Raw genomic sequence first — 62364 nt, 5'->3', positions numbered from 1 at the left:
AGACTAAGAAAACCCTCCCAGAGGCCAGGGTGGGGACGAGCCTTCCCGGGGCAGGGGTGCCGAACAGAGCACAGAGCTGGGGGAGGGGGGACTGAGGAGCAATCATCACAGTAATTTTTAAAACTGCACTTGTGACCATCAAGCCCAGACACCCTACAGGGAGGCCCATCTGGGGCCTTGCCCAGCCTCTGCAGAAACGCAGACATCCTCCCTCCTAAGGCAGAGGCCAACAGGGAAACCCGGATCAGCTTCCTAATCATCCCTCTTCTTCTTTCATGAACATGAACTGATAACCAAGGATCGTCAACCATTAAATAAATAATAATGAAATAAAAACCCAAACCGTGAAAGAGTAGGACCAGCATAAGCAGGACAACTTTTACTTTGAATTGATCTCTGGGGAAAACACAGATATTTCAGGGAACAAGAGAGAAATTCTAATAAACGCTGGTAAGAATTCTCCAAGAAAGTCAAGGGTTATTGTACCCGTAAACAGGAACAGGCTGCTATGAAAAAGGAGTGATTAGGAAGTAAGTAAATTTTTTCCCTTAATTTTTAAGAACCTTATCACCAAAATAAACATTTTAATGTTTTGTGTGTATAACAGAATGACAAGATTAAAGAGGAAGCTAGTGACCTAGATGATAAGATCACAGGAACTTCCAGTCACATAAAACAGGAGGAGTAAGAGACTGGTTAAAGGACAGGGAGGAGCCAGGCTGGAGGTCTCGCAGGCGGGGAGGCGCAGGGGAAGCCCTGGACTGCAGGCTCTGCCATGTGTCTCCCTTACCACTCGGCTCTAGTGCCCCCCAGTGCTGCACACAGTAGGTGCTCAACAAAGATCTGAGTGAGTGAAATAGCAGGTGGGGATTTCCAACCTCTCCCTCCTTTTCTGAGGCCTCTGGGAGGAGCGCAGCTCTGCTGTGGCCACTCAGGGGACTGCTGGTCATCAGTGGAGTGGGCAGGCCCTCAGGCAGGCTCCCCTTGGAGACTTTAAAATTCCATTTGCACGAGGGGTAGGGGCAGTGTGTTTCTGCCCATTGAAGGTCTAAAAGCAACAAATTTGAGACTTGAGAGCAAGAAAATCCTAAGTGTAAAGATGTACATGGGCTTCCCTGGTGACTCAGTGGTTGAGAGTCCGCCTGCCGATGCAGGGAACACGGGTTCGTGCCCCGGTCCGGGAAGATCCCACATGCCGCAGAGCGGCTGGGCCCGTGAGCCATGGCCGCTGAGCCTGCGCATCCGGAGCCTGCGCTCCACAACGGGAGAGGCCACAACAGTGAGAGCCCCGCGTACCGCAAAACAAGACAAACAAACAAACAAAAAATGTACAAATCATCCCCCCATCTCCTTCCCCTCCCAGTCCTGAAAAACACATTCGTGGTCCCTCATGTGTGTCCTGGGAACACAGCAGGCCCTCAAAAGATGCTTGCTGAATACATTCAGGAATCCAGGAATGACCAAGGTGGGGGAAATGGTTCCCAGATCTCTAGATTCCAGTGACTTCTGCCACTGGTGTAAGTAAACACCGTGAGTCAGAGCCATTCCCAAAATGGCGCACAGAGTATCAGAGGTTAACGGAGGCTGCCAAGGGTGCTCTTGGTCCAGGACGGGAGTTGGCATAACATCTTTCCTCCCCTCCGGGCCTGATAACACATATATCAAGTAAAGAAAGGTACAAATTACGGAAGTACATTCAGCTCCCCTTTAATGCCCTTAATTCATTCCAGGAAATAAAAACAGAACAGGTCATTAGGCCAAAAGGCTATTACTATAAAGCAAGAACATTCCGAGAGAAGGCACATGTTGCTCATCTCTCTGAAAGTCAGCCTTGGAGAAGCCATCCCTAATCTCTGTAACTGCAGAAGGCAGCACAGAAGGAAGGCGTCCTCACTGCTGTCCACACACAACGCTGGCTTGGCCTGTGCTGCCCTGCAGACCTCACTGTGAGCACACACTGGATCTAAGGTCTGTTCCTCCTTCATTATCCAGGGTGGGAACTTCTTCACTCATTAGAAGTGACTACAATTTCTTCTAAGCCACTGTTTGGCCCGGAGCGAGGGGAGGATCAATCCTTAAGTAAGGAGTGGATTTACCCATTCATTCCACAAACAGATGTTTGAGTACTGACTATGTGCCAGGCACTCTTCTAAGTCCAGGGTTTGGAGCAGTGTACAAGACAGACACGGTCCCTGCCTGCCTGGGCCTGACGTCCTAATAGGGCAGACTGACACACAGTAAAGTAAAAACAGCCACGAGTGTGAAAAGGGCTAGAACGGAGGGAAATAAGGCGTTATGAGAAAGCGGAGCGAAGAAGGCGGGGGGAGGACTTGAGAAGGTAGAATGGTTGGGAGGACCCAAGGTGGAGAGCAAGTGGGGGTGTGAAGGACGGGGAGGGGCCTTTCCAGCAGAGGGAGGCCCCAGGGAACAAAGGTCGCTGTTCCAATCCCAGCAGGGCAGGAGCCCACAGGCTTGCCTGAGGTGCCACTGAGGACTCCAGGGAGGAATGGTCAGCATCACTGGTGAGCTGCGTGGTAACTCAGATCTTATATCTGTGCTAGCAGATAAAAATTCGAGCCTCAAGTGCTTGTAAGATATGCTACTGAAAACCAAGCACGTATATACGCATAGTCCTCCACACCGTCTGTACCTGTGCTGCCTCTCAACGTGTGATATATTTAACCAAAGAGAAACGCCTAGCCTTTGACCCAACCATTTCTTCTAAAACTTCTCCTACAGATAAACTCACGCAAGGATTAAAGGTAGATGTTCACTGTGGCCCTGTTTTCAACAGCAAGAAAAATAAGACAATGAAAAGCACCTCACTGTCCATCAAGAGTCACAAGTGCCGATACACCTCTGGAGTGGAACACAGGCAGCCAGAGGAGGGAGAGGGCGGGCAGCTGTGTGCACAGACGTGAAAGAATGGCACATCGGTGTTCCCTCATATCAAGTGGAATCAGTGGGTTGTAGCACAGTGATATAATCTGATCCCACTGTATTAAAATACAATTAGGTACCCACCAAAGTGTGCCAACGCACAGAAAGTCCCAGTGGGGTCTCAGACTTGGGGGCGGGGGTTGGACTTTCATGTTTCACTTCGTTCTAACTGGTATGCAAATTTTGACTATCGCCATGTAATACTTTTAGGATACAGCAACTAGTTAATAAAAAATACCCTACTTTGTTTCGTTAATGGCCTGTGCTGGAATGAAGGAAGGGGCCCTCTGTGCCACGTGACTGCACTACAGCCTCGAGAGAGGACTGACCACCCCCTCTTCAGAGGTGTCCGAAGCCCCCGCCCCGGCACCTCTCCGTTGCATAACTGCAGTCATCTCCCAGTGGTGTCCTGGCTCCCCCACCGCCCTTCAGTCTATTCTCAACACAGCGACGCTTTCAAAACTCAAGTCAGACCACAGAGCAGTCATTCAGTAAAAACTTGTTGGATGAATTCAGGAGGAGAAAAGTTGAACTGAAAAGTCTGGGTAGTTTTGATTCATACAGACTGAAGATCCACAGATGGAAACTACCTGGGGCATTTATGTGAAGATGCTTTAACTCTAGTGGTTAGAACTCTCTTATAAACACTCTGCACATGTTAAACTAAACCACAGTTGGGTTTAGTAACCACCATGCGGGATGCGTGGCTCAGTCCCGGCTGTCTACCAGCAGCCACACAGGAAGCCCTTCTCCTGCTCAGCCGCGGGGCCTGACCACCATGGGTGCCCACAAGCTCCTGGGTCCTCTCTGCCTCCAGCTCAGGCTATTCCTGTACGTCCAGTCAGTCCCTCCTGAGAAAGGACGGGTTTTCCTGCTTCTCTCTGGCCCTCAAGCCACCTCCCACCCGGCCGGTGTCCAGGGAGTAGGGCCTGAGGTGATACACTCCTTTGCACCATTAGCAAAGCAGGAACACTTTTTTTTAATGGCTCAAATGTCCAGCACAGACTATTTTGTTGCCAATGATTTCATCTGGAAAAGTGAACATTCCTCAAAGGAAGTCTTAGAGATCAGCAAATAAAGTGACTTATATCTCTGGAACATTGTGTAGTGCATTGACTTCGACAATGGAAAGCAGCTTGTGCACTGCGAGATGCTCAGTTTTAAAGGCTGCCCACTCCAAGGCAAGCACATGCCACAACTCGGCAAGTCCCAGGCCCCAGACGGGGAGGGGAGGGTCCTCCAGAAGCACCTACACGGGTGGGCAGTGTGGGCCGAACACACTCAAAGGTACTTCCAGGATGAAAAAAACAGTCAGCATCTCTCACAGACAAAGCTTGGTGCTGCTGTGAAAACCACCTCCTGTAACTAGTAAAGGATTTGCAACCACTTGATGGCACAGAACTACCTGCTGCAAACTGAAGTAAGAGCTGGTGAGAGGAAGGGGAATTTCAAGAACTCTATTGGGACACAGAGCCATTCTGCCAAAACCAAACATGGCTCAGACCCTAGAATGTCACAGTTCAGAAGAAAAGACAAAAAGAGTGGGGGGGAAAAACACATCTTATTTTGTTTAGTCAACACTACAGGGCCTCTTCCTCCCACAGAAAAAAATCATGTTGGGTTAGGTTAAAGAAAAACAAAATTTTCCAAACAGGGAAGCTATTCCACAATATCAAATGTGGCGCTGCTTTGGTTCGGCACAGCATCAGTTCCAAAGCAGGTGTGTGCCCACACAGGTGTGACCACCCGGCTTCCACAGCTTTGCTCATTCAACCCGCCCTGTACTGCTAAGCCCGTGACAGTTTCAAGTCCAAATGTCTATTCTTTTGGTCACCACAGGGCCGTCAAAACCAGTGAGGGCTCCTCGTGACGGGGCTCTGCTCTGCTAGCCTTCATTCTCATTACTCAGCCCTTTCTTCTCCTGTCATCCACCGTCTGTCTGTGCTGCAGTCACGGCCAACAAGCCACCCTGAGCACCTCCGCTGCTGTCCACACCGTCTCCCCATCACTCCTAACGGCTATACGGCATCGCCTCTTGGCCCCACACGACCATGCCAGGCCCTCACAGTCACACCTCGGGGGTTTGGGTCTTTCCCAGTCAGAGCCAAGACTGCGGGAATGTCACGGTACATACAGCTTCCCACTCTGTCCAGTTACTTCACCGAGGCCTCTGGGCTCACACGTTCTAATGATATTTGAACCTCTCAAATACAGTTTAAAAAGCAAGAGTTCAACCTGACATCCTCAATCTACATTTAGGGGGGGCAATTACATACCCATGAGAAAGGATGGAAAGACACCCTGAGAGGCAGGGAGAAAAAAATGACCTCAAAACACACCTTGGCCTTTGGGGTTTTACTTGTTTCACACAATGAATCTGAGGATATATATATATATATATATATATATATTTTCAAGAACTCTATTGGGACACAGAGCCATTCTGCCAAAACCAAACATGGCTCAGACCCTAGAATGTCACAGTTCAGAAGAAAAGACAAAAAGAGTGGGGGGGAAAAACACATCTTATTTTGTTTAGTCAACACTACAGGGCCTCTTCCTCCCACAGAAAAAAATCATGTTGGGTTAGGTTAAAGAAAAACAAAATTTTCCAAACAGGGAAGCTATTCCACAATATCAAATGTGGCGCTGCTTTGGTTCGGCACAGCATCAGTTCCAAAGCAGGTGTGTGCCCACACAGGTGTGACCACCCGGCTTCCACAGCTTTGCTCATTCAACCCGCCCTGTACTGCTAAGCCCGTGACAGTTTCAAGTCCAAATGTCTATTCTTTTGGTCACCACAGGGCCGTCAAAACCAGTGAGGGCTCCTCGTGACGGGGCTCTGCTCTGCTAGCCTTCATTCTCATTACTCAGCCCTTTCTTCTCCTGTCATCCACCGTCTGTCTGTGCTGCAGTCACGGCCAACAAGCCACCCTGAGCACCTCCGCTGCTGTCCACACCGTCTCCCCATCACTCCTAACGGCTATACGGCATCGCCTCTTGGCCCCACACGACCATGCCAGGCCCTCACAGTCACACCTCGGGGGTTTGGGTCTTTCCCAGTCAGAGCCAAGACTGCGGGAATGTCACGGTACATACAGCTTCCCACTCTGTCCAGTTACTTCACCGAGGCCTCTGGGCTCACACGTTCTAATGATATTTGAACCTCTCAAATACAGTTTAAAAAGCAAGAGTTCAACCTGACATCCTCAATCTACATTTAGGGGGGGCAATTACACACCCATGAGAAAGGATGGAAAGACACCCTGAGAGGCAGGGAGAAAAAAATGACCTCAAAACACACCTTGGCCTTTGGGGTTTTACTTGTTTCACACAATGAATCTGAGGATATATATATATATATATATATATATATATATATGTATAATTTATTTATTTATTTATGGCTGCGTTGGGTCTTCGCTGCTGCACGCGGGCTTTCTCTAATTGCGGCGAGAGGGGGCTACTCTTTGTTGTGGTGCGTGGGCTTCTCATTGCGGTGGCTTCTCTTGTTGTGGAGCACAGGCCCTAGGCACGCGGGCTTCAGTAGTTGTGGCTCGCGGGCTCTAGAGCGCAGGCTCAGCAGTTGTGGCAAACGGGCTCAGCTGCTCCGTGGCATGTGGCATCTTCCTGGACCGGGGCTCGAACCCGTGCCCCCTGAATTGGCAGGTGGATTCTTAACCACTGCGCCACCAGGGAGGTCCCTGGGGATATTTTAGGAGATGAAATAGCACCAATAATATTACACATGAATTATATGTATAATTTATTTATTTATTTATGGCTGCGTTGGGTCTTCGCTGCTGCACGCGGGCTTTCTCTAATTGCGGTGAGAGGGGGCTACTCTTTGTTGTGGTGCGTGGGCTTCTCATTGCGGTGGCTTCTCTTGTTGTGGAGCACAGGCCCTAGGCACGCGGGCTTCAGTAGTTGTGGCTCGCGGGCTCTAGAGCGCAGGCTCAGCAGTTGTGGCAAACGGGCTCAGCTGCTCCGTGGCATGTGGCATCTTCCCGGACCGGGGCTCGAACCCGTGCCCCCTGAATTGGCAGGTGGATTCTTAACCACTGCGCCACCAGGGAAGTCCCTGGGGATATTTTAGGAGATGAAATAGCACCAATAATATTACACATGAATAAGAAGTGGACAGAAAAGGGAAAAGAATAAGCTCATGTGAAAAGGAGACTTCAGCTGCAGTGGGGACAAATGAGCCTCATCACAGCTTCTAACTGCTCACTTGGTAAATACAGAAATCAGATTGGCTGCACTTTTTTGTTTGTTTTTAAAAAGCTTCAAGTAAATAAACATTTATGAAACTTATAAATATGAAATTCCTTTGATGTATACATTTGCAGAGTGTTCAGGACTCACTCCATTCAACCTTACCTGGACACCTGTTATCCACGCATGGATATCCTGGTGGACCGACGTCCTTTAATCTTAGTGGGATGTTGTGAATGCCTGAACACAATTAATTCCCCCCAAGAGGCAGCGATGGTGGTGGTTAACCAGTCTGGTTTAGGGAATCACTGGGTACACCTTGCTGGGAATGCCAATTTTTAAAGAAAAATACAGACAGCTATTCATATACCTCAAATAAACAAATGAACTTGGTAAAGGTGTACTGAACATAATTGAATTTTTGATGATTCTGAAGTCATTTTTTACTCTTACAAAGGGCTCTCGGGGCCAAAATTTGGAAGACTCGCTCCAAATTTGCCACTAAACAGCTGCGGGACCTAGGGCATTTTCTCAGCATCCCACTACCATCACCTAAAGAGTGTAGGATTAAGCAAACTCTTAGATGTCCCTGAGTTTAAAATGTTTTAAAAGAACCTCCGGGCTTCCCTGGTGGCACAGTGGTTAAGACTCCGCCTGCCAATGCAGGGGACACGGGTTCGAGCCCCGGTCCGGGAAGATCCCACATGCCGCAGAGCAACTAAGCCCGTGTGCCACAACTACTGAGTCTGCGCTCCAGGGCCCGCAAGCAACTACTGAGCCCGTGTGCCACAACTACTGAAGCCCGCATGCCTAGAGCCCGTGCTCTGCAACGAGAGAAGCCACTGCAATGAGAAGCCTGCGCACCGCAATGAAGAGGAGGAAGGAAGGAAGGAAGGAAGAAAAAACAGCATACTGATAAAAACAAAAAAAACACCTCCATGATTTGGGTGATCCAGTTTGAGTCAATGGGAAAATTTAAGAATTACAAAATGAAAGCTTCTGACAGTTCAGGTTCAAAAGTAAATTTATCATCCTAAGTGAAGTAAATCAGACAAATATCATATGATATCACTTACATGTGGAATCTTTAAAAATGATGCAAATGAACTTATTTACAAAACAGAAACAGACTTAGAAAACAAACTTATGGTTACCAAAGGGGAGAGGTAGGGGGAGGGATAAATTAGGAGGTTGGGATTAACATATACACACTACTATATATAAAACAGATAATCAACAAGAACCTACTGTACAGAACAGGGAACTCTACTCAATACTCTAATAACCCATATGGGAAAAGACTGAAAAAGAATAGATATATGTGTATATATAACTGAATCACTTTGCTGTACACCTGAAACTAACACAACATTATAAATCAACTATACTGCCCCGGTCGGGGAAGATCCCACATGCCGCAGAGCGGCTAGGCCCATGGGCCATGGCCGCTGAGCCTGCGCGTTCGGAGCCTGTGCTCTGCAACAGGAGAGGCCACAACAGTGAGAGGCCCACGTACCGGAAAGAAAGAAAGAAAGGAAAGAAAGGGAGGGAGGAAAGGGAGGGAGGAAAGGGAGGGAGGAAAGGAAGGAAGGAAGGAAGGAAGGAAGAAAGGGAGGGAGGGAGGGAGGGAGGGAGGGAGGGAGGAAGGAAGGAAGGAAGGAAGAAAAAACAGCATACTGATAAAAACAAAAAAAACACCTCCATGATTTGGGTGATCCAGTTTGAGTCAATGGGAAAATTTAAGAATTACAAAATGAAAGCTTCTGACAGTTCAGGTTCAAAAGTAAATTTATCATCCTAAGTGAAGTAAATCAGACAAATATCATATGATATCACTTACATGTGGAATCTTTAAAAATGATGCAAATGAACTTATTTACAAAACAGAAACAGACTTAGAAAACAAACTTATGGTTACCAAAGGGGAGAGGTAGGGGGAGGGATAAATTAGGAGGTTGGGATTAACATATACACACTACTATATATAAAACAGATAATCAACAAGAACCTACTGTACAGAACAGGGAACTCTACTCAATACTCTAATAACCCATATGGGAAAAGACTGAAAAAGAATAGATATATGTGTATATATAACTGAATCACTTTGCTGTACACCTGAAACTAACACAACATTATAAATCAACTATACTCCAATATAAAATAAAAACTAAAAAAACAAAAGTAAATCTAACCTTGAAGTAACTGTATTTTATTTCTTACTGATATTCCTAACCTTAGAGACAGATGCTAAATGTATAGTGTAATGGTTTCTAATGAGATGTTAGATGAGCTTGAACACTTAGATTTGAACTAATATTCAAGTTCCTCGTATATTATATTCTCTGTAACTGAAATGTATTTCCATGTGCTTCAGTGACTAAAAGAATGAAAATATTAAGCAAATGAAGGTAATAATCTTAGAAACATCACTACTAAGGCTGCAGCAGACACAGCAAAGGCATAACAGCATCTGGGCAAAAGTAGGTGATGAAGGGGTCATTTCAGTTATCAGTTACTGTTGCTAAGAGGGGTACTGGCAACACATGAGCTGATATAATAATTTACTGGACTAAAACATCAAGACTGATAGGGAGCAGGATGGGTAGAAGGGAGAAAACAAGTAGGACAAAACAAGGAAACCTGCCAAACCTAGGACAGCAGGAGAAAAGACCAGGAAAAATAAGGGACCAAAAGCTGACCATCGTTCAGGCAACCCTGCGCCTCACAAGGGTCTCACAGGGTCAGCATCCACGCGCCCCACAGCTATCAGATGCGCACCAGCATGGTGGCACTCTAACCTGGACGCTCACGTGCAGCCCAGTACTATCTCCCACCTTCTCTTCCCTCATCCAACGCTTACAAGCCCTGAACCAGTTGCAGACACCATGGTAAGAGTGGTGAGGGGTTCACAACTGCCCTCGGAGGTGTATGGGACACAGTTCCTGTCCTCACTAGATGGCAGAAATAACAATAAGTCAATATTTATTGAGCACTTCCTAGGTGCTAGGCACCTTCATTCTCAGAACAGCCCTACAAGGCAGCTATTATCACCCTCATTTTACAGGTGAAGAAACAAGGCACAAAAGTGTTTAAATAACTCGATCAAGGGCACAGAGCTAGGAAGTAGCAGAGCTGGGATTCAAACCCAGGCCAGGCACCCCAGAGCCTGCCCTGTAGCTGCCAGGCTACACTTCCTCCTGGGTGAGACGGGGTGATGGAAGACTGAAGGAGAGGCAGAAGGGAGGAACATGAGCGTGACTCTGACTAAACAAAAGGTTGGGAGCCTGATGGGATGGTGCTCCAACCAAGGCCCCAGTAAGGGTAGGATGTTAGCATTCACGCATTCATTCATTCAGCATTCACCGAGCTCCTGTGGAGGAGTCCTGTTCTGGAGGCGTGCCTGCTCAAGCAACTCAGGGTGGTTGGGGAGGGACACAGACACATAGCCCACACCTGCCTCACTCACAGGTGTATTTCAGAGGTGGGCACAGCGCCCAGCATGACAAGGCAATAATGAGAGAATGAATGAACAGTGAATGAATCCCTGCCGCACACTAGCTAGATAACCATGGGCAAATTACTTAACCTCTCAGAACCTCAGTTTCTTCATCTAGAAAATAAAACTAATACTTCCTATTACTCGTTGGGATTCTTGGGTGGATGAAATACCTTAGTTCAGGGTGGACAGAGCTGCTCTCCACCACAGTGCTGAGGAAGGCTGGAAGAGGAATGTCCAGCGCAGACAGTTTCCCAGCCTGGGGACACCAAGCTGAATTCTGAGGAGCCAGTGGGAATCAGGCAGGTGTACAGGCGCAGGGGCAGGGTGTCCCAGACAGAAGAATCCTTGGGGAAAGGGTGGGGAAGATGGGGGTAGAGAGGGGACACAGGCCACCCAGGCTTCGGAGAGCTAGACAGCATGGTGGGGTGCCCACCCTGAAAACAGGAACAGTGATGAAGGAAGGAGGAACTGGTGTCACACTTCTATACAAAAATCCCCATGTGGTTTAAACTTGATGAGTTTCTCATAACTTGTAATCGTCCAGCTGCTGGCTATGCTGGGAACTATTTTACACACTACTGTATTAAGAATTACAAGTTTTAATTGACAGGATCATGCAGAGATCATTTTATCATTATTAACAACCAGAGTACATTTACTTACACAATACCTCTCCTCAAAAAGAACCCAGAAAACTTCACAGAATCCCAGATCACTAGGAATACAGATGGTATTAATAACTCTAAAATTTCAAAGCTAAAATGAGAACATAAGTTTAATGTTTTTCCAAGTAACCCCAAAGTTAGGTAGAACAGAAAATGCACCCTCACTTTCAATTTCTAGTCCCCTCAGGACAACCTTCAAAAATACTTAAATCCTGTCACTTCCCTGCTCCAAACCCATCGCACTCAGAGCTAAACCCTAATTCGTCACCTTTGCTACAGGTCCCATCCTGATCTGGCCCTTGCCTGCCACTTTGGCTGATCTCACCCACTGGCTGATCCTGTTCTATCTCAGCCATGATTATCTTCCTGCTGTTTCTCCAACACACTAAGCTCATCTCTGCCTCAGAGCCTTTGTACATGCTGTTCCCTCTCCTTAGAATGCTCTTCCTTGAGGTAAGTGTGTGGCCAGCTCCCTGACACCACAGGAGCCTCTGCCCAAAGATCCTGAGAGGAGCTTCCCTGAGCATCCTCTCTCATCCAGCCCTACCTCTCATCACCATCACCTCTATAAGATCTTTACAATAATATACTGTTGTTAGTCATTTCATTCATGAAGCCATATGGTGACATCTCTTGGATTACATAAGAAAGAAAAAAAAGACTAGTTACTCAGATTATTAATCACAAATGTTTCTTGAGCTGAGAGCAAAACTTAATTTTTCAGTGATTCTTTAAAAGTCAATTATTCTATAATGGCCAGCTTGTATATAGTCACTCAGTCGGAAGACCTTCCCATGTGGAGCCTCCTGGGCAGCCTCCAGAGCACTCAGAACCACGTTTTATTTTGGTTTTGTTGTGGGAAAAGGGGTCCTCTCTGAATCAGTGGAAGCAGCTGTGTTAGTAACCAAAGGTCCAGTCAGTGATAACACACTTTAAATTCTCAAGTATTAGGAATTGCTCTATCATTAAGTCAGCATTAATATTTATAGTAGAATTTGAAAATGTTTGGCCAGACGAGCCCCCTATAATATGCCTTAGATACAGGCCCAGAACCTAGTCTGATACTAGGAAAACCTGGTTATCCCTGAAAAGTGGAAGAGGTCAAAAACTTTAAGAGACTGGAAACAAACTACCTCTACAATTCCATATTGCTCTGGGACTTTCTCTAAATCCTGAACAGTCCTTTAAGAAATACACATTTCTCAAAGCAGTGAAATTCAGAAAAGTATCTTCTTGAATAGTCCTGAATGCCAGGAAGAGAGAGCAAGGCAAACTTCACCAGTGACTGCCAGGACCAGCACTGTTTTTCTTTTGACTGCAAAATCTTAAAACGAGAAACCTTCCCAAAGTGGAAGCCTCAATCAAGTCCAAAAATAAATGAATAAACAAATAAGAGCAAGAGAACAAACACACACTCGTGCTTAAGGAGAACCAAGACCCAAGTCTGTTGGATGTCTGGACCAAAACATCCAGTGCCATCACTTCCCCAGCAAAGGTGGCAGCAGCCTGTCTATCCTGTACGCTCACTATGGGACCTAAAGGGGAAGTGGCTCCAGAAAGACGCCACTGGTCCCCTGCTCAGACGGCCATGGGCACCCCCAAATAATCTCCACCCACCCTACTCACTGCAGGGTCCTTCACAGAACCAAACCTTCTCTCTCCCCAAAATCTGTAGTGGGAAAAACAGCGAACTTTTCCAATTTGGAGAAAAATGCTATTGCAGCTGGAGAAACATTCTTGGATATCATGAATAAGATATTCTAATTCTAAGGAATTGTAAATTTGATACTAAAGTGTGTGAAAGTATGAACAAGCAGATTTGAGGAAATATTATGAAGCCATGGTAACAGAAACCACGGAAGAAACTCCAGTTGCACAGAACTGTTTAAAAATAAACCGGATACTAAAATACCAGCAAAAAGCTACAATGACTCACACTGTTCTCCTCAAATACTTATGAGAACAGCCAGTTCTTTGACAGCCTTCCAGGCATTTTCCCCATTGGAGAAACGTGAGACAAAGAAAGTAAAAAGAAGCTTTGAAATTTTTCTCTAATTTTACGAGCAACTTGATATGAATAGGACCTTATAGGTTTTAAAGTTTGATGGGAGTATGGAAATGTACATTCATGAAGAGAGAACTTTTTTGAGGCTTTTAATAAAAGCCAAATTAATTCAAAAATAACCGAGGCCCCAGAGTGCGCTATACGAAGTGCTCAAATACTGGTAGATGTGGTAAAGAACTGCAGCACAATTTCTATCATTAATGTACAACCTTTAAAGGCATTTTGTGTGTGTGTGAGACCACTTTCTCCCTTTCTTCACCTGCATGAACACCCCACCTCCCTGTCTTGGACCCCATCTCCACTGCATGTCCTTTAACTACACATACACACTTTTTAATGTGCAGCTTCACACAGAGGACCCTCTTGGGCCCACACAGAGAATAAACCCACAGGTCTCCAGCCTGGGGGCCCCACATGTGCAGCACAGTGCTGCCTGAGACTGACCTTCCTCAACAACTCCTACTCATCCTGCAAGCGCCAGTGTGAGTGTCATCTTCTCTGAGGAGCCTCGCAACCATGCCAATGACCCTCTGCCTAGCACTGTCCCAGTAAAATTCCTCCATGGAGCTATTATTTGGCTGCTATAACTCTATCTCCACAACCAGACTATTAGCTCCTGGGGGTACCCTGGTGCCTATCCAGTACCTGAAGCTCAGTGACAGTCACTGAAGGAAGAAATGGAGCCAGGGAATGAATGCATCTCTCAGGAAACCTCAGAGTCCCGGCGTGTCTGTGCCATATTCATCATTAGTCAGGACCTGGCCCCTCCCTGTTCCCCCTTTCCCAGCCCTACTCACCGTATCTCTTCTCTTCATCTCCCACGAAAATAATTATTCTCCTGACCAAAATGCCACTCTTTCACATGCCCAAAGACCTGTTTTGGACATACTACATACTCACCTACAATTCTGTCTGGAGTCAGAGCACCAGGAAAACTTGTTTGCGAAACAGCTTTGCTGCCAACTGATAAACAGTTTCAATGAAGAAACTGTACTTAGGCATCCCTTAAAATTCACTTCGTTTGTTTAGGGCTAATTTTTTAATCTTTTGCAACATAAATTATTTATCAAGTCCCATAATCACTGCAATTCCAATTTGGTTTGTTACCAAAAGCCCAGAAGAACCGGCCCAACACACACTGGCTTTGAGCCATGGAAAGTGTTGCTCACAGAGACAAAGGTCAACTTGAGAACGTGCTCACGGCAAGAAAATGGAACACACTGAGCCAATGAAAGCACAGGTGACCGACCAGCAGCAGCATCAAACACCACCAGGTCTGGAGAGCAGGATCTCGAAGCTCCCCACCACCGCTGAGGAGGAGACTCCCTGTGCATGCCATGAGGGGCTTCGGGGGTGTCTCTGAGAGCACTGGCTGGGAATAGGACTGGCCTAACCATCCAGGTCTGACTAGTCGTGTGCACCAAGCAAATCACATTACTGCTCTGCGCCTCTGGTTTTCCACTCATAAAACAAAGGGGGATGACCATGCACACCCTGCAGGCTTCTTAACGAGGATTAGCTTAGATAATGCCAGGAAGTGCCTGTCTCCTATGTGGCAAACAATAAATGCGGGTTCCCTTCCCTGGCTCTGGTGCACATTTAGTGAGATGGAACAGAATGACCTTGGTCTCAGCACAAGACTCCTTGGGGCTTCAATTTCCCTGTTCACAAAGTAGGAGATCTTTAAGTTCTGCGTAGACTCTAACATGCTAAGGGGCGCCTGGGAATGCAGGCAAAGGATGGATGGGGCTGGCATTGGCTCAAAGTTTTAAGTGAAAATGTGTATTATGCATTTTGTTTCAAAACAAATGAAGAAAGATGATTTTTTTTAATAAATCAAAGCAGCAACCAAAAGGAGGTTTATTTTTAATTAATTAGCATATATCCATTGGGAATTCATTGGTAATCTATCCACCCTACTGCTTTTATTTTCCATTCTTTCCACACCCGTAGTCACATGATGTGCTAGGGAATCTAACAGGGTATGGAGCAGACAAAAATCTCTCTACCGTCACGGAGTTTATGCTCTAGCACAGATGACTGACAAAGAAAATAAATCACACAGTAGCAGCTATGCAGAGAAATAAAGCAAGGAAATAAAGCAAGGAAGAAGGATGAGGATGGACGTGGAAAGGAGACTGTACTTTTAAGTAGGGTGGGTAGAGCAGGTCTCACTGAAAAGGTGACATCTGAGACAAAATGCAAAGGAGGAGCCGTGAGGACCTCTAGGGAGAAGGCCCCCAGCAAAAGGAAGATCACATATGATGGCACGGAAGGCCTATCTGGCATGTCTGAGAAACAGCGAAACAGCTACCTAAGTATTTCCCAGGGAGGGATGATGGTGGCTGAGACCACACAGACAGCAGTAGAAACAATGATACACGAGTTGTGAAAGAATACCGAGGATGAAAAAAAATGGCCTCATTCTTTCAACTTCTATCATACCACAATGTCTACCCCAACTCCCTGACTAGGTTTCGGGGCTCAAGCATTCAACAAACATGTGCCCAGCAGCAATCATGCCCTGTGTATCCCTGGGCTCAGCTCTCCCTGACCCAGACTTTCTCAAGGCCCACTGCAGATAAGGAGCGGGGATGTGGGCCCCGAGCCCTTTCCGCTGAAGCCACGTAGTTCCGAGAAGCAGGAAAAGTCCAGCACCCCTGGGGGTCCCACACTGTTGGGGGGCCAGCTGCACAGTCATGAACCAGAGCAGCTTCTCCTCCCCACCGAGCAGTCCTGGACCCCCATCTCCAGAAGGCTCAGTCTTCCACTCAGTAACTTCAGAACGAGACTGGGAGGTACGAAGTCTTGCCTGTCCTGCGCAGCAGACTATTCCCAGGCTCGTTTCCTCACCACCCCTACCCACACACGCACAGAGTAAAACAAAATCATCTCGCTGAATGCTAGATTCAAGCTGACAGTGCTAAAAACCAATGCCATTGAAACTGAGAAGAATGTGAAATGTTTTTGAAGCACACCAGTCACTTCAGGTAAGTTAAGAGAAGATCTTTTGAAATCACTCACTCTGGATCTGCACAAGGACTTTAGTTTCTAAATTGTTTTCTGGACTCACGAAGCAGCAGAAGATATGAATAGTGAATACTCAGCTGTGAATTCCTAAGGCCTGAGAATGAAAATTAAGAGGGTTCTGTAGATCCAGAGAAAGGTGTGTCTGTTTATTTTATTTTTACAATTGGCCTGAAGAAGAAAGTAAAGCCCCAGATGCAGAAAAAGCTTAATAAAGCCTCTACCTTTGGGATATGCAAGGAGGTGTTAAAAGGCTTGACCTTTCCTTTCCGATTATCTTACAGGAAATGAACTCAAATCTTAAAACTGTTCTATCACACAGCTAGCTTCAGAAGCAATTAGGGAAGTTCCTTCTTTCAGAAGGGCTCACCGAGTATGTACTGTGTGTCAAGGACCACACCAAGCAGAGGGTGTACAAACACGCATGGCCCCAAACAGGCCACTTGGCAATTTGCCACTGTCCTTTAGGCTCTGCCGTTTCCTCCTGCCATGCTCCATCTGCACAGGCTCATAAAGGTCTGTCTCCTACTTTACTTGGAATTCCACAGGGGAAGGACTCTGCTGTCTTTATCTATGTGTAATCCAAAACAGGTGCTCAAGAAGTGAGACAGGACCACAAGGTGAACGGAAGAGAAGGGGAGAGAAGAGGTGCTGAGTTGGATCTTGAAGGTTAGAGAAGGTGACAGATTTTCTGTGCAAGAAATCAGTATTAAAAAATACTAGATTTGGGGCTTCCCTGGTGGCGCAGTGGTTGAGAGTCCGCCTGCCGATGCAGGGGACACGGGTTCGTGCCCCGGTCCGGGAGGATCCCACGTGCCGCGGAGCGGCTGGGCCCGTGAGCCGTGGCCGCTGAGCCTGCGCGTCCGGAGCCTGCGCTCCGCAGCGGGAGAGGCCACAACAGGGAGAGGCCCGCGTACCACACACACAAAAAAAACAAAAAAACCCTTTTTTTAGATAGGAGTACAGTTGATTTACAGTGTTATGTTAGTACCCTTCCAGTTTTTAAATAGCAGCTTATTGAGGTATAATTCACATACCATACGGTTCATCCATTTAAAGTATATCATTCATATATAATTTTCGTATAGTCACAGGGCTGTGTAACCATCACCACAGTCAACAGTAGAACATTTTCATCACCTCAAGGAGAAATCCTTTAGCTATCAATCTCTCTCCCTAACCCCTAGCAACTGCTAATTTACTTTCTTTCTCTATGGATTTGCTTATTCTGGATATTTCCTATACATGGAATCACAATTTATGGTTTTTTGCATCTGGCTTCTTGTCCCTTAGTGTAAGGTTTTCAAGTTTCATCCTTGTCGAAGCATGTGTCAGTACTTCATTCGTTTTTTTTTTTTTTTAAGAACCATTTTGGCTGGGAACGTGGAGATTCAGGCTGAAGATTTCCCTAAGCTAAATACTGAGTTGATGCTCCATTGGTTTAAAAATAGAGAAAGTTACTTTAAAAATGACACATTTTCAAATCTACTCCCCTCCCCACAGCCCCTATGAGGAGCCAACCCCACAGTGGGAATGGGACACATCCCCACAGGGCAATATTGTTATGAGAAATATACCCATGTTTTTAAGATTAGGGTGGGACTGGAATGTACAGTGAGACCATAGAGCCTGGAGACCTGGACTCTAGGGCTCACTCTGGCTTTTACCTGCACAAGCCATTTCCCAGCCAGCCTCAGTTTCCTCACCTACTAAAAGAGACACATTCCCTGCCCTGACTAGCTCTCAGACAATGGAAGGACTGTTAGAAACTGCTGCACAAACAGTATCACTGCACTGAGGCCAGTCCCTCTGGTCATTCGCTTATTTACCAATTAACATATCTTGTGCACCTACTATGTTCAGGTAGAGGAGATCACATGAGCAAGATAAAGTCTTTGACTTCACAGAGCTTGCATTTTTTTTCTTAATTGGAGTAAAACTGCTTTACAATGTTGTGTTAGTTTCTGCTGTACAATGAAGTGAATCAGCTCTAGGTATGCCTATATCCCCTCCCTCTTGGACCTCCCTCCCACCCCACCCCCATCCTACCCATCTAGGTCGTCACAGAGCACGGAGCTGAGCTCCCTGTGCTGTACAGCAGGTTCCCACTAGCTATCTATTTTACACATGGTAGTGTATTTATGTCAAACCTAATCTCCCAGTTCATCCCACCCTCCCCTTCCCGCCCTGGGTCCACATGTCTGTTCTCTACACCTACATCCATGTTCTTGGACTGGAAGAAGAGCTTGCATTTTAAACGTGGGATTTGCACATACCAGGCCTTTGATAAACTGCTGAATTTGAGAATGCTCCACCTAGCGCCAGACCCAATTAGTAGATTTCTAAAGTTGGATTTTCTTCCCCCTGGCCCGCTGCATTGGTGCAGCCTGTTGCAGGGAAGCTCCTCAGAGGGTGGTGAGGCTCGAGCAGGACGACGACTGTGATCAGCCTAACAAATGTTACCTATTACTATTATTACACAGCCATTAAAGAACAAAAACTAAAACTAAATGGAAAGAAATAATGCTGGCGTAAAACCTCAAATTCCTTCTTAACTACTCAGCAATTAAGACAGCATTTTACTCCAAATACAGATTTTTATATTCTATGCATCAAAAGGAAAGAAACACATTGCGAAGTAATAATTAGATTGTGATCTGCTCCAGGCAACCCATGTCGTCTTCACCTCTGAATCTCAGAATCTGCACATGGCAGAGGGTCACTACGTGTCTACTGTCGAATATGCCCCTACAGTTGGCGAGAATGAAGGTTACAGCAGAGCCTGTGGTGCTCCAGGGACTGTTCGCACTCTCTTTAATACCTGCTTGTCCTTTCACAGACTTAGAAGCTGAGTCACCGTGGTCATTGAGTTCAGTAGGAAGTGGTGTCACCAGAATGGAGCCCTGCACTAAGGACAGGGAAACTAACATGGCCTGGAGATGGAGACCGGCCAGTCCCAGTCCCTCCCCTTCAAGCTGGCAGCCCACACCTCCCTCCTCCTCCTCCTCCCTTACTGTGGGGTTTTGTGTTTAACCCTGGAAATCACAGTTCAGGAGGTTCAAGAAAAAATAAAGTGAAAAAGACCTGAACACATCTCAAGAAAAGACAAAGGAATGATATTACTTGCCAGGAGAAGTTGTGGGAGGGGTAATGGTTTAAGTACCTGAAACTTTTGCTATTTTTTCAACACCTTTATTGAAATATAATTCATACACAATTCAGCCATTTGACATGTACACAATGATTTTTAGTGTGTTTAGAGTTGTGTATCATGACCACAGTCAATTCTAGAACATTTCATCACCCCCCAAAAAAACTCTGTACCCCCATTCCCCTCTCCTCCAGGGCCTGGAAACCACTAATCTACTTCTGTCTCTATGGATCTGCCTATTCTGGACATTTCATATAAATGGAATCATACGATGTGATCTTTTGCGATCATATGTGATCTTTTGCGACTAGCCTCTTTCACTTGGCCCGATGTTTTCGAGGTTCATCCATGTTCTAGCACTTAACAGTAGTTCATTCCCTTTTATTGCTAAGTAATATTCCACTGTATAGATAAACCACAATTTGTTTATGTCCAAGGTGATGGACATTTGGGTTGTTTCTACTTTTTGGCTATTATGAATAATGCTGTGAGAATTTGTGTACAAGTCTTTGTGTGGACATATGTTTTCATTTCTTTCAGGTACCTAGGTGTGGAATTGCCAGGTCACATGGTAACTGTATGTTTAACCTTTTGAGGAGCTGTTTTCCAAAGTTAGTTGTTTCCAACAGTCAGCCAGCCTGTTTTCCAAGCAGTTTTACATCCCCACCAGTAGTGTGTGAAGGTTCCAATTTCTCCAAATACTCACCAACACTTGTTATTGTCTGTCTTTTTAATTATAACTATCACAGGGGGTGTGAAGTCACATCTCATTGTGGTTTCAATTTGCATTTCCCTAATGACTAATGCTGTTGAGCATCTTTTCATGTACTTATTGACTATTTGTACATCATCTTTGGAGAAATGCCTATTCAGATCCTTTGTCCATTTTTAAATTGCGTTATTTGTCTTTTTATTGGTGAGTTTTAACTGAATTCTTTATATATTCTAGGTATGAGTCCTTTGTCAGAGATATGATTTGAAAATATTTTCTCCCATTCTGCAAGCTGTCTTTTCACTTTCTTGATAGCATGCTTTGAAGTACAAATGTTTTAATTTTTATAAAGTCCAATTTATCTATTTTTTTCTTTTGTTGTTTGTGTTTTGGTATCATATCTAAGAAACTATTGCCTAATCCAAGGGGACAGATTTATGCCTGTTTTCTTCTAGGAGTTTTATAGATTTAGCTCTTTACATTTAGGTCTCTGATTTATTGTATCAGTTTTGTATGCAGTGTGAAGTAGAGGTCCAAATTTATTCTTTTACATGTAAATATCAAGTTGTCCCAGCACTATTTGTTGAAAAGACTATTCTTTCCCCCACTGAATTGGCTTGGCATCCTTGTCCAAAATCAACTGACCATAAATTTAAGGGTTTAGTTCTGTTCCCTAAATTCTATCCCATTGATCTATATGTCTATCCTATATGCCAATACCACACTGTCTTTTTTTTTTTGGCCACACCACACAGCTTATGGGATCTTAGTTCCCCAACCAGGGACTGAACCTGGCCATGGCGGTGAAATCCCAGAGTCCTAACCATTAGGCCACTAGGGAACTCCCCTACACTGTCTTGAATACTGTAGATTTGTAGGAGTTTTTGAAATTGGGAAGTGTGAGTACTCCAATTTTGTTCTACTATTTCAAAGTTATTTTGACTATTTTGGGTACTTTGCATTTTAATTTCCATGTGAACTTTAGAATCAGCCTGTAGATTTCTACCAAAAAAAAAAAAAAGGCAGCTGCGATTTTGACAGGGGTTGCACTGAATTTGTAGATCAATTTGGGGAGTAGTGCCATCTTAACAATGTTTTCAATCCATGGATGTGGGATATCTTTCTATTTATTTAGGTGACCTTTAATTTCTTTCAAAAATGTTTTATAGTTTTCAGTACAGAAGTTGTGTACTTCTTTTGTTAAATTTATTCTTAAATATTTTATTCTTTTTGATGTTATTATAAATGAAATTGTTTTCTTAATTTCATTTTCAGATTATTCATTGTCAGTTCATAGAAATACTATTATTTTTGTACATTGATCTTGTATCTTACAACCTTGCTAAACCTGTATATTAGTTCTAATAGGTTTTAAGTGGATTCCTTAGGATGTCCTATACATAAGATCATGTCATCTGTGAACAGAGATGGTTTTACTTTTTCTTTCCCAATCTGTACGCCTTTTATTTCTTTTTCTGGCCTAACTGCCCTCGCAAACCTCCAGTGCAGTGAATAGAAGTGGTGAGAGTAGACATCATTGTCATTTCAGTGTTTTACTTTGCAACCCTGTGAGTTTTTTGTTTTTGTTTTTTTTTTAACCCTCTGAGTTTTCATTCATGCCTTTTATCAGGCTGAGGAAGTTCCCATCTATTCCTGTTTCACTGAATGTTTTTATCAGGAAGGGGTGTTGTACTGTTCTGCTTGTTTTTTTTTGTTTTGTTTTGTTTTTTACTGTTACAGAACAAAGAGGTATGACCAAGGACCAAAGTTAATTTAGATTAAAACCACTTGATGTTATATACTTGGATGAGTTTGAAGTGTCATATGGAGCCAAATAAAAATCTACTTTAAGCAACTCGAAGAAAATAGCTTATTCTCTGGCTTTTAGAAAATGATAAATTTGTAATATTAAAGAAACAAAAGATATCAGAGAAAAAGATGGATGTGCCCCAAACTTATATTATTTAAACGTCTGCACAATAAAGTGTAATGCAGAAAGCAAAGAAAAATGGATTTGACACAACTGATAATCTTTCTACCTAAAATACACTAAAGACTGATATATAACTGAAGATCCATTTCCACTGCATAAAGAAGTGGTCAAAGATGAATATACAGGAGAGAAGACAGCTGGGGCACAGACAGGAATGCTCACAGACGTCCTCTCTGCTAAGCCAGGCTACATAACTAGTGAAAAGCCTGTGCAAGGTCCCCACCTTCTCCTGCCTGCCTGTCACCCACTGAGGAGGATCACACTGCAGCTACAGGAGAGCAAGGTCTCCTGAGTCAGCCTGGCCCCAGAGTGACTGTGTGGACTTGCACCCCAATGCCCTACAAGGGACATGCAGAGCAAGCAAAAGAGACATTTTGTTATGTAAGCCTCTGAGATTTGGGGTTGGCTTGTTACTGCAGCTTAACCTAGCCAAATCTAACACAACAAATTAACGTGTGGGGAATAAAGCACAGCTTCCTTTAAAAATGGAAATAACTTGTAAAGATGAGAAAAATTAAAATGACAATGCCAGTGGGGCTACAGGAAAAATAGGAATGAACTCGAACATTGCCAATAGACTTCATGGAAAAATATGGAAACACAGAACAAGGCAGATAACAGTTACCAACCTCTGACCCTGCAGTCCCACTCTGGGGAATAAGCCCCAAGCAAATAAATTCAAAGAAAAAACAGCTTGAACAAAATGTTCATCCCAGTAATATTTATAACAGCAAAGACTGGAGACAAGTCAAATGCTCACAAACTGAGAAATCATTGGTGAATTGACAGAGTGGACACTACGCAGACATTGTAAAAGACAAGTAGGGGAACCACTTTATATTCGAAATTGGGCATAAGCAAAAAAACAGAATAAAATAGCACACAGACCTTCATTACACACAAGTGTTAAAGGCAAGGATTATGTATTTTCATCTTTGTAACCTCAGTGCTTAGCATGAGGTAGACGCTCAAATATTTGCTAAGTGACTGAATGTCTGAACGAACAAATAACCAAGTCGGCGGGGGGGGGGGGTCAAGGTCTGGAGGAGACTCTGGGGATGGAGTTGAGTGCCCCTTTTTTCTGTAAAATGAGTTCAGTGTGTACACTTTAAGATGCATATATTTGAATTAGGAAAAGGGAAGTAGTATTCTTCCTTCACGTAACAAAGCTGGATTAATGTTATGTTTCAAGGGGAAGGGTCATGACTTTACACAAAGAAAAACTCACTAAAATCCAAGCTCTGAAACACTAGGAAGGAATCCTCAGTAAGTGGTAACCGTGAAGTTCAAGGAGAGCCTGGCAGGTCGTGGTCTGCACTGGGCAGTGGGAGAAGCAGGGTCAGGTCCCGAGGAGCTTGTTCGACAGTCTTACTTGTTTTGTAGATGCTGATGTGCCGAACCACTTTATAGTGTGTGGACACGTACTGTAAAGGTTCATCATTCAGACACCTGGACACTTTCTCAGACCTCCCCAGTGTCTACTTTCAATTGATTCCTATCTGTAATCATAGAACCTCCTTCTGTAACTATAAATATCCTGTTTCTTCCTTTGGACTAATATTTACATTAAGGGAAAAAATTCACCAGAAGCTCGAGAGAAGTAATACTGAGTTGTCACCACACCTCCTCTCTCTCCTTTGTCCTGGACTGGCTGGTGCCACCTGTCTTCAACCCTCTTCAACGCTCAGGGCACCACTGGAACTAACAATGTCAACTCCTTGAGTCGAATTCTTCCTTCACACCTGCCTGGTGAAAACTCTGCCCTCTACCTATCACGTGGCCCTCAGCCTCCTGAGCAGTTACAAGCAGTCTGCCTTCGGTCTCCCAGCAGCTCTCTCAAGCCCTCCGCAACAGCTCTTGCAGACCTTCTCTCTGGTACCTCCCTGCCCTTCACAGAACATGGGCAAGTGGGCAGTCAGAAGCTCCTCTGTTTCTTGCCACCCACAGGCCAGCCTCTCCATACACACTTCCGTCTAAGGCTGACCCCTCATCTGCCTCTTCCCACTGCCACAGGAGCCCCTCCAGCCATCAATCCCTTTCTCCGTCTTCAGCCTTAACTCCCAGACCCTCTCTAGTGGTCGCTCACCCCTCTTCCCTTCATAGCCAAGTTTCTTACAAGAGCTATCCGCTCTCAAGTTCTCCAGTTCTCACCCCACCCGTTCATTTCTCAGCCTACTGCTTCCTCTCCCATCTTTCTTTCTTTCATTTTAAAATTGATTAATTTATTTATTTGGCTGCATCGGGTCTTAACTGCGGCACGCAGGATCTTCGTTGCCGCATGCGGGATCTTTCGTTGCGGCGCATGGGCTTCTCTCTAGTTGTGGCGCAGGGGCCCCAGAGCATGCGGGCTCAGTAGTTGCACCGTGCGTGCTTAGTTGCCCCACAGCATGTGGGATCTTAGCTCCCCCACCAGGGATCGAACCCGCATCCCCTGCATTGGAAGGTGGATTCTTAACCACTGGACCACCAGGGAAGTCCCCCTCTCCCATCTTTCTAATAAAACTGATCAGACTAGAAAGCCCAAGACCTTCCTGGTGCCAGGTGCCACCCTAGTGTTAAACCACCCAGCTCTTTCAGGTCTTCTCACTGCCCCTCCTGCACTCTCTCCTCCTACAATCAGGCCCCTGCACTGCATCTCCTGATTTTTCTCCTCCTCTGTCCTCAGGATTCTGTCCCAGGCCCTGCTCTCTAGCTGCACACTCTACCTAAGCAAGATCCTCTGTTCCCACACATCAAACTACCTTTAACCTCATAACCCTGGATACGCACCTCTGGCCCCAAACTCCAGACCCACACATCTGACTGCCTACTGGATGCCTCCACTCAGCCATCACACAGTCCCTGCAAACCATTTCCTACCTTCCCTGAGCCCACTCCCATACTTGGGTTTCCTCCATCAGGAAATGGTCCCACCATTCACCCAGCTGCTCAAGCCAGAAACTCCTTTTCTTCTCACACCCAACCAACCCCGCTACATTTAATCAGTTTCCAAGACCTGACAACACTAGTCCTTCAGTATCTCCTGAATCTTCTTACTTTGCCAGTTCCCACAACAATGGCTACCTTTATTAAGGCCACCCCCATTTTTTGCCTAGTTCGCCAATGGCCTAACTGATCCCCCAGTCAACAGTCTGGTCCCCCTTCCTGTCTATCTCCATGATGCTACCATGGTGGTTGGTGGTGTGTCTTTTGGAAGATCAAGTTATGCTTCTACTTGAAACCCCTCCAAGACTCCTTACTGTGGCCAGCAGGGCCTCCCAGCTCTAACCACTGCCCCCTCCAGGCTCAGCACTCACACCACGTCCCCAGTCACCCTGTACTCCCTCCGCCAGTTAACAACCTGCAGCCAGCTCCACACAAGCCCCACGCTCCTCTAGCTTCTGCGCCTTCACACACGCTGTTCCTGCTGAACAAACGCAGGAGTGAATGAGAAGAGGAGGAATTAATTTCTCGCTGCCAAATGGTTTCAAAAGCAAAACTATAAAACTCCTTTCACTTAGTTTTACAATGTAAAAAAAATGTTTAAATTGAATGTGAGTACAATGTAATATAGCTAATATAATCCAGGGTGAGTGCCCAAAGTTTGCCTCAGTCTAGAAGTGAAGAACAGAGGAAGATAACAAAGCCCCAGGACTTGTCAGTGCAGCGGACACCGCTGCCAGACTGAGCACACGTCACTGGTCCCTCCTGGCTTCTGACTTGGTGACAGCAGTAATGTGCTGTGTGCCCACCACGCTCCAGGCCATTCTCCACAAGCCCCTCACGCTCACAGCAAGTTTGTAATAGGCCCCATTTCACGTGTAGTCGAACAAAGGCCGAGCCACCAAGTAACTCACCCCAGGTTTCTTCGCGTGAATGGGGAAGGGGCTGGAGTCATTCACAGATCTGTCCCACTCACTCTCCTGACACTCAGTTTTCCCTTCTCCACAATGTGGGGGTGGGCTAATGATAAGGGTCTTTGCAGCTCCGATTTTTATCATTCCAAATGGAAAAGGGTTATGACCTGTGGTCATCAGAATCTCAAGGAAGTATCTGCCAGCCACGATTAAACACATTCAACAGATGTGGCTTCTTCTGCCCCCAAAATGTAAGCATTCTATGATGATCGCCCAGCCAGTCACATTCAACAAAGACTCATTTTACAGCTCCAAAGAACAAGTACTCATTGATTGGCTACCATGTCAACCCAGCAAGGAGCCCCAGTTACACCACAGCATGCAAAGCTGCCTGCCAAGGCTGAAGCAGTGTTATTCTAACATAATCTTAGAATGCCTTCACACAAGTGGCATCACGCATACACACACACACACACCCCCTCCTGGAAATTCGCTGCTCCTCTCTCGTGTCCAGCTGGCGGTCAGGGTTGGGAAGCAAGCACATGGGGACACACTGGCTCATGACCACCACCACCTCCCCCATTCACTTCAGGATGTCCTTACATCCTAACATAGCATCTAACAAGAGACAGATGTCACAGATATAAGAGATGTGCATGAAAGTTGCAGGGAACTGGGCTGTCGATTCGGGCACCCTCATTTCATCTTTATTCCTTGAAATTCTCTGTGTGGCTCCACCTCCCCTGTGCCAAGCTTTGAGGAGCGCCACCAGAGACAGCTATTAAGCTTTATCAAACACTTCCCAAAGATTCCTTCTCTCACTGAGAAGCTCTTGCCCAGTGGGTTACTTCTTCCTTGAGCTGCAAGTTTTCCAACTCAAGAGACATACTTAAACACTAAAAAAGAAAAGTCAGACGAGACAGAAAGATTCTTCTGGCAAAAGTAGAAGCAAAAAATGTAGAATGGGTCAGGAGGTTGTCCTTTGTTCAGGCAAGAAAATGGGGGTATTCAACAAGGGCAGATGTGATAGGGAAAGAGGGGAAGAGAAACACTGACCACTGAGAGCAGGCAGTTATGGGGCCGCCCTCCAAGCTCTGTTAAAGCAGGTTCCCAAGATTCGACAAAGGACATTATTAACAACACGCATGAGTCAGAGTGGCCCCAGGTCAACCACTTCAGCTTCGTTCAACCCCTCCACTTTAAGGCGGCCCCTTCTGGAAGCAGGACTTCCTGTCACACAAAGGGCCTCTGTGGGCAGTTCCTCGGCCTCTTTTCCTGTGCAAAGCACCAGCACTTTCCGAGGCTCTTCCCTCCCTCAAAGTCTGACTGAGCACTGAGCACTCCAGGGGGCCTGTACCCCGGCTGAAGGGGTGAAACTTACCCACCCTGAAAACTAGACACGGCAAGAGAGAACAATACCAAAGGACACGGCACACCTGGATGCATGCAGCTAGAACTGAAATCTAGCCTCTGAAATCTGCATCTATGACGCTTCACAAGACATGCTGGGGTGATCCCTTGATGGCCTAATCACCTCAGAGGTCTGTGATTGACACTGCTCATCTGTAAAATGGAATCCAATCTGCCTTAGATGTAGTGCAGATCAAATGGAATCTGTCTGGGGCCTGGCCCAGTGCCACTGTGGGGGGCCTCCAGAGTGATGGTGACTATGGGCCAGCTTCAGTCAAACAAGCCAGGTGCCATCACTGAGGCATTCCCCTTCCCACAGGCTTGATGGACATCTGAACAACCTCCTCCAACACAGCACCAAGGCCTAGGCAAGAACACACTATGGGAACAGGAGGGTCCTGAAAGGGTACACGGGGATGACCTTTCAGTGGGAATTCATCAGCTGGAGAAGTAGGGAAGGGCATTCCAGTAGAGGAACCTGCATGGCAAAGAGAAGGTGGGATAAACCAGTGCAGTAGAGGGTCACAAAGATCCTGAGGGCAAGCCCTGGGAAGTGGCTTTCAAGGAAAGAGGAGAGATAATTTACAAAGGGCAGGGTGCCAATGGTCACACCATCTGGTCGCCAGCCTCAGTGGCTCATTATGCTGCAAGAAGAATGACTTCTGCTCTGTCTACCTAACAGCAATAAAAAGCAGCACATCCTGGGGGACTTCCCTAGCGGTCCAGTGGTTAAGAATCTGCCTTCCAATTCAGGGGACGTGGGTTCAATCCCTGGTTGGGTAACTAAGATCCCACATGCCGCGGGGTAACTAAGCCCTCGTGCCGCAACTACTGAGCCATGCGCTCTGGAGCCCGCGCACCACAGCTAGAGAGAAGCCTCCGCGCTGCAACTAAGAGCCCACGTGCCACAACTAAGATGCGACGCAGCCAAATAAACTTTAAAAAAAAAAAAAAAAAAGCAGCACATCCTGAAAAAAGCCTACCACGGGAAAGCTAGGAAACCACTGACTAGACTTCACACCCATCAGAGCTCTGTCAGGAAACAAACTACTCAAATACTTCTCAAGCAGTACTGTAAATATGTGCCTTTGAAGTTTTAAAAAAAAAAAAGGTCATGCAAACCACAAAAGGGTTTGGTTTTTAAGTATTTTGTAGGTATCTACACACTCAACTATGGGGCCACTTTCTCAAGACACTATTCCATTTCATTCAAATGTACAAGCTGAAGCCAAAGCATTCTGTTCCAGGGAAGGAAGGACACAGTGCCAGTGTGGACCTCGAGTGACAAACTGACAACTGAGTTATAACCTGACTGTGATTTTATTTTTTTAAAAGTTCCCATAACATGAAGGACTATCCAGTAATTTGGAAAAAGGAACAGGGAACCCACTTATCAAGCAACAATCTAAAGCTACTGAGCTAAATAAAGCTTCCCTTAAATGTGGAAAGAGAGAGCAGGGCTTGAACTAGCAGTGGTAGCTATGATAGGTGCAAGTTTTAACTTCTAAGCCTCATTCTTCTCACCTGTAAAATGAGGATAAACATGGCTGACCTACCTCAGGGGGAAGTAATGGGAAATTTAAATGACACGTTATATGTGAGTGCCTGCATACATGAGGCACACAGCACATGTCCCTCTCTACCTGCTTGTCCCTAGTACAACTCCTCCTGGTCCCTGGGTCTCGCTGGCCATGCCCCACCTCAAGGGCAGATGTCACTTGAGCAAGCAGGACATACACACTCATCCCTCACTTGTGCCACTGAAAACTCCAGGAACGCAAAACAAAAATCTGCAGCATTAAGCCATATATATATATACTTTTAAAAATTATTTATTGGGCTGCCTTGGGTCTTCGTTGCTGCGCGCAGGCTTTCTCTAGTTGCGATGAGCAAGGGCTACTCTTGCGGTGCACGGGCTTCTCATTGCGGTGACTCCTCTTGTTGCAGAGCACGGGTTCTAGGCATGCGGGCTTCAGTAGTTGTGACACCTGGGCTCCATAGTTGTGGCTCATGGGCTCTAGAGCACAGGCTCAGTAGTTGTGGTGCACGGGCTTAGTTGCTCCGCAGCATGTGGGATCTTCCAGGACCAGGGATCGAACCCGTGTCCCCTGCATTGGCTGGTGGATTCTTAACCACTGCGTCACCAGGGAAGCCCTATATACATATTTTTTAAATGATGCTACCTGCCTAATAAACACTTCCAGTTACCAGTTTACAAAGGAGAAAAATTAATGGAACTTCCGTTTATGATAAAATGCCTAATTACTATATCGGCATACCTCAGAGATCTTGCGAGTTTGGTTCCAGACTACTGCAATAAAACAAATACTGCAATAAAGCAAGTCACACAATTTTTGGTTTCCCAGTGCATGCAGAAGTTATGTTTACCCTATACTGTAGCGTATTAAATATACAATAGCATTATGTCTAAAAAACAATGTACCTACCTTAATTTTAAAATCCTTTATTGCTAAAAATTACGAACGATTATCTGAGCTTTCAGCGAGTTGTAATCTTTTTGCGATAGTAACATCAAAGATCAGTGATCACAGATCACAATAACAAGTATAATAGCAATGAAAACGTGTGAAATTTTGCAAGAATTAACCGAAATGCAACACAGAGATATGAAGTGAGCAAATGCTGTTGGGAAAACGTGCTGATAGACTTGCTCAATGCAGGGTTGCCACAAAACTTCAGTTTGTAAAAAAATCAATATATGTGAATTGCAATAAAATAAACTATGCCTGTATATAATAAGTATTATCTGAGATGCTCTGAAGAAAATGCCTTGGTTACTATCTTAACCTCAATTGTAATCCCAAACATGCGCAAGCGTGTGCACACGCACACAGAGACAGAGTGAGTCCATCCTTAATAAAACATTTGTCAGTTTAGTTGGCTGAAGAAATAGACTGAGCCCCAAATTTTTTAACATTTTCAATAAAATATGTAATTTATTCTGATAAGCTCAGTAAAATGGTATTGTCAAAACAAGGATGTTTTGATCATATCATGTATAATTGCCCCAAGATTCTAAAAACATTTACTTTCTGAGTGCCAGAAACCTTGCTAAGAGCTGGGGAAGGGAGTGAAATAAGTCAATAATAAGAGGTGGTCCTGCCGTCCAGGAACCACAGTCTAGCAGGAAAGATAAGACAAGGTCCCACCTGATTAGGCTGACAGGTGGGAGGGAGGAGGGGGCAGGCGGAAGAGCAGTCTGGAAGAGGGAGGGAGAGGCCGGCTGCCTGCAGTCCAGTGAGAGTGAGTATGCGGTGCTCCAACCAAGGGGAGAATCAGGAGCTGCTCTGAGAGCCTGGAGACAGACTGAAAACAACGCCCACACCCACGAGGGCACAGAAAGCTCCACCCTGGAACAGAGGCAGAACATGGCCACCTCATACCACCTCTGCCTCAGCTTCTTTGGTTCAAGCCACCAAACTGAAAACGTGTCAACAGCTGCCTGTCCCACTTATCTACACTCCCCCGCTGCAAAGTCCCATGTGATCTGGCCTCAGCTTCCAGCTCCAGTCTTGGCTCCTTCCAGTGCCAGCCCCTCAGCTCCTTCCAGTGCCAGCCACAGTGACCTTCCTCTGGGTCTCCAAATGCACCAGGCTTGGGCCTACCTTCGCCCCTGCTTCCCTTCTACCAGGAACACCCTTCCTCCAGTATCTGTAGGCTTTGCTGCCTCACATCATCAGATATCTGCTCACGCATCACCTTCTTCTTAAGAAAGCCTTCCCTAACCCCTCCCCATTCCTCTGACATGTCAGCCCCTAACTCTGCATTATTTCGTTAATAACACTCAGTCCCACATGCCAAATTGCATACTTATATACTGTCTCCAGTCACAAGAACACAAGCTCCTGATGAACAAGGACTCTGTCTTGTTCACTCCTACATCCCTACCACTGATGCATAACAGGTGCACAATAAACACGTCTTCAAGGAATGAGTCAAGGAATGTGCTAGGCTCGGGCACAAACACACAGTATGACAGAACAGACTTGTGTTTTCAGCAGCAAGACAGACCAGGAATCTTAATGACGTTCCCACTGAAAAATTTAAAAAACTGAATAAAGTATAATTGCATCACTTTATTATGTTATAAAATATAATAAAAGAACCTAAAGATACCAAAAAGGTAAATTTAAAGAAGAAACCCTAGAATATAAGTAGATAAGTCAGCTTTCTCTCTGAGGTGACAAAGAGAGAAAATACAAAAGAAAGATTAATAGACTTGGAAGAAATAGTGAAGTCTAACTTACAACTCATGAAGTTCCAGAAGGAGATAACATTAAGAGCGGGGAAGAAGCAATATTTAAAGATAATTTTTCAGAATGCTGAAAGACATTAAATCACAGATCAAGGAAGCCCAATGAACTCAAGCAAGACTTTAAAAAGAAAGAGAGAACCATACCAAGACAAATTAAATTAAAATTGTAGAACCTCAAAGGTACAGAAAAGATCATAAAAGCAGCCAGAGAGAATTGATATATTCAACATGCTAAGCAACAAAAACTGCCAACCAAGAATTCCAAACCCAGCAGAACTAGTTTTTAAGAACTAAGAACTAGACATTTTCAGAAAGACAAAATATATACCACCTAAAAAACCCTTGCAGAAAGGGAAATTTTAAAGGATATACTTCAGGCAAAAAGAAATTATCTCAGCTGGAAAGCTTGAAGCACAAGAGAGAATGGTAAGTAAATATACTAGTAAATACATGGATAAATCTAAACAGCATTGACACTATGAAACACAGTTATCTAATTTATAGGATTAAAAAATTCAGGAAAGACATACTGGACAAGTTGGGAGGGGATGTGGAGTTAAAATGTTTAAAATCCTTCCATTAGTCAAGAGAAACATAAAGTCATCACTTTAGATTTTGTTAAATGTTTTTGTTAAAAATGGATATCTAAGATAACCACTAAAGGACTAGACAGAATTTAAGTTCCAAGCTAAGAGAGAAAAACAAATGCAGTGAGGGGGTGTGGGGGAGCAGGAGCATGATGGAACTCAATCAAAACAAAAAGGCACACGCGTGCGCACACACGTAAACAAACACACACACACACAGAAAAACTGTAGCAAAGAGAAGGCACAGGAACAAGAAAGGGCTGCATCTATTCAGTATCACTTCTATTCAAATTGTACTGGAGGACTAGCCAAAGCAATAAGAAAAATAAGTAAAAAGTATAAGAATTAGAAAAGGAGAATCAAAACATTATTTGTAGATGATATGGTTTTAGCAAGGCTGATGGACACTAAAGATATCTGTCTAGAATGACAGCTCTCAACTATGACTTGAGAGCTGTCTAGTTAAGTACAGTGCTGGGGGCTCTACACATTTGGTTTCATTTAACATGAGGGAAAGACCATTATAATCTTCACTGTACAGAAGAAGAAACCAAGAGTCAGAGGTTAAATATCTTGCCCAAAGGCACATGGCAAGTAAATGGTTAGTTTTGAAATGAAGCCTATCTGTCTCCAAAGCTTAGCCACTATGCCTGCCACAGAGCGACAGACAAACAACGATGGCACCACACGATAAGCACCATCTGTGCTCTCTCACAGGCGCCTACGACGGTGTGATTACAAGTACTGGAGTACAACGAGAAGGAGATTAACCTGAAGAAAGCCAGCGAAGAGAGCCTAGAGCTAGGTCTGAAGTGTGCAGGAGAATGCACAGACGACAAATGGCAGGTACTCTGGAGAAAGACAGAACAGCAGGTACTAAGGTTAAAGGTATGAAAGAATCAAGAATGTGACAGTGGAAGAGCAAAAAAGGGAGTGGCTGAACACAAGGCAAGATAGGTGTCACCAGGCTGGGGGTCTTGAAAGTCACACTGGGAATTTGGAAAGTTATGGGGAGGGACCTGATCCAAAGGCCCGTGAAAGGAAGTTCCCTCAGACAGAGAGCAGAGAACAAACCATCAAGCCTGTAGACCTGGGCTGTCCAATACAGCAGCCACTAGCTACTGAGAGCTTGCTTGAAATGCAGCTAGTACAACCGGGGAATTGACTTTTTTGTATTTACTTTTAATTCATTTTAATACAAACAGCCACACATGGTTACCAGCTACCATATTGGACAGTGCAGCTCTAGAGGTTAGAGACTGGAGAAAGAGAAAGGGTTAGGAGACCAGGAAAGAGGAGTAATATTCAAGGGAAGAACAGGCAGGATGAAGTAGCCTGTGAATGAAGGGCGGAGGGGGAATAAGGATTAAAAGTCCCTAGTTTTGGAGGCAAGGTAGGTGGTGATGCCCCAAAGAGAAACAGAAAATTCAGAAGAAAGAACTGGGTTAGGATGAAAAATACTGGCCTGGGCTAGATAAATATGACGTACCTGAAGCCCAGCTACATATATGCTACTGCTCAGCCGTATCAAACTCCCAAACACAGCATATTCCTTCTGACCTCCTTGCCTTCGCATACATATTTCCCCCTGCTTCTCCGGTCTGCCTGACAAACCTCTCTCTCCAAAACACGCCACCAATCTATGAAGTTTTCCCTGACCTCCCCCCAATTCTTCACAGCAGATAAGGTCCCTGTAGCACTGTAAGAAGACTTATCACCCTGGAGTTTAGAAGTCTCTTTATCCGTCTGGACTGTGGGCTTCTCAGGGGCAAGAACTCAGTCTTAACCATCATGGATCCCAGGGCCTACTAGCATCATGCCTGACACAAACTGAGTGCACAAGAAACTCCACCAAGCGGGTAAGCTGAATGCATGCGTGCCCGCACAAGTGAATGAAGCAAGTGATCCAGCCAGCCAGCATTTAGGTGGACTGTCCCTCCAGGCAGTGACCTAATGGATGGCCAGAAATAAGCACAGAGCTCGCTCAGGTGCCTGCATAGCTGTTAATGAAAGCAGTCAGGTGATGGAACAAGCACAGTTTACATAAATCTCACACCATGACTTTTCATCATTATGACAACGTCTACCCATCCCAAATTCAAACTCTTCAACTTCAGAAGTCTACTGGATGTGCCTACGATAAATTAATGCCTTAGAAGCCAACATTAAATATGCAACGATTTCTCCTCAAAAAATGGTCCTGACACTTCTCCGCATGGCCTCGTGGTCTTGTTGTGTAACATTCTTCCTGCACAATAAGGGTCAGATCTCAGAATAAGTGAACCTGAGCTGAACACCCTCAGAGGTGGTAAGTTAACAAAATGTTTCTGTTTTCCAAGTCAACAGATACTTGGTCATAAGTCCACTGTGCCCTGTGCTAGTTTTTCTTTATGTGTCAGCTCATACCAGAAAAGAACATAAAGAGATCACTTCATTGTCTCCATATTGCCCTGTGTTTCATTTATTTTGCTAAACGAGCACTACCAATACACGTTAGGAACTTGAGAATCAAAGAAAATTCCAAATTGGTTAAGTTCAACATTTTAGCCCTGTTAGTTCCATCAATAACATCTTGTCAAGTAGCAGTCTCCAGCAAAATCATTCTCCCTGATCTACCTCAAGGACTCCACTGCAGAACAAATTCCAATGAGAAACAAGACGGAGTATGAAATTCGTAGCACAGGCTTCCCATTAACATAAAGAAATTTTAAATCCCATACTATTGTGATGGCCATCGCCACACATTTCAAATTCAGAACACTTTGTGTTAGATTCTTTTTAAGTTATCAAAAAAACAGAACGCTGTGCTTTGTGAGTCCACATAGAGATTCATGTCTTATGATTCACGTATGACAGTCTAATTAGAAAAAAAATTTAGGCCAGATTCCCAGGGCTGTTGGAGACGTTAAATAGACACCTAGTCTGCCACTTGAAATCAAGGCAGAACTGTCAGATGCAAATGCATTTAGACCAGCCCAGTGAAACACAACTATAGTGCCTTCAATCTCTGTGGGAAGGAGACCATTGCAACCCTTTCATTCGTTCACTCACTCATTCAAATTAATGGCCCATGTTTTCCATTGTTACTATTCACCTCCACCCTGACCCCCAGCACACACACAGTCCTCTTTACCTGCCTCTGGAGCCTGGGATCTACTTGGGCTACTAGAAGTTTCTTCAAAGCCTTAGTGGAGGTTCTAAGGCCACCGCTAGAAGCTGGCCTGGAGAGATGCCTCGAGCAGAGATGGAAGTGAAGAAGGCCCAGACAACCCCAACCTCACACACTCTCAGAGACTTCTGGGCCAAGAGCAGCCTCACGGGCTGCCTTTAAAGTCCTCCTCAGCCTGCAGCAAAGCCAGCACCACATCCCCCTTCACATATTTAAATTTCACAGGCATAATCAGAATTTACACTAATGTGGACAGAAGCTACGGGCAAGGAGGAATGTCAAATATTACTTATTACTGACTAGGACTATTATATATTAATTATGTTTATATATACATACATATAATTATATATTTATTAAGGCCAACCCAATATGTATTAAGAAAAGGAAGCCAGTTAAAATATTCTATAGCTAATATGCACTGAAAATATAGCAGGACATATAAAATGCTAATTGGGGAACAAAGGTAACTAAATTATGGGAGAAGTGAACTAAGCCAGTCCCTGAAGCAGGCTCCTCACCCTTTCTTTAACCCCGGATGTAGTCAATCTGGCTCATCAACTGAAAGCAGCTTCTTCAAGGACAATGACAAAAAGTGGTACCAGAATGCCAGGAGGGAAGACACAGTCCCAACCTAGTGCATAAAAGCATTGCTCATCTCCAGGCAAAGAAGGCAACAATGCACGTCCACTGTCAGCGCTAAAAAAAAAAAAAAAACAAAAAAAACCCACATTGCTCATGTATCCTACTTCATTCCCAGGTTTTATAAATTAAAATAGGTATAAAGTTATTGACCACAATTTCAAGTACAGTTAAAATATTTATAAAAATGCCTATTTTCCTGTAGTATATTTGTTTCAGAATTCTCCACAACATATACTCTAAGTACTTCAGAAAATACAAATAAGTGCTATTCTATGAACCTCTCCAAGGCATTTTAAGGTGACTTTGGACAGAGTGGGAGCCACATCAAGGTCTAAGAACAGTCACTCACTGTTCTCAGCTTGCCTCTATTTGCATCTAATTCCCATACTTGAATTTCAGAGGATTCAAATTCAATTTTTAGGAGAGACTATTTTTAAATGTTTCTGGAAAGTTGTAGATAAATTTCATTTTTTAAAATTAAATCACTACCCCTTTTATTTACATTATAATGTATTATTTTAAAGTCTCTCCTATTCCAAAACCCTGTCAGTCCAGACTGAGAGTTAGCAAGATAGAATTGTCAGTATTCCTTCCTAGGGGCCAAAATGCTCCCACAGAGTTCAGGGTTTTCCTTTCACAATCTGAAGAATCCTCTTTTCAAAGAAGAATCAAGTACTTTCGTCTATTTTTTTTTTATTAGTTATGATATTATTAACTATGGATTTCTCATCTAGCAGATAAGCATATAATGAGGTTTTCTTATAACAGTAACAACTGAGTAAGACCTAGTTTAGGGGAGAAACAAGAAAACCTTTATAAAATACAGAACTCTTTGTTTTTAAGAAAAATCTCTCACAAAGGGAGAAATGTCAATGCTCACTGTGCTTGACAGGTAATTTGTGCCTGAGGTAATTCATTGCACACCTATGCCGAATGGTGCTCACTTAGGGAAATTCTCGAATAAAAGCCGAGTATTTGAAAATGAAACAAATGAAAATGGACTCATAAGAAGAAAAAAGCCAGTCTTGGCCAAGTCCTATTAATCTTGAGATAATATGTGGAGAAAGCAGATAAAGGAAAAGCCAATGGCCCAGAAGTCAGGAGAACTGGGTTCCAGACTCACTCAGCCACCAGCAAGCCGTGTGACCTTGGACAAGTCAGCAAGGCATTTCACCTCTCAGTCTTAATTCCTTTGTTTAAAAAAAAAATGAAGGGGGACTTCCCTGGCGGTCCAGTGGTTAAGACTCCACGCTTAAAAAAATGGTTCTGAAGAACCTAGGGGCAGAACAGGAATAAAGACTCAGACGTAGAGAATGGACTTGAGGACACGCGAAGGGGGAAGGGTAAGCTGGGACAAAGTGAGAGAGTGGCATGGACATATATACAGTACCAAATGTAAAACAGATAGCTAGCGGGAAGCAGCCGCATAGCACAGGGAGATCAGCTCGGCGCCTTGTGACCACCTAGACGGGTGGGATAGGCAGAGTGGGAGGGAGACACAAGAGGGAGGAGATATGGGGATATATGTATATGTATAGCTGATTCACTTTGTTATACAGCAGAAACTAACACAACATGGTAAAGAATTATACTTCAATAAAGATGTTTAAAAAAAAAAAAAAAAAAAAAGGACTCCACGCTTCCACTGCAGGGGGCGTAGGTTTGAACCCTGGTTAGGGAACTAAGATTCCCACATGCTGCACGGCGCGGCCAAATAAATAATTAAATAAAAATTTAAAAAAAAATTTTTTTAATGAATGGGCCTGACTATAACGACTCCAAGAGCCATTACAACTCTGAAGATCATGTTCCCACCTTTTAAATTATGCCACCTCCTAAATAATAGAATTATATAGCTGAGCAAAACAGAATACTAACAATGTATAAAAGTGGGGGGGGGCTTATTTTTACTACTGGCATAAATCTCAGACCTATAAGACATGCTTCAGTTTGAAGCTAGGATACCTGTTTATTACTTTCATAAATGCAGCATTAAAGTTCACCTAGAATTAGGTAAGATATCTTATATATGAAGAAAGAAGGAAGTTGAGATATTCTAAATCAGCGGTCCCCAACCTTTTTGGCACCAGGGACCAGTTTCGTGGAAGACACTTTTCCCACAGGCAGGGGAGAGGAGGGAAAGTTCAGGCAGTAACTCGAGTGGTGGGGAGCGGCAGATGAAGCTTCACTCTCTTGCTGCTCACCTCCTGCTGTGCAGCCCAGTTCCTAACAGGCCACAGACCGGTACCGGTCCATGCCCCGGGGTTGGGGACCCCTGTTCTAAATTATAAGAGCAAGGGTGAAACCTGATTAACGTCTGAAAATAGGAAACCTGATTAAGGTCTAGAAAATAGGAAATACACAACCTTAAAAGTGTTAGAAATACATACATCACACTAGGTAATGACCTAACAAGAAAATATGCTTGTGTGTGTGGCACAGACTGTACCAGCATGGCGCTCTCTGGAGAACAGAAAGAGGACACTGCCTTTCTAACGTTCACAACAATAGGTAACCCAATAAATCGTGATGAATCACTCACATATCGGGATTGTTAAACAAAATCTTCTAATTAGAATTACAGTACTGCATAAACAAAGGAAAGGGAGAGGGAGCCAAAATTTTTCAATTCCAGAGTATGACTTCAGGATAGGAAACAAATATGTATGTAAAGCTGCTCAGCTATTGAAACAATAAAAGTTTTACATTTTGCTATCCAATAAAAATGAAAATAAAGTGTCCAGTGATAGCAGTCAGATGGGGATGAGAGCACAGGGTCCAGATGAGAAGAAAAATAAGAACTGACTGAGGAGGAAGACGGAGGGGGGCCCTTGGAGCAAGCCGCATGCTAATTCTGGGATTCTGGAAGAGATGGTCATGAAACAGCAATTACAGTCAACTGGAAAAGCTAATTTGTTCATTTTCTATCACAAGTCCCAGTTGTGAGTTTGTAGATTAGCTGTGGCTGTTAAGAAAGGAAGTTGCAGCATGTAATAAACTTAATGCCTGACTGTAGGGGGAAAAGAAACAAACCCTCTATTAACTGTTAACTCAAGTAATTCATTTAGCTACACAGTAAGAAAAAATACAGCCAGAGGTATGCAAACTAGTCTAAAACATGCCTAAGTTTTTAATTAATTCCCTCTATTTTGAAATGACGCATGCACATATGTTCTAAAACCAGAGTAGAAATTATAAAACATAATCCTTCGTTTGTTTAGGTCAAGATGTATTCACCAAGAAAATCAAACATGTACTCTAACATTTTCTCAAAGCATTTTGGATAAAACACTCCACACTGTTCAGCTGATATTGAACTGGGTTAACATTTCCATCAAGAAGCTCTAAAACTAGGTGTGCTTAAAAGGTAAGGGTTCTGTTAAATCAATCACTCTGGAGGGAAAAAAAAAAATCAATGAAAATTTTACTTTCAGAAGGTCTCCCTTAAAGGAAATGCACGTTCTAAACAGCACACTCACGTTTTCCTGTCAAAGGCGGCTTCAACTGCCTAACTTTGCAGATCAGCTTCCGTACCTGCCTCCTTCCGTCCCTGCTGGTATGTCTGACCTCGGCTCCCAGCTGAATTCTCCCAGCACATTTCATCATTTCCTGTTGGCTGCCGACTCCTTGCAGCCGAGATAAGGCCATTCCCCTACACTGCTGCATTCGCCCTACAGGCACCAGGTTCTCAGACCGCGGCTGCAAGCCTGCTGGGACCATCACAGAAGAGCTTTCTTTTCAGTAAGTAGCCAAACAGAAATCTCAGTATTCCATGGAAAATCAGAGACAAAAGGACTGAGAATGAAAGTCATATCACCCCCAAAATCAACTTATATATAAACTAACTTACACTGTATGTGATGGTCTTAGAGTCTCTTCTTGTATTTGGGATCCTCCCATTTATGAGGAAGAAAAGACATGCTCTGTTTCTAAGGAGCCAGGAGTTAATGTGACAAGGGTTTACTTGCATGGGATAATCTTCCATTGCCCCTACGTGTAAAACTCAGCTTCTCTCTGTGACTCCATACACAAGGCAAAGCAGCTTGACAGTGGGAGATGCAGGGGAAGCCTGACGCAGGTTCATGCTGGACACAGGCAGGGGACCCTGGTCTCAGCAGTGTGACTGCCTCCTAGGAACTAGGGCACTCAAACATGCAAGTGTGATTCCCTAGAAGTAAAAATCAACACAACAACACCTTACTTCTAGAGTTTTACAAAGAACTGAAAGTGAAGGAAAAAAAGCATAATATAACTTTAGGTGAGGAGGAAGAGATCCTATCTCCTCATTTTATTTACTTATTTTTTAAGTGTTGAGGGGTTTCCTTTTTAAAAAATATTTATTTATTTGCACCAGGTCTTAGTTGTAGCAGGTGGGCTCCTTTTAGTTGCGGCTCGCGGGCTCCTTAGTTGTGGCTCGGGGGCTCCTTAGTTGTGGCATGCGAACTCCTAGCTGCAGCATGCATGTGGGATCCAGTTCCCCGGCCAGGGATCGAACCTGGGGCCCCTGCATTGGGAGCACGGAGTCCTAACCACTGAGCCACCAGGGAAAACCCCCTAACTCATTTTCAAATGTATGTGCCCACAAGAAAATACTGTATAATTCCCATTAGATAAAGAGGAGGCACAACTCTGTGCCGAGTGAGGCCAGGACAGGGCAGAGCAGAGAGGGACAGAGCAGGAAGGGGTCACCAGGAATGCTTCTGAGCAGTGTTCTGTTTTTTGAGCGTTATGGGTATGGTGTATTTGTGAAAATTCATTGGTATACACACATATAATACGCGCACTTTTATGTATATATATTTATACCTGAATAAAAAGGCTTTTAAGGGGCTTTCCCGGCGGCCCAGTGGTTAAGACCCCGCACTTCCATTGCAGGGGACAGAGGTTCCATCCCTACCTAGTCAGAGAAGATCCCACATGCCACAGAGCAACTAAGCCCGTGTGCCACAACTACTGAGCCTGCGCATTAAAGCCCGCGTGCCACAACTACTGAAGACCGTGCGCCTAGAGCCCGTGCTCCGCAACAAGAGAAGCCACCGCAATGAGGAGTCCGCGCACCGCAACGAAGAGGAGCCCCTGCTCACCGCAACTAGAGAAAGCCTGCGTGCAGCAACGAAGACCCAACGCAATCAAAAATAAATAAACAAAATTGAGTCTTTAAAAAAAAAAAAAAATCTCGGTTTAGAAGTTCCTTAATGGAAAAACACCAATAAAGCAAAGACCATATCAACAAAAGCCTCAACTATTTGATATGTGATAATCATTCACACTACTCAGAAAATTATGATACCACTTTCCCCTCACCCTCCCCACGAAGTCAACCCAACGCAGACTTCACCGTACTCTGCCACCAACCCTTACAGAGGTGCACACGCCACAGTAGCATCCTCTGGTCTGCAGGGAGGCTGGCCACTTCATCCCACGGTTTGCTGTGGGACAGACAGGATCAGGAACTGAAGGTCTAATGGCCCTAAAGGTCATTTTGTCCAGTGGTGGACACTAAGGCTGGAAAAGGTTGAGGAACAAGTCAAAAGGCTTGTTGAGTGCCAAGACAGGCTTTCTAAAACCAATGGCATGGCAGACCGTGCGCCTAGAGCCCGTGCTCCGCAACAAGAGAAGCCACCGCAATGAGGAGTCCGCGCACCGCAACGAAGAGGAGCCCCTGCTCACCGCAACTAGAGAAAGCCTGCGTGCAGCAACGAAGACCCAACGCAATCAAAAATAAATAAACAAAATTGAGTCTTTAAAAAAAAAAAAAAATCTCGGTTTAGAAGTTCCTTAATGGAAAAACACCAATAAAGCAAAGACCATATCAACAAAAGCCTCAACTATTTGATATGTGATAATCATTCACACTACTCAGAAAATTATGATACCACTTTCCCCTCACCCTCCCCACGAAGTCAACCCAACGCAGACTTCACCGTACTCTGCCACCAACCCTTACAGAGGTGCACACGCCACAGTAGCATCCTCTGGTCTGCAGGGAGGCTGGCCACTTCATCCCACGGTTTGCTGTGGGACAGACAGGATCAGGAACTGAAGGTCTAATGGCCCTAAAGGTCATTTTGTCCAGTGGTGGACACTAAGGCTGGAAAAGGTTGAGGAACAAGTCAAAAGGCTTGTTGAGTGCCAAGACAGGCTTTCTAAAACCAATGGCATGGCAGTTATCTTTCAGAGTACGTGCTTTAACTAAGTTTGAGCAGCATAAAAATATGTCACCAAAGCCTTTGTCTGGGGGTATTTTCTTCCACTAAGAAGGAATACACACCTGAGTTGTTCTAGCAAAGCAAGCTGATTGTCTACCTTTCCTTGCTATCAGCTAGCATGACAGCAAACTCTTCTTTGCCCCAGAGCCCCACTTAGCGCTCTTGGTTATGGGAGGGACAATCACAGCAGGGTTTAAGAGCCTCATGCTCTTTATTTTTTTTTTAAATCCAACAAACAAAGGCTGCTCAATAAACATTTATACAGTGCTTACTTTATTTATGGTCAATCATGAAAATAACCCTATGAGGGTAAGTACTGTTACCTCCTCCATTTTCCAGGTGAGATAACTGAGGCACAGAGAAGTTATATTACTTGCCCTGTGTCCTGGAGCTGGTTCATGGCGAGGGCCAGGAATGAACCCCAGGCAGTCAGCCTCCAAAGCCCAGCTGTTAACCACTACACCACACTGCCTCTCCATCTTGGCTTCCCTGAAGAATCAGAACTGGGTCTTGGATACAGCTGCTGCTTAATAAAAATTATATATGAACTGAATTAAGAAGGCAGATAGCAGTAGGACTATGAAGTAACGAGACCAGCTTTCCAGCGTGGCCAGGGTACCTTCTCCCTCCTCATAACTTCAGCCACATCTCACCAGTGGATGCCTGGCAGGAGGCAAGCTCTCCTGGCCCTCTGGCAGCTCTCCCATCCTGGGGAGGGGGTGCAGCCCCTGGAGGTGGTGCTGGGACAGAAACACTGCTCCAGGGAAACCCACCTGCTGACTTCTAGCACGTGGTGCCTAAACTGGTATTTCCAGTTCCAAACTGGTTTGTCACCAGACTTGAAACCATTGGGCATTCATTCAACGAACATTAGTGCCAGGCACAGTGCTTAGGGCCTCGGGGCCCCATGATTGAAAAGCCAAGGTCCCTTCCCTGCATTGCTCACAGTTTATGGGCACGGCAGAAGTGTAAATAAATTAAAATGGCACGAGCCGATAAATGCTAGAACCAACGTGCCCCAAGGGTTGAGGGAACAGTGTGAAGGGAGCAGTGACCCAGGGTGGGAAGGCTTCACAAAGCAGGGGACACAAGTGGGTTCTCCAAGAGCTTGCCACCAACCTACTCAAACCATGTGGATTAAGGCGGAAAAAAAATTCAGAAGCAGAGAGTCCAGCAAATTAGTTAAAGACTGCCAGGGTCATCCATCACCTCAGCCATTGTTACCAATGCACATCAGCAGGGGGATTCGAGTGAACAGCCGTTAACCTAACAGAACTCACAGACATCAGGACAGCGTCTGACCATGCTACCTCTTCTATCTGATACCTTTGTTATATGATTGTCATGTGGTGAAAATGGCTACCTCTACCGAGCTCTTTTAAAAGATCCCATAAGATAGGTACTACTAGTCCCCTTTTTCAGAAGGGAAACCAGCACAGAGAAGTTAAGTGACCTGCCCAAGGTCACCCAGCTAATAATGGCAGAATGGGGATTCAAACTCAGGTTCACCTGATACTTCGAAGCCCATCCTCTTCTACCACACTCTTATGCCCCCCATGGAACTAGAGCTGTGAAGCAAACTAGGATATTTAGCAACAGGTCATGTCATATGGGGAAAGAGTAAAATTTCTATGATGTCAATTTTCCCCCATTCCTCTATTGGTCTGTCCTTGCTCTAATACCACCCTTTTTAAAAAAATAGCTTTATTGAGGTATAATTCACATACCATACAATTCAGCCATTTAAAGTGTACAATTCAATGGTTTTTAGTATATTCACAGATATGGCAACCATCACCCCAATTTTAGGACATTTTCATCATCTCAAAAAGAAACCCTGTACTCTTTAGCTATCACCCCTCTCCCTACCCCGCCATGCCTTCCCCCAGCCCTAAGCAACCACTGCCTCTTACAAGGTGATTCTTTCTGTGTTTTTTTGTTTGTTTTTTGGCCACACCACAGGGATCTTAGTTCTCCAACCAGGGACCGAACCTGTGCCCCCTGCAGTGGAAGTGCGGAGTCCCAACCCCTGGACTGCCAGGGAAGTCTCACAAGGTGATTCTTAAAGAGGTTATGGGCACACAGTAATTGGGTTGTTAATAAAACAGTGCAAACTGCAGTTCTGTGCTTTATTCCTCCCAACTGGGCTAAAGCTAACAGCTGAGCCAGGACAGAGCAGGACAAGAGCCAGACGACTCAGAGGCAGAGGCTGGGGTGCCTGGCGGCCTCATGCTACACGTGCTCCACGGTTCACACGTCTCGGAACTTAGCAAGCCCTAAATGCAGAGCCAAGCGGCCTAGCGCCAGCAGGGATGGCAAAAGTCATGCAAAAGCCCTAGAAGAGCCTCTCTAGTCACAAGACCTAAACCATTCAGAAAGCCCATCCCCCCATCTCCAGAAAGACAAACACCAAGATCATATCGGCTGCCACAAGCTAAGGGTCACCAAGAATAGTGTTGTTCTGAGAAGCCAAACCACTTAAGGACTAACAAGACTCAAGGCTCTGAGGAAAAGGTAACACCCCCAAAATCTTGGTTTATTTGCTCTTCCTCTCAGCCTTCCTCAAGTGCTAAGGAAAGTTGGGGGAAGGGGGTATTACAAACAGACTATGTGTATACTCCTGCAGAGCCCTGATTTCTCTGCCACACTTCTCCATACAGGACATCAAAAACATCATCGACACGCAGTGGAAAACTACTTGGCGCTTAAAAGGAATGTGCCACTGACAGAAGTAACATGAGGGAAACACAGAAAAGTCATGGTGAGCAAAAGAAGCCAGATGCAAAAGATACACACCGTGTGTCTCACATTTACATGAAATTCTAAACCAGGCAAAACTCACCTAGGGTGACAGATCAATGTATGCCTGGGGCTGGGGACAGGGGGGCTGACTGCACGGGGGCACAAGGAACTTTTTGAAATGATGGAAATGTTCTATGTCTTGATTAGGACAGTGGCTACACAGGCGTATCTATTTGTCAAAGCCTCTAAATGAGGGCATTCAGTTGTATGTTAATTAATATCTCAGTAAAGAGAAAAGGGAGGGGGATGAGGGGGAGAAGACAGGACAGGAGAGAGGAAGAAAGAAAAAGAGCAGGAAAGGAGCTCTCTGCAGAACTTGAGAAACAGAACTTTCTCCTGCTCCCAGCATCCACATCAGCGGTACAACAGCGACAGACTTTCACCAGGAATTGAACTTCAAGGTCCTCTGGTTCAAAGGCCAAATAAAATAAGTTCTGTGTAATGTTAGCACTAAGTATACTTTATTAGGTCTCAATTCTTAGAATAATTGAACTTCTAACACACACAAATGATTCTGATGAGCCCAAATGGTCCACTTCATAACCGGGTTAGCTCAGTTCTCTCCATCATCACTGCAGTAAAATTTGATAACGCCAGTCAGCAACTTAGAAATGGCAGCTCTGAGTGACAGGTGTCAATGGTTGACAGTCAGTAAATAAGTAAAATCTAATAAAGATAATTACAGGTATTAGCTTTTCCTTTTTTTTTAATTGATAAGTAAATCTTAAATTCTAGAAACCTACCATGTTCATAAATAGGTTATGTAAAAACATTTTGATCTTTTTTGGTTTTTGTTTTTTGGTTGGGAAGAGGGTAGTGGCTATGTTCGAATCCTACTGGTTAGCCTTTCATATTTTTCATGAACCAAGACATAAACAGAGCCATCTTACCTTTACTCTTCTCACATAATGTACATAAAAAGGAATAAACAAAGCCAAATTTCTATCACTCTCTATCAAAGAAGGTGCCAGGACAAGCTAAGTACCAGTTCTATCTTTGGCAAAGTTAAAAAAAAAAAAAAAATACCCGTTTTATCTTTTGGAAAATTTAAAAAAAAAAAAAAAAGGTTAGACCTTTTATATAAGCTTCTTTGCTTCTCTGACACTTGCTCAAAGCTTAAAAAAAAAAGAGAGAGAAAGAAAATATGAAGCCAGACTAATTAACGCAGAAAGCCCAATTAAGAAAAAGTTCAAAGCACCAATGTGATAGAAAAAAACACATTAATTTCTTTCCTTATGCATTTTACAAAATGCGAGCATGAGAAGCAACACCTGGACTTCTAACACAACATCGCAGTGGTTAGGATGTCACACAGCTCCTGCCGCTGCCCCCCAGTCCCGGGAACAGCTCAAGCCTTCTTTGGGCAACACACCCAAAGAAGAAGGTCTGAATTCAAAAAAGAGTGGTGAGCAGAGTTTGTGGTGAGTTTGGGGGTATTTTCAGGAATAGAGTTAGAGAGATATGCTGTGTTAATGTTTTATTAGAGGCTTATTGGTGTGATTTCCTCCCTCATTTATTTATATGTACGCTCTCTCTACTAGACTCTGGAAGTCACAAGCTAAATAATTCACCACACTTTTCCTTAAGCAGCTTAGAGTTTAGTAGGGTAGACAGACAAGCCCCCAGAGGACCACACAGTGTGACAAGTGCTACGTAATAGATCTAAGTAGGAGTGAAGGGGGTTGGGGGGTGGGAGGCTGGGAAGAGATGTGGGAAGACTCCCCAGGAGAGGGGACCCTGAGCTGAGTCAGGTAAGAAGGGGTTGTGTCACTCTGTACCTCTGGCTATAGCTTCCTCTTCCCCAGGGGAGAGGGCAGGGCACCATATGAAAGCTCCAACTTCACTGACCAGCGCCTTTCATTAAGGGCATGTGAACTAAAATATTGCCTGCCATATCAGTAAACAAAGGATGTTACAGCCATCAAGCCACCACATTACAGCGGCCCGAAGGCGAACCCTGAAGGAACTCAGGATAGAAACAAGATGCCCACCATCTAGCAGTCAACTGCCTCAGCCAACCCCAATGGTGCACCCTGAGGAGACTCAGGATGAGAAAGCACAGGATGCTGGCCCCATGTAGCTGAGGTGCATATCAAAGGAATGATTTCAGTGAGCCCAGACTCTTGCATCTTCCCATAGGGAGAAAAGTGCTAAATTCCTTAACTTGAGATATCTGGTTTTCTTTTATTAACAGTTACCCTTTGATGTTCAGACTACCTGGACTTTTGTTGCAAAAACTCCTATATATCCTGGCTCCCCACCATGCCTCTTTAGAACAGTTTCTCCGCATTATCTGAGAAGCTGTGTCCCAGGCTTGAAGTTCTCAGAATGTCCACCAAATAAAACATAACTCTCAACTTTTAGGTTGTGCATTTTATTTTCGGTCAACAGGCAGAATCACCCAACATAAGGCTGCCAACTTTATTTTGTCCACTAAGGATGTTAAGAAAAGAGAAAACCTAGCACTTAGCATTATTCCATTTCAAAGGCATTTTAATAATTTTAAAAAGGTATTTTAACACTAAAAAGTGGGTCATACAACTTCAGAATAAACGAAAAGCCTCAAACTAAGTGTCTTTAGCTTAAACAATGATTATACTGTTGATATTTTGGCGGCACAGCAGTAAAAATACCATCATAAACTTGTGTTTGGAAACCCTGCAAATAGAGGATAAAATTAGGGACTATTTTATGACATTTTATATACATTTGCCAGGATCTTTACATACAATGATTCTACACTTCCTGATAGCCCTACAAGGTTGGTGTACTGTCCCTATTTTTCAGATAAGGAAACTACAGCCGATGGGGCAGTGGTTTCTCTGTGGTCACGCAGCAGTGGCTGTGCATGGGCAGAACTGCTACACTTGGTTCCCTCTGACAGCGGAGCCTGTCCTGGGCCCCAAAAACACTGAGTAGGAGCGTTCTAGGTGACCTCTGAGGTCCTTATCAGATACTAAACATCTATTTTATTGCTGTTGCTTTGGGGATAGCAAAGGAAGAATTCAGTTCTGCCACCTTTTACTTATTTATTTATTTTTGATAGTCCCAAACAACGAACTCAAATTCTTTGTGAAACCAGGAGAGGTATAAATATGTAAATAAATGAACGTGATCCCAAGCACTCCAGAATGCTACCATTACCTTCTCCTTTCTCCTTCCCCATTTTGGACCTGTGCTAGGGATAAGATGGGAAAGATGGAAAAGATCAAGAACCCCATGTGCCAAGAAACTGGAAGCATTTGAACTCTTACTCAAGATTTTCAATCCTGTGCTTCAATTTGGCATGTAATAAGAATACATTAAGTGTTTAATAAATGAATGAATCTAAAGCTCGCTTTTGAGTGTTATAGAAAGTCAACTTAAAAGACATGGTCTCTAACCTCTAAAAGCTTCCATTCTCAGTCTGAAATATGATTATAAATATAATACAAACTTAGAAGTGTATCTTGTTTTACAAATTTTACGTTTTTCTTCTACTTTCACCATTTAAAATGGAAGTCTACTATACTAAACAGTCTTTTAACACAATGTTCCCAGTCGTACTCTGGCACGGGTCACGATCCTGCCGTGTGAGGACACAGGCCAGGTAACCATTGGAGACAGGTCCCCTACAGGGCCCTCCACAGACTTCTGCATGAGAAAAGCAGTACTAAGTGGGGCCAGACGACAAGAGAGGGGCAGAGGTGAGCAGGTGCAGGATCTTGGCAAGTCTGTAAGCTTCCTGTGCCTCGGCCTGTAACATGAAGACAGCCTCGATAACCACCTCAGGGCTTGGGAAGACTGAGTGAGATAAGGTACGCATAGTGTGTTTTTCAATGGTAGCCATGGAGATCACCTCCTGATGACAGAACTGGACGCTCCAGAGGATGCTGATCACAACTAAAGTCAGGGAAGGGTCAAAGGGGCCTCTCCAAGAGTAGGTCTGAAACATAGGAGGCACATACTCAGGCGGCAGCAGCATAAGGTTAACCCCCAGGAAATTCAGAGAGTAGGCAATCAGTAAATGTCGGAAAATCAATGAATCAATGCCATAACAACCCAAATGGAAACAAACTCACAATGACCACAAGGAATGAAGTATGGATATGGACAGGCTGGTTCAGAAGGTCTCATGAAGGAAGATAAAGTGAGGGAACCCTGCCGAGAGGCTGACTGGGCTGAGCACCTGGCAGAAGTCACAGGGAGAAAGCAAGCCACTCAGCCTGGCAGTGGTCACTTGGCATTTGTGACAGGTGACCCATCTTAAGATGAGGGACATGTATCTCCCATGTGTGAAACTAAGCTAAAGACGGACAGGTTACAAAACAGTTTAAATATTATGACCCCATTTGTTTTGCTTTGTTTTGTTTTTAAAGTTGCTATCCTTTAATCATACCAAAAAGTTAGCCCTAATTTGATAAAATATCAAACAGAAAAATTGATTAATCTCATTGATATCTTATAGGCAGAGATGCTATTGAAAATGTCCAGCATTTGATAGGCAAGGGGGATAAAGCGCATAATAACAGATTTGAAAAAATACGGGACGCTTCACGAATTTGCGTGTCATCCGCGCACAGGGGCCATGCTAATCTTCTCTGTATCATTCTAATTTTAGTATATGTGCTGCCGAAGCGAGTACCCCGTTTGTTTTTAAAAATCACATTTGTGTGTGTGACTGTAACAATCTGGAGAAGTGTACGTCTAGGTGCTGACAGTGATTTTCTCTTTTCAAAACCTATGTGTGTACTTTACGAAGTACATGCACTGCTTTTATAGTGAAGAAATAAATGAGTTCCTTTAGGAGTTTTTAAAACCAGACAGACGATGCCAAGGCTGGGTTCAAAAGGGCTGTCCAGATCTCCACTACTGAGAGGGGGTTCAGGACCACAACTCGCAGAAGTCCTCTGTGAACCGACAGATACAGGGAGGTCACGGGCGAACCCCTGCCTGCAGGGCATGTCACCTCCTGCAGCTGGCTTCACCAATTGTGAAATATTCCTTGGGGGAAAGAGGAGGGACGGGATTCCTGAGCACTCCACAAAATTTATTCCATAAAGTCTGAGATTTTACAAACCATTTCTGTAAAGAAACACAAGTTCCAGGAAGAGTTAAGACTCTCCAGCTGCACTGAAAAGCAGCAGGTGCTGGCCCCAGCCTCAAGCCAGAAATCTCATCCACAGTGTGGAAGTTTTTTAAAACCTCCACATCACATGAATTAATTCCATGCAGAGGCAGGTCTAAGGGAGACAATCTGGTATATAATCAAGTCTTAGTTTGCTGGATGAAGAGAACCAAGTGAAAGGCCCCATCCCCAGCACCTTCCACACACAGGCAAGGATGAGACTTCGGCTCTCAACAGCCAGACCGCCCCTTCCCTAAGCGGGGACAGTGCCTCTGACAGGGCCTCTGACAGCTCACATGACTGGTGACCACCAAACGCATTCAATTAACATACACACACAAAGCTGTCATAAAAGCCTGAAACAGGTAAGAAGAGACAAACCTACACACTGGGAGTAGGGCTGGGGGTAACTGTATAAACAGTCACAAGTTAGTACTAACTTCCAGAGCCAAGATCTTCTTAAAGTGTGACACCACCAAGTGTGCTTATTATACATCATGACAATGTTCACTTTTACAACTCGTAACTCGGTGACTGTGTGTTTGCAGGTTAACTGAGGGAGCACAAAGACAGCGAGTTTATCCAGATGCTGGGTCACTTTGTGCTTGTTCCCTCAGTATACCCTTCACAATCTACTCACAATCCCCCACCTCTTAGAAAGTGTCTTGGGGTTCAGGAGGAGGGGCTAGGATCTTTAAATGGAATCAGTATTTCTGTACTACATTCACTGAAAGACCCGACTCACAATTTGTAAGGTCAAACTGCTGCACATATAAGAAATAGGCCACATCCAAATTCATTAGATTCAAATGTTCTTTGCCGTAAATTAGTGTGACAATAAATAGTCAAGATTTTCTTTCTATTCCATAAATATATTCCAACTAATTTGTAACCTCATTTTAATTGGAATTATTGTCTGATGGCACACTAATGATTTTTCTTCTTCAAAGATGTTAAGAAATATTATTACATAGTTATTAGCAGCAGTACCACTTAACATTGGTTTAGAGGCAAGTTTTTCTTCCTATCCAGGTCTTGAGGAGGAAACAAATACATTTAAGATGAGTAACAGCCTGAACAACTCTGGCAACAATCAACATCATAACACCTACACTATCAAAAACAACCTGGGATTCATTATAGCTGTAGATTGGAAATGTTTTTCTCTCTTTTTAAAAAATTTATTTATTTTTATTTATTTATTTATTTTGGCTGCGTGGGGGGTCTCTGTTGCTGCGCATGCGCTTTCCCTAGTTGCGGCGAGCCAGGGCTACTCTTCACTGTGGTGTGCAGGCTTCTCATTGCGATGGCTTCTCTTGTTGCGGAGCACAGGCTCTAGGCGCGCAGGCTTCAGTACTTGTGGCACGTGGGCTCAGTAGTTGTGGCTCGTGGGCTCTAGAGCGCAGGCTCAGTAGTTGTGGCGCACGGGCTTAGTTGCTCCATGGCATGTGGGATCTTCCTGGACCAGGGCTCGAACCCGTGTCCCCTGCATCGGCAGGCAGATTCTTAACCACTGCGCCACCAGGGCAGCCCTTTCTCTTTATTTTTTATCGAAAATGTTAAACATATAAAAAAGACTAGAACAATGACCCCTAGTTTCAACAATTATCAACACATGGCCAATCTTGTTCCACCTATGATTATGCAAATTGTTAAATGCTCACAGAAGCATGCAACTAAAATACATCTTTACTTGACCCTGCAGGTCCACAGCACGCATCCTCACGCTGGGAAGAGGCACAAAGCAAGCAGAGCAGGGGCGTTGGCCTGAAAGGACTAGCAACCCAGTGGGGAATCAGAGCCACATAAAACATGTATAAAATCAAGGAATAAAAATACTAAGCCTGCAAGGTGAACCTCTGCAGTGATAAGCCATGCTGACGTCACTGTACTCCCTGATACGATACAACGAGGACAGCACTTCACCTCTGCATATTCTTCACCCAAACTCATCGGGCCAGTCTAACAATGTGAAAAACACCAGGCAAACCCAAACTGAGGGCCACTCCACAAAATATCTGACTAGCACTCTTCAAAACTGTCAAGGTCATGAAAAATACGGAAAGACAGAAAGTGTCACAGATGGAGGAGACTAAGGAGCCATGAGGACTAAATGCAATGTGATATCCCGGACTGGATCCTGGAACAGAGAACCTCAGTAGGAAAACCAGTGAAATCCAAGTAAAGCCTGTAGTTTATTTAATAACACTGTCCAATGTTAATTTCTTAATTCTGACAAATGTGTCATGTTTAGGTTAAGTTAACATTAGGGAAAACTGGGTGAAAGGTACATGAAGAATCTCTATTTTATCTCTGCAACTTTACTGTATATCTAAAATTTTTCCAAAATAAAGTTTATTACAAAAATAATAATATAAAAAATTTAACTGGCTAATGAGTATTCATTATATCCTTCACAAGAAGGAGTCAGTGACAATGTAGTTTTCATTTCAAAATTCAGCCTGGGAAGATGAAACCTAAAGAAACAAAGCAATTTGTTAAAAAGTCTCAAAGAAAGTAAGCACCTTGAAATGAAGGCAGGGCCCCCGGCCACACCAGGTGATTGGTGGCAGCACACCACTGGGGAACCTGTGACTGTGAGAATGAACTGGGCTGACAGGCAGAAGTGACTTCCTAACCTCGAGGCTGCCCCTGCCTGGTCTCCCGCTCTACCCAGAGCAGTGCTGGTCAGGCGCCAACCCAGTCTCCTTGTACCACCCTAAGCTGCCCCCAGCCTCCCCCCAGTCCTCTCCCCACGAGCCCACCCTCAGAGCACCAGCACCTCTCCTCATTCACTCAGCAATCTCTGAGGGGCTGCAGGTTACCACTAAGCTGAAAGCAATAAAAGGAGGCAGTATTACAAACCACTACATAATAATTCATTTTTAAAAAATAGTAGTTTATCTAGAGAAAAGATGAACTGTGATCAGAACGGTACACCAGGAAACCTGAAGTGCAGCACTGAACAAGGGAGGGGCTGGAAGCAGCAGCATTCTACCTTCAGTCTTCCTGACCTGGAGACCACGCTTGGAACAACCGAGCCTACAAGTGCTCACTCGTGCTTTTAAATAGCTTCGTACGTGCTTCTTTATAACAGCACCATCCTACATTTGAAACAGGACACAGTTCTAGAAATGAAAGTGCAGATCTGGATTTTCAAACTGTGGACAGCACGTGGGGATTCCCTTCATCCTGAAGCAGAGTTAAGACGACTTCTGTGGCTGGGAGCAACGCAAAAGTAAACCCCGCGGCGGAGCAGCCGCATGTCTGCCTTCGCGCAGAGCAAGCGTGTCTTGTGCTTGAACGTCAGCCCAAATAAGAACTTACGTGAAATACTCCTGCCCAAAATGCCCTGCAACAAAATTACTGAAAGACAAAGAGAGGAAACCAGCACTGATGTTTTAAAAGTAATCTTAAAATAAGATGACAATCTAAAGAAGTTGCACTTGTTCTCCATAACAATTTGAAAATGAACACAATCTGCCATGTTTCTCATCAATGAGGCAATCCCTCCTGAGCAACTTCATTATTTCTGCTTATCCAGTAACTGAAGAGCGTCTCACAAAATGCAAGTCAGAACTTCCCCAGTGCCCTGAAGTACGCAACTAGGAATCTGGCCAAGAGTGTCACTGCTCAACAGCCCTCCACTGAGGCTTCACCCTTTAACGTCACATTAAGAAAAAGGCTACATATGCTTCCCCCATTCATTTTTTAAATGTTTTCCTAAACTAGAAACTTTCCAAATACACCTTGGACTTTACACATTTGTCAGTGTTTCAGAGTTCATGGGCAAGCTCTCAGGCCACATGCCTGTGGCTCCAGCAGGTTTGACAAGCCCCGCACCAGTGCCAGGCGTGGCCCCCTTCCCCAGATAGCCGGTGGGGTGGGTGCTCCCCTCTCTGAGCTGCTGCGGAAGCAGGCTGTTGTACTCCATCCAATCTTAGGCCTGTGCCTGTCCCCCCCTCCTCCCTTCCCCATCCTGTCTCACTGCCCTCGTTTCCTTGGCACCTAAGACACGGCTTAGTACCTAGGGGCACAGCATATACCAAAAGAAGAAAGGAAAAAAAAAAAACAAAATCCATGAGAGAAATGGCAGCTTCACCCTTGGGCATGAACAGCTCAGGTGTGAATGCCAAGCCTCAGGAATAGAAGCGCACCTCAACTCGAAGCCTAGAACAAATCCCAGCTCACAACCTACCGGCTGTGGCCTCACAAAGTGATTTCACTCTGAGTCTCAGTTTCCTCGACTGTAAAAAGATCAGCCCCTCCCACTGCTTTTCTTTCTCTCTCCATCCCAGACCAACACAAGGCACCCATGTGGAGCAAGCGTGTCTGCTCTACGGATGCAGCTGACCTTTGCGGAGGCTGTGCCAAAGCCTGGAACACAGTCAGGGAAAGTCAGCACGTCCCCCGGCTAGTGCGGCATCTGCTGCGCGCACCATATCCTCTGGACCTGTTACAAAGGTGGTGTTTTGGTCACATTCTGACTCTCTTGTATCACTCTCTCATAGGTCCTAACCTGAGTGAGTTTAACTTATGAACTCTCTCAAACCCAATGCCAATGCTCAATTATTAGCATTTATTAAGCTCCCTCCATACACTCACCACAAAAGTTAAGTGCTTTCAAGGGATACAGAGATCCTTTAAGTCAAAGCCCCCATTCTTGTGATTTACTCATCAGGAAGATAAAACTAAAATAATTCTATTAAAAAGCAGAATAGAGGAAGGAGGGGTTGCCTCTTATATTGACCAGGTACAGACCCACAGGCTGCAGGGAGAGAGGCATGGAGAGTTATCATTTAGTGGGGACAGAGATTCAGTTTGGGATGATGAAAAAGCTCTGGAGATGGCTGGCTGGAGATGGTGGCTGCACGACAGTGGGAATGCATGATACTTAATGCCACAAAACTGTACAGTTAAAAATGGTCAATTTTATGTTATGCATATTTTACCACACACACACAATTTTAATTTAGAAAAAAAGACACAGACCCACACATATTTCAAGATTTCCTAAGTGACAGAGGTAGAGTCCCAAGGTTCAGGAGGGCCACTCAGCAGTGATGCTGTCTCAATCAAACATGCACTCAGAAGAAGAGAAAACTAGATTTTTACCTCACACCAAACTAAAAATCAGTTACTAATTACTCCAGAAAGACTAAGGGTTAATATGAAAAGCAAAAACTTAAAATTGTTAAAAGAAAATACCGAATATCTTTATGATCTCGCAGCAGAAAAGGATTTCTTTTAAAAAGTCCTTAAAAATACTTATCATAAAAGAAAGGATTAATATAGACAACTACATTGAAATTTAAAATGTTTAACAAAAGACAACATAGTGAAAGTGAAAAGACATGCACAAACTATGAGACAATTCCTGTACCTCATATAACCAATAAATCAACTGGTATACAGAATGTATAAAGAACCCATACAGGGGCTTCCCTGGTGGTGCAGTGGTTAAGAATCCGCTTGCCAATGCAGGGGACACGGGTTCGAGCCCTGCTCTGGGAAGATCCTACATGCCGCGGAGCAACCAAGCCCGTGTGCCACAACTACTGAGCCTGCGCTCTAGAGCCCACAAGCCACAACTACTGAAGCCCGCGTGCCACAACTACTGAAGCCCGCGCGCCTAGAGCCCGTGCTCTGCAATAAGAGAAGACACCCAATGAGAAGCCCACAGACCGCAACGAAGAGTAGCCCCCACTCGCCGCAACTAGAGAAAAGCCCGCGCGCAGCAACAAAGACCTAACGCAGCCAAAAATAAAAGTAAATAAATACATTTATTAAAAAAAAAAAAAAGAACCCATACAAATCAATAAGAAAAATACAGACAACCCAAGAGAAAAAAATGTGAAAAGCCTTAATCAGGCATGTCACCAAGAGAACCCATGAATTGTTAACACCCATGTGGAAAGAGGCTCATCACCCTCAGTAAGCAGGTAAGTTCAGACCAGAATGAGATAACATTTGACATCCGCTAGGTGGGTAGGATTAAGAAGCGTGACCATTAGCCTGTCTGGGCGAGGATGTGAGCAGTGGGAACTCACACATGTGCCGGGTGGGAGAGTAAACTGGCACCCCACCTGGGGGAGGTATTTCTGCATGCTGAGCACACTCGACCCCAGAGGCCGCAAGTCTACTCCTATATAAACCTTAGAGAAATGAGTGCGCCAGGAGACCTGTACAAAGAAGGTTCATAACCACAGTACTCCTACTGGTCACAAAAAATGGAAGCAACCCAATATCTGCTGACAGGAGGATGATAAATTGTGGTCTATGCATGTGATAGTTAAGTTTACCTGTCATGAAATATCCAGATATTTCATCAAACATTATTCTGGGTGTTTCTGCAAGGGTGTTTTCTGATAACATTAACATTTTAATTGGTAAAATAGATTGCCCTCCAAAATGTTGGCAAGCCCCAATCCAATCACTTGAAGGCCTGAATAGAACCAAAAAGCCAACCCTCCCCAAGTAAGAGGGAATTCTCCACCTGTCAGCCTTCAGTCTTCATCTGCACCATCAACTCTCCCAGGTCCCTAGGCTGCCAGCCTTTGCAGGGAACTGGAACTGCACTACCGGCTCTCCTGGGCTCGAGTCTGTGCTGAGTTGAGCTTGCTAGTCTCCATAATCATGTGAGCTAATTCCTCAAGATAAATCTCTTTCTGTACATACATAGATCCTATCGCTTCTCTTTCTCTGGAGAACCCTAATATAATATACACAGTGGAATATTATTCAGTAGTAAAAATGAAATTCACAGATTACTTGATTCCCTTTTGATAAAGCTCATAAAGACTGAATATATTATTTATAGACACATATATATGTGTGTAAGTGTTCTCTTTTCTAAAAAAGCAAGAGAATGATCAAATATCCTGGAATACCTTTGCCCCTGGCAGGAAGCCCTAACCAAGAGCCTCCCTGTGGTGCACAATGGTTTCAAGCTGGGAGGCTGGTTTTGAGGTTTTTATAATTATGCTTCAAAACTTACATATCCATCACCCATTGTTTACATAAATTTTAAGCTAATAAAGCATTTCTAAACTAGAGGCAAAAAAGAAAAGTGCTATAAGAAAGACACAAGGGGGCTTCCCTGGTGGCGCAGTGGTTGAGAGTCCGCCTGCCGATGCAGGGCACACGGGTTCGTGCCCCGGTCTGGGAAGATCCCACATGCCACGGAGTGGCTGGGCCCGTGAGCCATGGCCGCTGAGCCTGTGCGTCCGGAGCCTGTGCTCCGCAATGGGAGAGGTCACAACAGTGAGAGGCCCGCGTACCGCAAAACAAAACAAAACAAAACAAAACAAAACAAAAAAAACCCACAGGTGTTCAACAAATGCCAGGCTAAAATCAGACCAATGCTGAGAGCCGCCTCTCCCACCAAGGCTTTCCAGGCCAGTCTGGAAGGTCTAATCTGACCTGTACCCCTCCAGGGTTCGGATCATTCACCTTCCCTCCCTCTCTCGTTCTGAGAACATTGGTCCACTTATTTTGCATGCGGAAGAGGAAGGGGAAGGTTAGAAATTATGACTGGGCTAATTCCTTGCAGAGAGAAAACAGAACCATGTGCACCTGCCAGGCTACGCCACCTGCTGCTGACCCTCGGTGCCCTAGATGTCATACTTGGTTCCCAGTGCTCCTACTACTACTACAAAACTGCTCCCCTGGCCGTTTAGAGGTGGCTTGTTACCTTTTGCAATCCTCTTCCCTCCTTGACCCCAGGAATTTATTCCTGGTTCCTGCAGGGTGAGAGCAGAAGCCACACCCACGGTGCAATGGGAAGGGCAGGCCTTAGGAACAGGTGGTCATGTGCTCCAGACAGAAGAGAAACACAGGGCCAGCTCAGGCTGGACAGACACTGCCACAGTGGCTCCTCTGGCCCCTCTCCCCGCAAGCCTGTCAAGTCCACAGGATCATCTGGGGATTCATAGATGTGAGGGAAGAGTGCTGCATGCAGGCCTCCCTATCATGCCTAGAGTTTAATTAAATGGCCACTTAACGTGCTCACTGCTGAGTTCTGGTAAGTATTTCTGTACTCGCTCTATGACCACTTTTCTTAGATTTTTATTAGAATTAGCTGCAGAATTTTATTATACGCCTTCCAACCATCTGCTGATTTAGTCAACGTAGGTTTTCTTTTTGTGCAGTGAATTGTCATGCATGACATTTAATTGAGCACTTACTATGCACCAAGCCCTGCTCTAACCACTTTACATGTAATATCCCATTTAGTCCTGACACCAACTCTGTACGATGGCACTCTTCTTGTCCTGCTAATTTTACAGATGAGGAGACTGAAGCTCAGGGAGATTAAACAATTTGGCCAAAGTCAGAGTTAGTACATGGCAGGACTGGGATACACTATATTCTCTAAGCCCTGGGCCACAGCTTTCTCCAGCTGACACAATTCCTCACATGAGGCTACCCTTGTACTTCTGGAATAAACCTTGCTTGGTCATGGAGAATTAATCTCTTAATACACTACTGTATTCAAGTTATTGTTTTACTTAGAAACATATTTAGACATTTGCAGATATATATAAACATATATATGCACACACACATAGGAAATTGGTCTATAGCTTTCTCTAGATAATAGATGGAACAGGAAATAGGAAACCTAAACACTATAAAGAGATAAGCATATTTGACTACATAAAAATCTTCAAATTTTATGGAAAAAGACATCTAAACGAAGGAAAAACAAATCATAGAAACAGTAGCCAGGGGGATTGTTGTATGTGCAATACTAACAACAAAGGATTTATAGCCCAATATACAAAACCGCCTAAAAACTGAAAAGAAAAACAATCCAATGCCGGGGTGGGGGTGGGGGGCACGACAAAAAGCATATATATAGAATTCACAGAAGAAGAAGAAATGGCCAATAAACATGTGAAGTGATGCTCAACTTCACTAGTACTCAGGAAAATATAAATTAAAACAACAATGGGAAGGAATTCCCTGGCGGTCCAGTGGTTAGGACTTGGTGCTTTCACTGCCCGGCCGGGTTTGATCCCTGGTCAAAAAAAAACAATGGGATATGAATTTTACCCATCAGATTAGGAAAAAAACATCTAGTGCTGGTGGAAATGCCCAGTAAATGGTGTCCTCATACACTGTTGGTGTATGTCCTACAAAAAGGCTGAAGCTATTCAATCTGGCCTAACTTCCAGAAACTACTGACCTGGAGAGATACTCAGAGTATAGCATTCATTCATTCACTCAACAATAAACACCTACCACATGCAGAGCACTCTGTCAAATCTTTGTTCTCAGACAGCTTAAAATCAGGAGCGTGAAAGCTAAAGGGAAGTGAAAACAGCAAGTTGCTGAGCGATGCCTACAGTATTACTCCTTTTATTAAAACACACACTGATGTTTGTGAGAGCCTGGAGGAAGCTGTGAAGGCTCTGCTACACTGAAGTGGTCAACGCTGGTTCATCTCAGACTGTTGGTACTGGAGGTTTATTACCATCTTGCTGTGCATACATCTTTTTTGTTTCGCTTGGCATGAGCATATAGCAAAAAATGCAATAACCTGTAACTTTGAGAAATCTAATAAAGAATATTGCAAACAGCTGTCATTGCACACAACAAAGAAGAGCACAAGGTCCACATCAAGTTGGCGGCAGAGCCAAGAGTCCACCCTCTGTCCGGCTGACTGACCACAAAGCTGGGCTCTTCACTCCAGATGATACCGTTTCTCCTCACTTGAGTTCACCCACCCACACAGGGCAGAACTTAGGAAGGCTGCTATGCTCACGCGGGCAGTAAGTTTCGGGAGGCAGTCTGGCAACATTTCTTGAATTCATAAGAATCACATATTTCTTGAGCTCCTATGGGTGATGTGTTATGTTTTTTTGCCTCTAGAAGCTCAGGTGGACTCATTGGAGATAATACAAAAGTGCATTTGCTATCAGGATGCATCCTGGCCTTTGGTTAATGTGTTAGCCATTTCATGGGCACCCTACAAAGCGTTTCCCAACAGGCTGCTCTTTTCCCAGCACCCATTCCTCCTCCTTCTGGCAACAACATTCCAACTGGGCTTTGAGGAATCCCCTACCCCCTGGAAACAATCCCCTCCCCAGCTCCTCTGCAGGGTCCCTCTGGGTCTGTGAAGCTACCTTACCCAACGTCTCCCAAGGAAGTGCTTTTATGCTCAGGTTAGTTTAGCACCACAGAACTGTGACCAGTACATTGTTTCCTGACTGAAAGGAACACCATCCCTTCTTGAGGAACCCCCAACAACAGAGATATTATGAAGCTTTGTCACTTAGGAGAAATAGCAAGTGCCTCTACAAAGGATAGACATAGAAACCTCAAAAGCCTTCAGACGTTCTTACCACTGCCTAAGGCCCAGTGACAGTTACATCTGGTTATATCTCTATCAACAGAAAAATATGCAACTAAAGACAAAGAAATGAATGGTCCAGGTCAAATACCTGCTTCTGCATGAATTCTCTGATCCCTTCCTGCTGGGAGTATATGCTGTCTCTGAAGGCATCTGCACTTTTTAACTTGTGTTATAGATTCTGAAATACAGAAATTGCCCCCAACAGGCTGGAAGCTTCCTGAGAGCAGAATCCCTGTCTAATTTACTAAAAGACCCCCTTGGCATTGTGGCCACATGTGACAAGCAGAACCACATGTTGCCCAGTGTGCTAAACAAGTGTTTGTCCCTAAACCTGTTTATGTCAATTGTACATATAAATTGCAGGGACTGCCCTGGTGGCACAGTGGATAAGAATCCGCCTGCCAATGCAGGGGACATGGGTTTGAGCCCTGGTCCGGGAAGATCCCACATGCCACGGAGCAACTAAGGCCGTGCGCCACAGCTACTGAGCCTGCACTCTAGAGCCCGCGAGCCACAACTACTGAAGCCTGTGCACCTAGAGCCTGTGCTCCGCAACAAGAGAAGCCACCACAAGGAGAAGGCCACGCACTGCAACGAAGAGTAGCCCCCGTTCACCACAACTAGAGAAAGCCCACGCACAGCAACAGAGACCCAAAGCAGCCAAAAATAAATAAAATTAAATCTTAAATAAATGCATATGTACTTATAAATATACAGGGATGTGTATATGTGAATGTATATATATACATACATATACACATACACATTTAACTATATAAGCTTATGAAATAAGTGTACAGTTGCTAAGACTTTTAAAAACTTTAAAAACCCTAACTAAATCATAGGTGTGGGTAAGACAGGTAAGATAAGTGGACTGGGTGAAAATTTGTAAAATCTAGGATTTAGCAACTCAGGTTGCTTTACATATCCAAGTTCTCAATCCTCTTCAGGCAAAAACCGATATCAAACAGTAAATTATAGGTGTAGCTTATGCAAGAAAACTGACAAGTCTGATCAGCAGATTCAAAGTAAAAGAAAAGGTCAATGAAAGATTGGCACATGAAATATAATCTTTTTTTAAAGTTAGAAATAAAATGCCTAAACTATGCATTTTTTTAATGATTCTTGCTTTACCTAACTTCTTCAGTTAGCTGACTACTGGCCAGTCTCAGTCCCATGAGACAAATGCTAAGCTACCATTGGTCAGGGGTCATATCAAGTACTGGGGACTGCACTGCCTCATGTAAAATAAACTAGTATAAGACTCAGCTGAAGGAGCTGTTCACAGGCTATGAGGTACCACACTTAGCATGGCATTAAAAACATTCTTCCCTGCCATCAGTGAAAATAGAACAGCTATATAATTTGCTTAAAGACCAGGACAAATTAATAAAAAGTATCTAATTCAGAATTCTCAATTTCCAATCTAAAAGAAAAAGCCCCAAGGAATTCCCTGGCCGTCCAGGGGTTAGGACTTGGCACTTTCACTGCTGTGGGCCCGGGTTCGTTCCCTGGTCTGGGAACTAGGATCCCACAAGCTGCGCGGTGTGGCCAAAAAAGGAAATGAAATGAAATTAAATAAATAAAAATAAATAAAAGAAGGGACTTCCCTGGTGGCGCAGTGGTTAAGACTCCATGCTCCCAATGCAGGGGGCCTGGGTTCAATCCCTGGTCAGGGGACTAGATCCCACCT

The 62364-nt window shown here is 44.4% G+C and overlaps 1 non-coding gene across 1 annotated transcript; it reads right to left on the bottom strand.

Annotated features, from left to right (window-relative positions):
* Positions 1–49721: 49721 nt before the first annotated feature.
* LOC112065926 (U6 spliceosomal RNA) lies at positions 49722–49828 on the bottom strand. The gene has a single exon (XR_002892321.1). It is a non-coding gene; the product is annotated as a U6 spliceosomal RNA (small nuclear RNA).
* Positions 49829–62364: the final 12536 nt, after the last annotated feature.

The sequence above is a fragment of the Physeter macrocephalus genome, chromosome 6 (assembly GCF_002837175.3).
Source record: "Physeter macrocephalus isolate SW-GA chromosome 6, ASM283717v5, whole genome shotgun sequence".
Lineage (NCBI taxonomy): Eukaryota > Metazoa > Chordata > Mammalia > Artiodactyla > Physeteridae > Physeter > Physeter macrocephalus.
Note: the sequence above shows the minus strand (reverse complement) of the source record. Positions and strands in the feature narration are given on the sequence as shown.